At 51.8% G+C, this 72089-nt stretch overlaps 2 protein-coding genes across 2 annotated transcripts; both read right to left on the bottom strand.

Annotated features, from left to right (window-relative positions):
- Positions 1-21885: 21885 nt before the first annotated feature.
- LOC132395130 (vitronectin-like) lies at positions 21886-41780 on the bottom strand. Its single transcript, XM_059971433.1, has 8 exons — positions 41720-41780; positions 39079-39195; positions 32165-32569; positions 31030-31169; positions 29997-30153; positions 29751-29906; positions 22832-23095; positions 21886-22021 (listed from the first exon to the last, which is right to left on the bottom strand). Exons 1-8 carry the CDS (start codon positions 41778-41780, stop codon positions 21912-21914), a joined length of 1410 nt encoding a protein of 469 aa, XP_059827416.1. The 3' UTR covers positions 21886-21911.
- A 6151-nt stretch (positions 41781-47931) lies between these two features.
- Positions 47932-70336, bottom strand: LOC132395129 (vitronectin-like). The gene is made up of 8 exons (XM_059971432.1): positions 70276-70336; positions 68151-68267; positions 56738-57088; positions 54964-55103; positions 53114-53270; positions 52868-53023; positions 51389-51703; positions 47932-48135 (listed from the first exon to the last, which is right to left on the bottom strand). Exons 1-8 carry the CDS (start codon positions 70334-70336, stop codon positions 48026-48028), a joined length of 1407 nt encoding a protein of 468 aa, XP_059827415.1. The 3' UTR covers positions 47932-48025.
- Between the last annotated feature and the right edge of the window lie 1753 nt (positions 70337-72089).

Raw genomic sequence — 72089 nt, 5'->3', positions numbered from 1 at the left:
ACATCTTCTTCGCGTCCACTCTATCTGTGTCCTCTGGTCCTAGACTCCTCCACTATAGGAAACATCCTCTCCACATCCACTCTATCTGTGTCCACTGGTCCTGGACTCCCCCACTATAGGAAACATCCTCTCCACATCCACTCTATCTGTGTCCTCCGGTCCGAGACTCCCCACTATAGGAAACATCCTCTCCACATCCACTCTATCTGTGCCCTCTGGTCCTAGACTCCCCGCACTATAGGAAACATCCTCTCCACATCCACTCTATCTGTGCCCTCTGGTCCTAGACTCCCCCACTGTAGGAAACATCCTCTCCACATCCACTCTATCTGTGCCCTCCGGTCCGAGACTCCCCCACTAAAGGAAACATCCTCTCCACATCCACTCTATCTGTGTCCTCCGGTCCTAAACTCCCCCACTATAAGAAACATCCTCTCCATATCCACTCTATCTGTGCCCTCTGGTCCTAAACTCCCCACTATAGGAAACATCCTTTCCACATCCACCCTATCTGTGTCCTCTGGTCCTAGACTCCCCCACTGTAGGAAACATCCTCTCCACATCCACTCTATCTGTGCCCTCTGGTCCTAGACTCCCCCCACTATAGGAAACATCTTCTTCACATCCACTCTATCTGTGTCCTCCGGTCCGAGACTCCCCCACTATAGGAAACATCTTCTCCACACCCACTCTATCCGTGTCCTTCGGTCCTAGACTCCCCCACTATAGGAAACATCCTCTCCACACCCACTCTATCTGTGTCCTCTGGTCCTAGACTCCCCACTATAGGAAACATCCTCTCCACATCCACTCTATCTGTGTCCTCCGGTCCTAGACTCCCCCACTATAGGAAACATCCTCTCCACATCAACTCTATCTGTGTCCTCTGGTCCCAGACTCCCCACTATAGGAAACATCCTCTCCACATCCACTCTATCTGTGTCCTCTGGTCCTAGACTCCCCCACTATAGGAAACAACCTCTCCACATCCACTCTATCTGTGTCCTCCGGTCCTAGACTCCCCCACCATAGGAAACATCCTCTCCACATCAACTCTATCTGTGTCCTCTGGTCCCAGACTCCCCACTATAGGAAACATCCTCTCCACATCCACTCTATCTGTGTCCTCCGGTCCTAGACTCCCCCACTATAGGAAACATCCTCTCCACATCAACTCTATCTGTGTCCTCTGGTCCCAGACTCCCCACTATAGGAAACATCCTCTCCACATCCACTCTATCTGTGTCCTCTGGTCCTAGACTCCCCCACTATAGGAAACAACCTCTCCACATCCACTCTATCTGTGTCCTCCGGTCCTAGACTCCCCCACCATAGGAAACATCCTCTCCACATCAACTCTATCTGTGTCCTCTGGTCCCAGACTCCCCACTATAGGAAACATCCTCTCCACATCCACTCTATCTGTGTCCTCCGGTCCTAGACTCCCCCACCATAGGAAACATCCTCTCCACATCAACTCTATCTGTGTCCTCTGGTCCCAGACTCCCCACTATAGGAAACATCCTCTCCACATCCACTCTACCTGTGTCCTCCGGTCCGAGACTCCCCCACTAAAAGAAACATCTTCTTCGCGTCCACTCTATCTGTGTCCTCTGGTCCTAGACTCCTCCACTATAGGAAACATCCTCTCCACATCCACTCTATCTGTGTCCTCTGGTCCTGGACTCCCCCACTATAGGAAACATCCTCTCCACATCCACTCTATCTGTGTCCTCCGGTCCGAGACTCCCCACTATAGGAAACATCCTCTCCACATCCACTCTATCTGTGCCCTCTGGTCCTAGACTCCCCGCACTATAGGAAACATCCTCTCCACATCCACTCTATCTGTGCCCTCTGGTCCTAGACTCCCCCACTGTAGGAAACATCCTCTCCACATCCACTCTATCTGTGCCCTCCGGTCCGAGACTCCCCCACTAAAGGAAACATCCTCTCCACATCCACTCTATCTGTGTCCTCCGGTCCTAAACTCCCCCACTATAAGAAACATCCTCTCCATATCCACTCTATCTGTGCCCTCTGGTCCTAAACTCCCCACTATAGGAAACATCCTTTCCACATCCACCCTATCTGTGTCCTCTGGTCCTAGACTCCCCCACTGTAGGAAACATCCTCTCCACATCCACTCTATCTGTGCCCTCTGGTCCTAGACTCCCCCCACTATAGGAAACATCTTCTTCACATCCACTCTATCTGTGTCCTCCGGTCCGAGACTCCCCCACTATAGGAAACATCTTCTCCACACCCACTCTATCCGTGTCCTTCGGTCCTAGACTCCCCCACTATAGGAAACATCCTCTCCACACCCACTCAATCTGTGTCCTCTGGTCCTAGACTCCTCCACTATAGGAAACATCCTCTCCACATCCACCCTATCTGTGTCCTCCGGTCCTAGACTCCCCCACTATAGGAAACATCCTCTCCACATCCACTCTATCTGTGTCCTCTGGTCCTAGACTCCCCCACTATAGGAAACATCCTCTCCACATCCACTCTATCTGTGCCCTCTGGTCCTAGACTCCCCACTATAGGAAACATCCTCTCCACATCCACTCTATCTGTGTCCTCCGGTCCTAGACTCCCCCACTATAGGAAACATCCTCTCCACATCAACTCTATCTGTGTCCTCTGGTCCCAGACTCCCCACTATAGGAAACATCCTCTCCACATCCACTCTATCTGTGCCCTCTGGTCCTAGACTCCCCACTATAGGAAACATCCTCTCCACATCCACTCTATCTGTGTCCTCCGGTCCTAGACTCCCCCACTATAGGAAACATCCTCTCCACATCAACTCTATCTGTGTCCTCTGGTCCCAGACTCCCCACTATAGGAAACATCCTCTCCACATCCACTCTATCTGTGTCCTCTGGTCCTAGACTCCCCCACTATAGGGAACATCCTCTCCACATCCACTCTATCTGTGCCCTCTGGTCCTAGACTCCCCGCACTATAGGAAACATCCTCTCCACATCCACTCTATCTGTGTCCTCTGGTCCTAGACTCCTCCACTATAGGAAACATCCTCTCCACATCCACCCTATCTGTGTCCTCCGGTCCTAGACTCCCCCACTATAGGAAACATCCTCTCCACATCAACTCTATCTGTGTCCTCTGGTCCCAGACTCCCCACTATAGGAAACATCCTCTCCACATCCACTCTATCTGTGTCCTCCGGTCCTAGACTCCCCCACCATAGGAAACATCCTCTCCACATCAACTCTATCTGTGTCCTCTGGTCCCAGACTCCCCACTATAGGAAACATCCTCTCCACATCCACTCTACCTGTGTCCTCCGGTCCGAGACTCCCCCACTAAAAGAAACATCTTCTTCGCGTCCACTCTATCTGTGTCCTCTGGTCCTAGACTCCTCCACTATAGGAAACATCCTCTCCACATCCACTCTATCTGTGTCCTCTGGTCCTGGACTCCCCCACTATAGGAAACATCCTCTCCACATCCACTCTATCTGTGTCCTCCGGTCCGAGACTCCCCACTATAGGAAACATCCTCTCCACATCCACTCTATCTGTGCCCTCTGGTCCTAGACTCCCCGCACTATAGGAAACATCCTCTCCACATCCACTCTATCTGTGCCCTCTGGTCCTAGACTCCCCCACTGTAGGAAACATCCTCTCCACATCCACTCTATCTGTGCCCTCCGGTCCGAGACTCCCCCACTAAAGGAAACATCCTCTCCACATCCACTCTATCTGTGTCCTCCGGTCCTAAACTCCCCCACTATAAGAAACATCCTCTCCATATCCACTCTATCTGTGCCCTCTGGTCCTAAACTCCCCACTATAGGAAACATCCTTTCCACATCCACCCTATCTGTGTCCTCTGGTCCTAGACTCCCCCACTGTAGGAAACATCCTCTCCACATCCACTCTATCTGTGCCCTCTGGTCCTAGACTCCCCCCACTATAGGAAACATCTTCTTCACATCCACTCTATCTGTGTCCTCCGGTCCGAGACTCCCCCACTATAGGAAACATCTTCTCCACACCCACTCTATCCGTGTCCTTCGGTCCTAGACTCCCCCACTATAGGAAACATCCTCTCCACACCCACTCTATCTGTGTCCTCTGGTCCTAGACTACTCCACTATAGGAAACATCCTCTCCACATCCACCCTATCTGTGTCCTCCGGTCCTAGACTCCCCCACTATAGGAAACATCCTCTCCACATCCACTCTATCTGTGTCCTCTGGTCCTAGACTCCCCCACTATAGGAAACATCCTCTCCACATCCACTCTATCTGTGCCCTCTGGTCCTAGACTCCCCACTATAGGAAACATCCTCTCCACATCCACTCTATCTGTGTCCTCCGGTCCTAGACTCCCCCACTATAGGAAACATCCTCTCCACATCAACTCTATCTGTGTCCTCTGGTCCCAGACTCCCCACTATAGGAAACATCCTCTCCACATCCACTCTATCTGTGCCCTCTGGTCCTAGACTCCCCACTATAGGAAACATCCTCTCCACATCCACTCTATCTGTGTCCTCCGGTCCTAGACTCCCCCACTATAGGAAACATCCTCTCCACATCAACTCTATCTGTGTCCTCTGGTCCCAGACTCCCCACTATAGGAAACATCCTCTCCACATCCACTCTATCTGTGTCCTCTGGTCCTAGACTCCCCCACTATAGGAAACAACCTCTCCACATCCACTCTATCTGTGTCCTCCGGTCCTAGACTCCCCCACCATAGGAAACATCCTCTCCACATCAACTCTATCTGTGTCCTCTGTTCCCAGACTCCCCACTATAGGAAACATCCTCTCCACATCCACTCTATCTGTGTCCTCTGGTCCTAGACTCCTCCACTATAGGAAACATCCTCTCCACATCCACCCTATCTGTGTCCTCCGGTCCTAGACTCCCCCACTATAGGAAACATCCTCTCCACATCCACTCTATCTGTGTCCTCTGGTCCTAGACTCCCCCACTATAGGAAACATCCTCTCCACATCCACTCTATCTGTGCCCTCTGGTCCTAGACTCCCCACTATAGGAAACATCCTCTCCACATCCACTCTATCTGTGTCCTCCGGTCCTAGACTCCCCCACTATAGGAAACATCCTCTCCACATCAACTCTATCTGTGTCCTCTGGTCCCAGACTCCCCACTATAGGAAACATCCTCTCCACATCCACTCTATCTGTGTCCTCTGGTCCTAGACTCCCCCACTATAGGAAACATCCTCTCCACATCCACTCTATCTGTGCCCTCTGGTCCTAGACTCCCCGCACTATAGGAAACATCCTCTCCACATCCACTCTATCTGTGTCCTCTGGTCCTAGACTCCTCCACTATAGGAAACATCCTCTCCACATCCACCCTATCTGTGTCCTCCGGTCCTAGACTCCCCCACTATAGGAAACATCCTCTCCACATCCACTCTATCTGTGTCCTCTGGTCCTAGACTCCCCCACTATAGGAAACATCCTCTCCACATCCACTCTATCTGTGCCCTCTGGTCCTAGACTCCCCACTATAGGAAACATCCTCTCCACATCCACTCTATCTGTGTCCTCCGGTCCTAGACTCCCCCACTATAGGAAACATCCTCTCCACATCAACTCTATCTGTGTCCTCTGGTCCCAGACTCCCCAATATAGGAAACATCATCTCCACATCCACTCTATCTGTGTCCTCTGGTCCTAGACTTCCCCACTATAGGAAACAACCTCTCCACATCCACTCTATCTGTGTCCTCCGGTCCTAGACTCCCCCACCATAGGAAACATCCTCTCCACATCAACTCTATCTGTGTCCTCTGGTCCCAGACTCCCCACTATGGGAAACATCCTCTCCACATCCACTCTATCTGTGTCCTCCGGTCCTAGACTCCCCCACTATAGGAAACATCCTCTCCACATCAACTCTATCTGTGTCCTCTGGTCCCAGACTCCCCACTATAGGAAACATCCTCTCCACATCCACTCTATCTGTGTCCTCTGGTCCTAGACTCCCCCACTATAGGAAACAACCTCTCCACATACACTCTATCTGTGTCCTCCGGTCCTAGACTCCCCCACCATAGGAAACATCCTCTCCACATCAACTCTATCTGTGTCCTCTGGTCCCAGACTCCCCACTATAGGAAACATCCTCTCCACATCCACTCTATCTGTGTCCTCCGGTCCTAGACTCCCCCACCATAGGAAACATCCTCTCCACATCAACTCTATCTGTGTCCTCTGGTCCCAGACTCCCCACTATAGGAAACATCCTCTCCACATCCACTCTACCTGTGTCCTCCGGTCCGAGACTCCCCCACTAAAAGAAACATCTTCTTCGCGTCCACTCTATCTGTGTCCTCTGGTCCTAGACTCCTCCACTATAGGAAACATCCTCTCCACATCCACTCTATCTGTGTCCTCTGGTCCTGGACTCCTCCACTATAGGAAACATCCTCTCCACATCCACTCTATCTGTGTCCTCCGGTCCGAGACTCCCCACTATAGGAAACATCCTCTCCACATCCACTCTATCTGTGCCCTCTGGTCCTAGACTCCCCGCACTATAGGAAACATCCTCTCCACATCCACTCTATCTGTGCCCTCTGGTCCTAGACTCCCCCACTGTAGGAAACATCCTCTCCACATCCACTCTATCTGTGCCCTCCGGTCCGAGACTCCCCCACTAAAGGAAACATCCTCTCCACATCCACTCTATCTGTGTCCTCCGGTCCTAAACTCCCCCACTATAAGAAACATCCTCTCCATATCCACTCTATCTGTGCCCTCTGGTCCTAAACTCCCCACTATAGGAAACATCCTTTCCACATCCACCCTATCTGTGTCCTCTGGTCCTAGACTCCCCCACTGTAGGAAACATCCTCTCCACATCCACTCTATCTGTGCCCTCTGGTCCTAGACTCCCCCCACTATAGGAAACATCTTCTTCACATCCACTCTATCTGTGTCCTCCGGTCCGAGACTCCCCCACTATAGGAAACATCTTCTCCACACCCACTCTATCCGTGTCCTTCGGTCCTAGACTCCCCCACTATAGGAAACATCCTCTCCACACCCACTCTATCTGTGTCCTCTGGTCCTAGACTCCTCCACTATAGGAAACATCCTCTCCACATCCACCCTATCTGTGTCCTCCGGTCCTAGACTCCCCCACTATAGGAAACATCCTCTCCACATCCACTCTATCTGTGTCCTCTGGTCCTAGACTCCCCCACTATAGGAAACATCCTCTCCACATCCACTCTATCTGTGCCCTCTGGTCCTAGACTCCCCACTATAGGAAACATCCTCTCCACATCCACTCTATCTGTGTCCTCCGGTCCTAGACTCCCCCACTATAGGAAACATCCTCTCCACATCAACTCTATCTGTGTCCTCTGGTCCCAGACTCCCCTCTATAGGAAACATCCTCTCCACATCCACTCTATCTGTGTCCTCTGGTCCTAGACTCCCCCACTATAGGAAACAACCTCTCCACATCCACTCTATCTGTGTCCTCCGGTCCTAGACTCCCCCACCATAGGAAACATCCTCTCCACATCAACTCTATCTGTGTCCTCTGTTCCCAGACTCCCCACTATAGGAAACATCCTCTCCACATCCACTCTATCTGTGTCCTCCGGTCCTAGACTCCCCCACTATAGGAAACATCCTCTCCACATCAACTCTATCTGTGTCCTCTGGTCCCAGACTCCCCACTATAGGAAACATCCTCTCCACATCCACTCTATCTGTGTCCTCTGGTCCTAGACTCCCCCACTATAGGAAACAACCTCTCCACATCCACTCTATCTGTGTCCTCCGGTCCTAGACTCCCCCACCATAGGAAACATCCTCTCCACATCAACTCTATCTGTGTCCTCTGGTCCCAGACTCCCCACTATAGGAAACATCCTCTCCACATCCACTCTATCTGTGTCCTCCGGTCCTAGACTCCCCCACCATAGGAAACATCCTCTCCACATCAACTCTATCTGTGTCCTCTGGTCCCAGACTCCCCACTATAGGAAACATCCTCTCCACATCCACCCTATCTGTGTCCTCCGGTCCTAGACTCCCCCACTATAGGAAACATCCTCTCCACATCCACTCTATCTGTGTCCTCTGGTCCTAGACTCCCCCACTATAGGAAACATCCTCTCCACATCCACTCTATCTGTGCCCTCTGGTCCTAGACTCCCCACTATAGGAAACATCCTCTCCACATCCACTCTATCTGTGTCCACCGGTCCTAGACTCCCCCACTATAGGAAACATCCTCTCCACATCAACTCTATCTGTGTCTTCTGCTCCCAGACTCCCCACTATAGGAAACATCCTCTCCACATCCACTCTATCTGTGTCCTCTGGTCCTAGACTCCCCCACTATAGGAAACAACCTCTCCACATCCACTCTATCTGTGTCCTCCGGTCCTAGACTCCCCCCACCATAGGAAACATCCTCTCCACATCAACTCTATCTGTGTCCTCTGGTCCCAGACTCCCCACTATAGGAAACATCCTCTCCACATCCACTCTATCTGTGTCCACCGGTCTTAGACTCCCCCACTAAAAGAAACATCTTCTTCGCGTCCACTCTATCTGTGTCCTCTGGTCCTAGACTCCTCCACTATAGGAAACATCCTCTCCACATCCACTCTATCTGTGTCCTCTGGTCCTGGACTCCCCCACTATAGGAAACATCCTCTCCACATCCACTCTATCTGTGTCCTCCGGTCCGAGACTCCCCACTATAGGAAACATCCTCTCCACATCCACTCTATCTGTGCCCTCTGGTCCTAGACTCCCCGCACTATAGGAAACATCCTCTCCACATCCACTCTATCTGTGCCCTCTGGTCCTAGACTCCCCCACTGTAGGAAACATCCTCTCCACATCCACTCTATCTGTCCCCTCCGGTCCGAGACTCCCCCACTAAAGGAAACATCCTCTCCACATCCACTCTATCTGTGTCCTCCGGTCCTAAACTCCCCCACTATAAGAAACATCCTCTCCATATCCACTCTATCTGTGCCCTCTGGTCCTAAACTCCCCACTATAGGAAACATCCTTTCCACATCCACCCTATCTGTGTCCTCTGGTCCTAGACTCCCCCACTGTAGGAAACATCCTCTCCACATCCACTCTATCTGTGCCCTCTGGTCCTAGACTCCCCCCACTATAGGAAACATCTTCTTCACATCCACTCTATCTGTGTCCTCCGGTCCGAGACTCCCCCACTATAGGAAACATCTTCTCCACACCCACTCTATCCGTCTCCTTCGGTCCTAGACTCGCCCACTATAGGAAACATCCTCTCCACACCCACTCTATATGTGTCCTCTGGTCCTAGACTCCTCCACTATAGGAAACATCCTCTCCACATCCACCCTATCTGTGTCCTCCGGTCCTAGACTCCCCACTATAGGAAACATCCTCTCCACATCCACTCTATCTGTGTCCTCTGGTCCTAGACTCCCCCACTATAGGAAACATCCTCTCCACATCCACTCTATCTGTGCCCTCTGGTCCTAGACTCCCCACTATAGGAAACATCCTCTCCACATCCACTCTATCTGTGTCCTCCGGTCCTAGACTCCCCCACTATAGGAAACATCCTCTCCACATCAACTCTATCTGTGTCCTCTGGTCCCAGACTCCCCACTATAGGAAACATCCTCTCCACATCCACTCTATCTGTGTCCTCTGGTCCTAGACTCCCCCACTATAGGAAACAACCTCTCCACATCCACTCTATCTGTGTCCTCCGGTCCTAGACTCCCCCACCATAGGAAACATCCTCTCCACATCAACTCTATCTGTGTCCTCTGGTCCCAGACTCCCCACTATAGGAAACATCCTCTCCACATCCACTCTATCTGTGTCCTCCGGTCCTAGACTCCCCCACCATAGGAAACATCCTCTACACATCAACTCTATCTGTGTCCTCTGGTCCCAGACTCCCCACTATAGGAAACATCCTCTCCACATCCACCCTATCTGTGTCCTCCGGTCCTAGACTCCCCCACTATAGGAAACATCCTCTCCACATCCACTCTATCTGTGTCCTCTGGTCCTAGACTCCCCCACTATAGGAAACATCCTCTCCACATCCACTCTATCTGTGCCCTCTGGTCCTAGACTCCCCACTATAGGAAACATCCTCTCCACATCCACTCTATCTGTGTCCTCCGGTCCTAGACTCCCCCACTATAGGAAACATCCTCTCCACATCAACTCTATCTGTGTCCTCTGGTCCCAGACACCCCACTATAGGAAACATCCTCTCCACATCCACCCTATCTGTGTCCTCCGGTCCTAGACTCCCCCACTATAGGAAACAACCTCTCCACATCCACTCTATCTGTGTCCTCTGGTCCTAGACTCCCCCACTATAGGAAACATCCTCTCCACATCCACTCTATCTGTGCCCTCTGGTCCTAGACTCCCCACTATAGGAAACATCCTCTCCACATCCACTCTATCTGTGTCCTCCGGTCCTAGACTCCCCCACTATAGGAAACATCCTCTCCACATCAACTCTATCTGTGTCCTCTGGTCCCAGACTCCCCACTATAGGAAACATCCTCTCCACATCCACTCTATCTGTGTCCTCTGGTCCTAGACTCCCCCACTATAGGAAACAACCTCTCCACATCCACTCTATCTGTGTCCTCCGGTCCTAGACTCCCCCACCATAGGAAACATCCTCTCCACATCAACTCTATCTGTGTCCTCTGGTCCCAGACTCCCCACTATAGGAAACATCCTCTCCACATCATCTCTATCTGTGTCCTCTGGTCCCAGACTCCCCACTATAGGAAACATCCTCTCCACATCCACTCTACCTGTGTCCTCCGGTCCGAGACTCCCCCACTAAAAGAAACATCTTCTTCGCGTCCACTCTATCTGTGTCCTCTGGTCCTAGACTCCTCCACTATAGGAAACATCCTCTCCACATCCACTCTGTGTCCTCTGGTCCTGGACTCCCCCACTATAGGAAACATCCTCTCCACATCCACTCTATCTGTGTCCTCCGGTCCGAGATTCCCCACTATAGGAAACATCCTCTCCACATCCACTCTATCTGTGCCCTCTGGTCCTAGACTCCCCGCACTATAGGAAACATCCTCTCCACATCCACTCTATCTGTGCCCTCTGGTCCTAGACTCCCCCACTGTAGGAAACATCCTCTCCACATCCACTCTATCTGTGCCCTCCGGTCCGAGACTCCCCCACTAAAGGAAACATCCTCTCCACATCCACTCTATCTGTGTCCTCCGGTCCTAAACTCCCCCACTATAAGAAACATCCTCTCCATATCCACTCTATCTGTGCCCTCTGGTCCTAAACTCCCCACTATAGGAAACATCCTTTCCACATCCACCCTATCTGTGTCCTCTGGTCCTAGACTCCCCCACTGTAGGAAACATCCTCTCCACATCCACTCTATCTGTGCCCTCTGGTCCTAGACTCCCCCCACTATAGGAAACATCTTCTTCACATCCACTCTATCTGTGTCCTCCGGTCCGAGACTCCCCCACTATAGGAAACATCTTCTCCACACCCACTCTATCCGTGTCCTTCGGTCCTAGACTCCCCCACTATAGGAAACATCCTCTCCACACCCACTCTATCTGTGTCCTCTGGTCCTAGACTCCTCCACTATAGGAAACATCCTCTCCACATCCACCCTATCTGTGTCCTCCGGTCCTAGACTCCCCCACTATAGGAAACATCCTCTCCACATCCACTCTATCTGTGTCCTCTGGTCCTAGACTCCCCCACTATAGGAAACATCCTCTCCACATCCACTCTATCTGTGCCCTCTGGTCCTAGACTCCCCACTATAGGAAACATCCTCTCCACATCCACTCTATCTGTGTCCTCCGGTCCTAGACTCCCCCACTATAGGAAACATCCTCTCCACATCAACTCTATCTGTGTCCTCTGGTCCCAGACTCCCCACTATAGGAAACATCCTCTGCACATCCACTCTATCTGTGTCCTCTGGTCCTAGACTCCCCCACTATAGGAAACAACCTCTCCACATCCACTCTATCTGTGTCCTCCGGTCCTAGACTCCCCCACCATAGGAAACATCCTCTCCACATCAACTCTATCTGTGTCCTCCGGTCACAGACTCCCCACTATAGGAAACATCCTCTCCACATCCACTCTATCTGTGTCCTCCGGTCCTAGACTCCCCCACCATAGGAAACATCCTCTCCACATCAACTCTATCTGTGTCCTCTGGTCCCAGACTCCCCACTATAGGAAACATCCTCTCCACATCCACTCTATCTGTGTCCTCTGGTCCTAGACTCCCCCACTATAGGAAACAACCTCTCCACATCCACTCTATCTGTGTCCTCCGGTCCTAGACTCCCCCACCATAGGAAACATACTCTCCACATCAACTCTATCTGTGTCCTCTGGTCCCAGACTCCCCACTATAGGAAACATCCTCTCCACATCCACTCTATCTGTGTCCTCCGGTCCTAGACTCCCCCACCATAGGAAACATCCTCTCCACATCAACTCTATCTGTGTCCTCTGGTCCCAGACTCCCCACTATAGGAAACATCCTCTCCACATCCACTCTACCTGTGTCCTCCGGTCCGAGACTCCCCCACTATAGGAAACATCCTCTCCACATCAACTCTATCTGTGTCCTCTGGTCCCAGACTCCCCACTATAGGAAACATCCTCTCCACATCCACTCTATCTGTGTCCTCCGGTCCTAGACTCCCCCACCATAGGAAACATCCTCTCCACATCAACTCTATCTGTGTCCTCTGGTCCCAGACTCCCCACTATAGGAAACATCCTCTCCACATCCACTCTCTCTGTGTCCTCCGGTCCTAGACTCCCCCACCATAGGAAACATCCTCTCCACATTAACTCTATCTGTGTCCTCTGGTCCCAGACTCCCCACTATAGGAAACATCCTCTCCACATCCACCCTATCTGTGTCCTCCGGTCCTAGACTCCCCCACTATAGGAAACAACCTCTCCACATCCACTCTATCTGTGTCCTCTGGTCCTAGACTCCCCCACTATAGGAAACATCCTCTCCACATCCACTCTATCTGTGCCCTCTGGTCCTAGACTCCCCACTATAGGAAACATCCTCTCCACATCCACTCTATCTGTGTCCTCCAGTCCTAGACTCCCCCACTATAGGAAACATCCTCTCCACATCAACTCTATCTGTGTCCTCTGGTCCCAGACTCCCCACTATAGGAAACATCCTCTCCACATCCACTCTATCTGTGTCCTCTGGTCCTAGACTCCCCCACTATAGGAAACAACCTCTCCACATCCACTCTATCTGTGTCCTCCGGTCCTAGACTCCCCCACCATAGGAAACATCCTCTCCACATCAACTCTATCTGTGTCCTCTGGTCCCAGACTCCCCACTATAGGAAACATCCTCTCCACATCAACTCTATCTGTGTCCTCTGGTCCCAGACTCCCCACTATAGGAAACATCCTCTCCACACCCACTCTACCTGTGTCCTCCGGTCCGAGACTCCCCCACTAAAAGAAACATCTTCTTAGCGTCCACTCTATCTGTGTCCTCTGGTCCTAGACTCCTCCACTATAGGAAACATCCTCTCCACATCCACTCTATCTGTGTCCTCTGGTCCTGGACTCCCCCACTATAGGAAACATCCTCTCCACATCCACTCTATCTGTGTCCTCCGGTCCGAGATTCCCCACTATAGGAAACATCCTCTCCACATCCACTCTATCTGTGCCCTCTGGTCCTAGACTCCCCGCACTATAGGAAACATCCTCTCCACATCCACTCTATCTGTGCCCTCTGGTCCTAGACTCCCCCACTGTAGGAAACATCCTCTCCACATCCACTCTATCTGTGCCCTCCGGTCCGAGACTCCCCCACTAAAGGAAACATCCTCTCCACATCCACTCTATCTGTGTCCTCCGGTCCTAAACTCCCCCACTATAAGAAACATCCTCTCCATATCCACTCTATCTGTGCCCTCTGGTCCTAAACTCCCCACTATAGGAAACATCCTTTCCACATCCACCCTATCTGTGTCCTCTGGTCCTAGACTCACCCACTGTAGGAAACATCCTCTCCACATCCACTCTATCTGTGCCCTCTGGTCCTAGACTCCCCCCACTATAGGAAACATCTTCTTCACATCCACTCTATCTGTGTCCTCCGGTCCGAGACTCCCCCACTATAGGAAACATCTTCTCCACACCCACTCTATCCGTGTCCTTCGGTCCTAGACTCCCCCACTATAGGAAACATCCTCTCCACACCCACTCTATCTGTGTCCTCTGGTCCTAGACTCCTCCACTATAGGAAACATCCTCTCCACATCCACCCTATCTGTGTCCTCCGGTCCTAGACTCCCCCACTATAGGAAACATCCTCTCCACATCCACTCTATCTGTGTCCTCTGGTCCTAGACTCCCCCACTATAGGAAACATCCTCTCCACATCCACTCTATCTGTGCCCTCTGGTCCTAGACTCCCCACTATAGGAAACATCCTCTCCACATCCACTCTATCTGTGTCCTCCGGTCCTAGACTCCCCCACTATAGGAAACATCCTCTCCACATCAACTCTATCTGTGTCCTCTGGTCCCAGACTCCCCACTATAGGAAACATCCTCTCCACATCCACTCTATCTGTGTCCTCTGGTCCTAGACTCCCCCACTATAGGAAACAACCTCTCCACATCCACTCTATCTGTGTCCTCCGGTCCTAGACTCCCCCACCATAGGAAACATCCTCTCCACATCAACTCTATCTGTGTCCTCCGGTCCCAGACTCCCCACTATAGGAAACATCCTCTCCACATCCACTCTATCTGTGTCCTCCGGTCCTAGACTCCCCCACCATAGGAAACATCCTCTCCACATCAACTCTATCTGTGTCCTCTGGTCCCAGACTCCCCACTATAGGAAACATCCTCTCCACATCCACCCTATCTGTGTCCTCCGGTCCTAGACTCCCCCACTATAGGAAACATCCTCTCCACATCCACTCTATCTGTGTCCTCTGGTCCTAGACTCCCCCACTATAGGAAACATCCTCTCCACATCCACTCTATCTGTGCCCTCTGGTCCTAGACTCCCCACTATAGGAAACATCCTCTCCACATCCACTCTATCTGTGTCCTCCGGTCCTAGACTCCCCCACTATAGGAAACATCCTCTCCACATCAACTCTATCTGTGTCCTCTGGTCCCAGACTCCCCACTATAGGAAACATCCTCTCCACATCCACTCTATCTGTGTCCTCTGGTCCTAGACTCCCCCACTATAGGAAACAACCTCTCCACATCCACTCTATCTGTGTCCTCCGGTCCTAGACTCCCCCACCATAGGATACATCCTCTCCACATCAACTCTATCTGTGTCCTCTGGTCCCAGACTCCCCACTATAGGAAACATCCTCTCCACATCCACTCTATCTGTGTCCTCCGGTCCTAGACTCCCCCACCATAGGAAACATCCTCTCCACATCAACTCTATCTGTGTCCTCTGGTCCCAGACTCCCCACTATAGGAAACATCCTCTCCACATCCACTCTACCTGTGTCCTCCGGTCCGAGACTCCCCCACTAAAAGAAACATCTTCTTCGCGTCCACTCTATCTGTGTCCTCTGGTCCTAGACTCCTCCACTATAGGAAACATCCTCTCCACATCCACTCTATCTGTGTCCTCTGGTCCTGGACTCCCCCACTATAGGAAACATCCTCTCCACATCCACTCTATCTGTGTCCTCCGGTCCGAGACTCCCCCACTAAAAGAAACATCTTCTCCACATCCACTCTATCTGTGCCCTCTGGTCCTAAACTCCCCCACTACAGGAAACATCCTCTCCACATCCACTCTATCTGTGCCCTCTGGTCCTAAACTCCCCCACTACAGGAAACATCCTCTCCACATCCACTCTATCTGTGCCCTCTGGTCCTAAACTCCCCCACTACAGGAAACATCCTCTCCACACCCACTCTATCTGTGTCCTCTGGTCCTGGACTCCCCCACTGTAGGAAACATCCTCTCCACATCCACTCTATCTGTGTCCTCCGGTCCTAGACTCCCCCACTGTAGGAAACATCCTCTCCACATCCACTCTATCTGTGCCCTCTGGTCCTAGACTCCCCCATTATAGGAAACATCTTCTCCACACCCACTCTATCTGTGCCCTCTGGTCCTAGACTCCCCCACTATAGGAAACATCCTCTCCACATCCACTCTATCTGTGTCCTCTGGTCCTAGACTCCCCACTATAGGAAACATCTTCTCCACACCCACTCTATCTGTGCCCTCTGGTCCTAGACTCCCCACTATAGGAAACATCTTCTCCACACCCACTCTATCTGTGCCCTCTGGTCCTAGACTCCCCCACTGTAGGAAACATCCTCTCCACACCCACTCTATCTGTGCCCTCTGGTCCTAGACTCCCCCACTATAGGAAACATCCTCTCCACATCCTCTCTATCTGTGTCCTCTGGTCCTAGACTCCCCCACTATAGGAAACATCCTCTCCACATCCACTCTATCTGTGTCCTCTGGTCCTAGACTCCCCCACTATAGGAAACATCCTCTCCACATCCACTCTATCTGTGTCCTCTGGTCCTAGACTCCCCCACTATAGGAAACATCCTCTCCACACCCACTCTATCTGTGTCCTCCGGTCCGAGACTCCCCCACTATAGGAAACATCCTCTCCACACCCACTCTATCTGTGTCCTCCGGTCCGAGACTCCCCCACTATAGGAAACATCCTCTCCACACCCACTCTATCTGTGTCCTCCGGTCCTAGACTCCCCCACTGTAGGAAACATCCTCTCCACATCCACTCTATTTGTGTCCTCTGGTCCTAGACTCCCCCACTGTAGGAAACATCCTCTCCACACCCACTCTATCTGTGTCCTCTGGTCCTAGACTCCCCACTATAGGAAACATCCTCTCCACATCCACTCTATCTGTGTCCTCTGGTCCTAGACACCCCCACTATAGGAAACATTCTCTCCACATCCACTCTATCTGTGTCCTCCGGTCCGAGACACCCCCACTGTAGGAAACATCCTCTCCACACCCACTCTATCTGTGTCCTCCGGTCCGAGACTCCCCCACTGTAGGAAACATCCTCTCCACATCCACTCTATCTGTGTCCTCCGGTCCGAGACTCCCCCACTGTAGGAAACATCCTCTCCACACCCACTCTATCTGTGTCCTCTGATCCTAGACTCCCCCACTATAGGAAACATCCTCTCCACACCCACTCTATCTGTGTCCTCCGGTCCGAGACTCCCCCACTATAGGAAACATCTTCTCCACATCCACCCTATCTGTGTCCTCTGGTCCTAGACTCCCCACTATAGGAAACATCCTCTCCACACCCACTCTATCTGTGTCCTCTGGTCCCAGACTCCCCACTATAGGAAACATCCTCTCCACACCCACTCTATCTGTGTCCTCTGCTCCCAGACTCCCCACTATAGGAAACATCCTCTCCACACCCACTCTATCTGTGTCCTCTGGTCCCAGACTCCCCACTATAGAAAACATCCTCTCCACACCCACTCTATCTGTGTCCTCTGGTCCCAGACTCCCCACTATAGAAAACATCCTCTCCACACCCACTCTATCTGTGTCCTCTGGTCCCAGACTCCCCACTATAGAAAACATCCTCTCCACATCCACTCTATCTGTGTCCTCTGGTCCTAGACTCCCCACTATAGGAAACATCCTCTCCACACCCACTCTATCTGTGTCCTCTGGTCCTAGACTCCCCCACTAAAGGAAACATCCTCTCCACACCCACTCTATCTGTGTCCTCTGGTCCTGGACTCCCCCACTATAGGAAACATCCTCTCCACACCCACTCTATCTGTGTCCTCTGGTCCTAGACTCCCCCACTACAGGAAACATCCTCTCCACATCCACTCTATCTGTGGTCCTAGACTCCCCCACTGTAGGAAATATCCTCTCCACATCCACTCTATCTGTGTCCTCTGGTCCTAGACTCCCCCACTGTAGGAAATATCCTCTCCACACCCACTCTATCTGTGTCCTCTGGTCCTGGACTCCCCCACTACAGGAAACATCCTCTCCACACCCACTCTATCTGTGTCCTCCGGTCCGAGACTCCCCCACTATAGGAAACATCCTCTCCACATCCACTCTATCTGTGTCCTCCGGTCCGAGACTCCCCCACTGTAGGAAACATCCTCTCCACATCTGCTCTATCTGTGTCCTCTAGTCCTAGACTCCCCCACTATAGGAAACATCCTCTCCACATCTACTCTATCTGTGTCCTCTGGTCCTAGACTCTCCCACTGTAGGAAACATCCTCTCCACATCCACTCTATCTGTGCCCTCTGGTCCTAGTCTCCCCCACTATAGGAAATATCCTCTCCATATCCACTCTATCTGTGTCCTCTGGTCCTAGACTCCCCCACTATAGGAAACATCCTCTCCACATCCACTCTATCTGTGTCCTCTGGTCCTAGACTCCCCCATCATAGGAAACATCCTCTCCACATCCACTCTATCTGTGTCCTCTGTTCCTAGACTCCCCCATCATAGGAAACATCCTCTCCACATCTACTCTATCTGTGTCCTCTGGTCCTAGACTCTCCCACTGTAGGAAACATCCTCTCCACATCCACTCTATCTGTGCCCTCTGGTCCTAGTCTCCCCCACTATAGGAAACATCCTCTCCATATCCACTCTATCTGTGTCCTCTGGTCCTAGACTCCCCTACTATAGGAAACATCCTCTCCACATCCACTCGATCTGTGTCCTCTGGTCCTAGACTCCCCCACTATAGGAAACATCCTCTCCACATCCACTCTATCTGTGTCCTCTGGTCCTAGACTCCCCCACTATAGGAAACATCCTCTCCACACCCACTCCATCTGTGTCCTCTGGTCCTAGACTCCCCACTATAGGAAACATCCTCTCCACATCCACTCTATCTGTGTCCTCTGGTCCTAGACTCCTCCACTGTAGGAAACATCCTCTCCACACCCACTCTATCTGTGACCTCTGGTCCTAGACTCCCCCACTATAGGAAACATCCTCTCCACACCCACTCTATCTGTGACCTCTGGTCCTAGACTCCCCCACTATAGGAAACATCCTCTCCACATCCACTCTATCTGTGTCCTCCGGTCCGAGACTCCCCCACTATAGGAAACAACCTCTCCACATCCACTCTATCTGTGTCCTCTGGTCCTAGACTCCCCACTATAGGAAACATCCTCTCCACATCCACTCTATCTGTGTCCTCTGGTCCTAGACTCCCCCACTATAGGAAACAACCTCTCCACATCCACTCTATCTGTGTCCTCTGGTCCTAGACTCCCCACTATAGGAAACATCCTCTCCACATCCACTCTATCTGTGTCCTCTGGTCCTAGACTCCCCACTATAGGAAATATCCTCTCCACATCCACTCTATCTGTGTCCTCCGGTCCTAGACTCCCCCACTACAGGAAACATCCTCTCCACATCCACTCTATCTGTGTCCTCTGGTCCTAGACTCCCCCACTACAGGAAACATCCTCTCCACATCCACTCTATCTGTGTCCTCCGGTCCTAGACTCCCCTCTATAGGAAACATCCTCTCCACATCCACTCTATCTGTGCCCTCTGGTCCTAGTCTCCCCCACTATAGGAAACATCCTCTCCATATCCACTCTATCTGTGTCCTCTGGTCCTAGACTCCCCCACTATAGGAAACATCCTCTCCACATCCACTCTATCTGTGTCCTCTGGTCCTAGACTCCCCCACTATAGGAAACATCCTCTCCACACCCACTCTATCTGTGTCCTCTGGTCCTAGACTCCCCCACTATCGGAAACATCCTCTCCACATCCACTCTATCTGTGTCCTCTGGTCCTAGACTCCCCCACTACAGGAAACATCCTCTCCACATCCACTCTATCTGTGCCCTCTGGTCCTAGACTCCCCCACTGTAGGAAACATCCTCTCCACATCCACTCTATCTGTGTCCTCTGGTCCTAGACTCCCCACTATAGGAAACATCCTCTCCACACCCACTCTATCTGTGTCCTCTGGTCCTAGACTCCCCCACTATCGGAAACATCCTCTCCACACCCACTCTATCTGTGTCCTCTGGTCCTAGACTCCCCCACTATCGGAAACATCCTCTCCACATCCACTCTATCTGTGTCCTCTGGTCCTAGACTCCCCCACTATAGGAAACATCCTCTCCACACCCACTCTATCTGTGTCCTCTGGTCCCTGACTCTCCCCACTGTAGGAAACATCCTCTCCACACCCACTCTATCTGTGTCCTCTGGTCCTAGACTCCCCCACTGTAGGAAACATCCTCTCCACACCCACTCTATCTGTGTCCTCCGGTCCTGGACACCCCCACTATCGGAAACATCCTCTCCACACCCACTCTATCTGTGTCCTCTGGTCCCGGACTCTCCCCACTCTAGGAAACATCCTCTCCACATCCACTCTGTCTGTGTCCTCTGGTCCTAGACTCCCCCAGTGTAGGAAACATCCTCTCCACACCCACTCTATCTGTGTCCTCTGGTCCTAGACTCCCCCACTGTAGGAAACACCCTCTCCACACCCACTCTATCTGTGTCCTCTGGTCCTAGACTCCTCCACTATAGGAAACATCCTCTCCACACCCACTCTATCTGTGTCCTCTGGTCCTAGACTCCCCCACTATAGGAAACATCCTCTCCACACCCACTCTATCTAGGCTTTTCAGTATTTGATAGGTTTCCATGAGGATCACTGTCGCCTCATTCTTCCGACCTCTGTCGACTACAGTCCCCGAGACATCAAATTCTCCCGTTTTAATCCCGCGAACAGGAGTTCATCCTTGCTTTCATGTTCTATTTCTTTCCAAATGAACGCTAACGTTGCATCGGACTTCCTTACGACTGACACATCCTGCATTTAACCTTCAGAGAATACTGTACCAGGACCCTTTGCACCTCTGATTTCTGAATTTTCTGCACGTTTAGAAAATAGTCTACACCTTTATTATTTCTACCAAAGTGCATGACCGTTCATCTCCCTACGCTGTATTCCTTCTCCACCCATTCTCTAAATCCTTCTGCAACCTCCCTGTTTCCTCAACACTCTCTGTTACCACAACCCCACCCCCACCCCAGCTATCTCGGTATCATCTACAAACCCCCAGTTCCTTCATCCATAGCATGGGACAAAGAACCTATTGTCGTTGGAATGTGGGAGGAAACCGGAGCACCCGGAGGAAACCCACGTGATCGCAGGAGAACGTACAAACTGCTTACAGACAGCGGAAGGAATTGAACTTGGGGCTGCCAAGCGCACCGAGCTGTAATAGTCACGCTCGCCGCTACGTGGCGCCCTTGGGGACTCTTCAAAGAGAGTCTTAGACAGGGACGCGGACGATCAATGAAACCTTCTGGGGGCAGGGAAGGGTTACTTTGACCTTAGAGTAGGTTCAAAGGTCAGCACAACATCGTGGGCCGAAGGGCCTGCACTGTGCTGTACTGTTCTGTGTTCTATGACCCTCTGGTATATTGTCTCCCACTCCAGCGAGCCCTGATCCACAGGTCCCCGCAGAGTGAATCCCCATCGCCGTGGTTACAGATGTAAACGGCTGGGAAACCTCAGTGACTCAGACACCACCTCTGACCCCTGACTCCGCCCACCGATTCTCTCCTAGTTTCTGCGGTTTTACGTGTTTCCCAGTCCAGCGGTCACTGAGCCCCGAGATAGGTTAGATGGATATAATGACCATCACGGAGACAGGATATTTCACATTTTATTTTCTCGTCAGTAACCTCATTGCCCCTCACCCCTCAGCGAGGTACCCCTTGCCCCGCTGCATTCCCGCAATCTGCGGCTTAGCCTGTGCCGCTGCTGTCCACGGCCGTCCTTAATCGAAAGCGTCCTTGCACTTGAACCAGTACTTGGCGGTGGACCGTGGGTACGCGGGCCGAGCAAACGCCACCCTCTTGGTCTCCAGGTCAACCCGGTAATAGTCCCCTGAAACGGCAGTGGAACACCCTGCTTAGTACAGGAGCATCATTGACAGCGTCCTGGCCGTCTCGTACGGAAATACAACCTATCCGACCACCCGACCCCACGAACGATTGCGGGGGCGGCTGAGCGGATCACCGGGGTCTCCCTTCCACCCACTGGGGATATGTATCAGGATCGCCGCGTTCGCAGGGCCACGATGAGGCCGCTCACAGGCTGGAGGAACAACATCTTACATTCCGTCGGGGCAGCCTCCGAACTGATGGCATAAACATCGATTTCTCAAACGAATGGTAATTTCTCCCCTCACCCTTCCCTCGCCTTCAATTCCCCAATATAGCCCCTCCCACTTTTACGCCTTCGCTTCACCTGCCTATCTGTATCCACGCTTTGGTGCCCCCCTCCTGTGGTCCACTCTCTTCCTCTCACATTCCTTCCCCTTCCTTTTCCTCCCCCACTCACCTGGCGTTTCCAATCGTCTATTACTGCTCCCTCTAACCTCTATCCCCGTCCTTTCTGGTCCTGGCGAAGGGTCTCGGCCCGAAACCTCCCCTCCATAAATCCTACCTGACCTGCTGAGTTCCTCCAGCTTTGTGCGTGCCTTGCACAGAGCAACACAGCACAGGATTTTCGGCCCATGACGTCCTGCTGATCCCTTTAATCTCCTCCGACGTCACCCAAGCCTCGGCTGTGACGTCACCCCGCCCAGCCCGCCGCCTTCTCCGCCGCGCTCACGAGTCTCCCCATCTGTGGCAGCCCCAGTGTCTGATGGTGTGTGGAGGGTGGGAGGGGAGGGGGGGAACGAGGAGCCATTACCTCCGGAGAAGAAGTAGACACTCTGGCTGGGCATAAAGATGTAGCTGTCGTCTTCGTCGCTCGATGATTGCCCCCACCACGAGGCCTTCGGCCATCGTTTCCTGCCCCGCCGGTTCTTCTTCCTGCGGTTCCAGAACGGCTTCCTCCCGTGGTGCCGCTCAATCAGCCTACGGATCGTGAAGAGCTTCCCGATCATCGCCGAATCTATCCGGGCAGGAAGCCCACCCCAGTGACGAGCGGTGCGGAACGGCCCGAAGGTCCCAGCTGTAAGGGGAAGCAGAGTGTGGTGTCAACTCGGCTGGCCGGGCTCCAGGACAGGCCAGATATGTACCGCAGCCGGACACTCGGGTAGATGTGTATCCGGAGCCGGACACTCGGCCAGGTATGTAAGCACAGCCGGACACTCGGCCGGATGTGTATCCGGAGCCGGACACTCGGCCAGGTATGTAAGCACAGCCGGACACTCGGGTAGGTATGTAAGCACAGCCGGACACTCGGCCAGGTATGTAAGCACAGCCGGACACTCGGCCGGATGTGTATCCGGAGCCGGACACTCGGCCAGGTATGTAAGCACAGCCGGACACTCGGCCAGGTATGTAAGCACAGCCGGACACTCGGCCGGATGTGTATCCGGAGCCGGACACTCGGGTAGGTATGTAAGCACAGCCGGACACTCGGGTAGGTATGTAAGCACAGCCGGACACTCGGGTAGGTATGTAAGCACAGCCGGACACTCGGGTAGGTATGTAAGCACAGCCGGACACTCGGCCAGGTATGTACCGGAGCCGGACACTCGGCCAGGTGTGTAAGCACAGCCGGACACTCGGCCAGGTATGTACCGGAGCCGGACACTCGGCCAGGTATGTAAGCACAGCCGGACACTCGGCCGGATGTGTATCCGGAGCCGGACACTCGGGTAGGTATGTAAGCACAGCCGGACACTCGGCCAGGTATGTAAGCACAGCCGGACACTCGGCCGGATGTGTATCCGGAGCCGGACACTCGGCCAGGTATGTAAGCACAGCCGGACACTCGGCCAGGTATGTAAGCACAGCCGGACACTCGGCCGGATGTGTATCCGGAGCCGGACACTCGGCCAGGTATGTAAGCACAGCCGGACACTCGGCCAGGTATGTAAGCACAGCCGGACACTCGGCCAGGTATGTAAGCACAGCCGGACACTCGGCCAGGTATGTAAGCACAGCCGGACACTCGGCCAGGTGTGAACAAACGGAGTTACCAGACTAGGTCAGTAAACCACATCCTCGATATCAGTCAGCTGGCAAAGGCCCCTAACTATTTGTGGGTCATGGAAGCGGATAGCGGAGTGCTGACGTACCGGGCTTATCTCCCCGCCCGGGTAACCGTGGAGAGCGTGTTCACGGGGACCATAGAGAGAGCCATAGACCATGTGGGAGTCTACTGGCTACACCAGCGGGTCTAGCCTATATAGGGCTGAGAATATTGTGGCGACCCATTTCCTGGCACATCCGAACCGGCTCACAATTAGATAGCCTACGGGGGTTTGCGAGCACAGAGCTTTGGAGCCTCTGCGCCATGGGGGGCAGGTTGAGGGAGGCTTAAAAGTGAGGCTGAGGATTTCGAATAAAGTTTTTTCCTTCGACTGCAGTTACCGACTCCGTGTCGTAATTTTAGCGCTGCGTGTAGCACACCGCTACAATTGGTGACCCCGACGGTCCAAACGATTTTTGGACCAGAAATGACCGACGCCACCTCTGTTCATGCGGTTTCATTGAAACTGCCGGGTTTCTGGACACGGCGCCCGGACCTATGGTTCCAGCAAGCCGAAGCCCAATTCCACGTTCGCCGGATCACCTCAGAAGACACCCGCTACTACTACGTGGTGGGCTCCCTCGACCAGGACACAGCTGCCCAGGTCGCGGAGTTCGTACAGTCGCCCCCGGCAGACGGCAAGTACACGGAATTCAAAGCCCTGCTCCTCAGGACTTTCGGACTCTCACGGCGCGAGCGGGCTGCCCGTTTACTGCACCTGGACGGCTTGGGCGACAGACCTCCATCGGCTTTAATGAATGAGATGTTGTCTCTGGCCGGCAGACACACACCCTGCCTCATGTTTGAGCAGGCATTCCTGGAGCAGCTGCCCGAGGACATACGCCTGCTGCTGTCCGATGCGGATTTCAGCGACCCCTGGAAGGTGGCAGCCCGGGCGGACTTGCTGTGGAACGCCAAAAAGGTGAGCGGGGCGTCCATCGCACAGATCACCCAGCCACGCTCCCGGCAGCAAACCAGTCCAGGCCCGGCCGCAGAGCCCGCCAACCCCCGGCCCAATGAGCACTGGTGCTTCTACCAGCAGCGGTGGGGCGCAGAAGCCCGCAGTTGTCGCCCGCCCTGCAAGTTCCCGGGAAACGCCAGGGCCAGCCGTCACTGATGGCTACGGCGGCTGGCCATCGGGATAGCCTCCTGTATGTGTGGGATAGAAGGTCGGGACGCCGGTTTTTGGTCGATACTGGGGCTGAGATCAGCGTTTTACCTCCGACGAGTTACGACACCTGCAGCAGGGCACCGGGTCCCCCCCGAGGGCCGTGAACGGCAGCACAGTAAGGACCTACGGCACCCGTACGGTGCAGCTACAGTTCGGCTCCAGCCAGTTCACGTGGGACTTCACACTGGCCGCCGTAGCCCAACCGCTTCTGGGTGCGGATTTTTTGCGGTTATCACAGCCTACTGGTCGACCTGCCCAGGAAGAGACTGGTCCACGCCGAGACCTTTCAGACGTTCTCCCTGGGTGCAGCCCAGTTGCCAGCCCCTCACCTCGGCTCCATCACGCTGTCCGACAACGACTTCACCAGAGTCCTGGCGGATTTCCCATCGGTTCTGGCACCGCAGTTCACAGCGGCCATGCCCAGGCACGACGTACAGCACCACATCCCGACCCAGGGACCACCCCTCCACGCCCGCGCTCGGCGGCTTCCCCCGGACAAGCTCCCACTGGCGAAGGAGGAGTTCCAGAGGATGGAGGAATTGGGGCTCATCCGGCGGTCTGACAGCCCATGGGCCTCCCCCCTGCACATGGTGCCCAAAGCGACGGGGGGCTGGAGACCGTGCGGCGACTACCGCAGGCTGAACGAGGCTACCGCACCGGACCGCTACCCTGTGCCGCACATTCAGGACTTTGCAGCAAACCTGCACGGCGCACGGATCTTCTCCAAGGTAGACCTCGTCCGGGGATACCATCAAATCCCAATGCATCCTGACGATGTCCCCAAAAGGGCACTCATCACCCCGTTTGGCCTTTTCGAGTTCCTCCGCATGCCGTTCGGCCTGAAGAATGCCGCACAGATGTTCCAGCGGTTAATGGACGCGGTGGGACATGACCTGGACTTCGCCTTCACCTATTTGGATGACATCCTCATAGCCAGCAGCAGTCGTCAGGAGCATCTGTCCCACCTCCGTCAACTCTGCGCCCGACTTAGTGAGTACGGTCTTACAATCAACCCGGCCAAATGCCAGTTCGGACTCGATACCATTGACTTCCTGGGCCACAGGATTACTAAAGACGGGGCAACCCCTCTGCCCGCTAAGGTAGATGCGGTCCGCCTCTTTCCCCGACCCACCACGATCAAAGGCCTTCAGGAATTCGTCGGTATGGTCAATGTCTACCGCCGCTTCCTCCCTTCAGCTGCCCGGATCATGCGCCCCCTGTTCGCCCTGATGTCGGGTCCGAGCAAGGACATTACCTGGGACGAGGAGTCCGCCGCCGCTTTCATTCAAACGAAGGAAGCCTTGGCGAACGCCGCAATGCTAGTACATCCCAGAATGGACACCCCTACCGCCCTCACAATGGATGCATCTAACACGGCAGTCGGTGGGGTGCTGGAGCAACTCATCGCAGGTCGCTGGCAACCCCTGGCGTTTTTCAGCAAACACCGCGGCCACCCGAGCTCAAGTACAGTGCTTTCGACCGGGAACTGTTGGCGCTCTACCTGGCAATCCGGCATTTCAGGTACTTCCTAGAAGGTCGGCCCTTCACCGCGTTCACGGACCACAAACCGCTTACCTTTGCGTTTACGAAAGCGTCCGACCCCTGGTCGTCCCGCCAGCAACGCCACCTGTCCTACATCTCTGAATACACGACGGATGTCCGGCACGTCTCGGGTAAGGACAATGTCGTGGCGGATGCGCTCTCTCGCCCTACCGTTCATGCCCTTTCCCAAGGGGTAGACTTTGAGGCACTGGCAGAGGCGCAGCAGGCGGATGAGGAGATTCCGAGTTACAGAACCGCAGTCTCTGGTTTGCAGCTCCAGGACCTCCCCGTGGGCCCAGGTGAGAGGACCCTACTCTGTGACGTCGCCACCGGCCAGCCCCGTCCCGTCGTCCCGACAGCCTGGCGGCGCCGTGTTTTCGACTCCATTCATAACTTGGCGCATCCCTCCATCCGGACAACTGTCCGGATGGTTTCCAGCAGGTTCGTTTGGCACGGACTCCGCAAACAGGTCAGTGAATGGGCCAAAACGTGCATGCACTGCCAGACGGCCAAGGTGCAGCGGCACACCAAAGCCCCACCGCAGCAGTTCCATCCCGCCCACCGGCGTTTCGACCACATTTATGTGGATATCGTGGGCCCCCTGCCAATGTCGCGCGGAGCGCGGCACCTCCTGACTAACGTGGACCGGTTCACAAGATGGCCAGAGGCGGTCCCGCTCACCGACACCACCTCCGAATCTTGCGCCCGAGCCCTGATCGCCACCTGGATATCTCGCTTTGGTGTACCAGCCCACATTACCTCCGACAGAGGCGCCCAGTTCACCTCCAGCCTGTGGTCAGCTATGGCCAGCCTTTTGGGGACTCAGCTGCACCACACAACTGCCTACCACCCACAGTCGAAAGGGTTAGTGGAGCGTTTCCACCGTCACCTGAAGTCGGCCCTCATGGCCCGCCTGCGAGGAGCCAACTGGGCGGACGAGCTTCCCTGGGTCCTACTCGGCATCCGCACAGCGCCCAAGGACGACCTGCACGCCTCGTCGGCCGAGTTGGTATACGGCGCGCCCCTGGTCGTCCCCGGGGAGTTCCTACCAGCCCCGAGGGGGCAAGAGGAAGAACCCGCTGCAGTCCTGGGCAGACTTCGCGAGAAGCTCGGTGACCTGGCCCCCATACCCACTTCACAGCACGGGCGGCACCCGACCTGCGTACCCAAAGACCTGCAGAACTGTAAGTTTGTGTTTGTACGAAGAGGCGGGCATCGGCCGCCGCTGCAGCGGCCATACAAGGGGCCGTTTATGGTGCTCCGGAACAACGGGTCCACGTTCGTGCTGGACGTTGGGGGGAAAGAGGAGGTTTTCACGGTGGACCGCCTCAAACCGGCCCATGTGGGCCTGGCGCAACCGGCCGAGTTTCCGGCGCCTCGGCGCAGAGGCCGACCTCCCAAGCAGGTTCTGGCCCAGACTGTGGACATTGGAGGGTGTATCGCCGGTTCTGGGGGGCGGGGGGTTATGTGGCGACTCATTTCCAGGCACATCCGAACCGGCTCACAATTAGATAGCCTACGGGGGTTTGCGAGCACAGAGCTTTGGAGCCTCTGCGCCATGGGGGGCAGGTTGAGGGAGGCTTAAAAGTGAGGCTGAGGATTTCGAATGAAGTTTTTTCCTTCGACTGCAGTTACCGACTCCGTGTCGTAATTTTAGCGCTGCGTGTAGCACACCGCTACAATATTTCGTTTAGTTTCCGTTATTGTGCTTCATACCGATTTTTCACAATACTTGAAATAAAGTTGTTTCTCTTTAAAGAGGGATAGGAAAACAGTTTCTCTACTTACTCATCTTTAAATTTACCGTGTTAAAGAAGAGGGTAAAGCTTTAGAATAGAGGGACATCCCTTTAGAACAGAGACGAGGAGGAATTTCTTTAGCCAGAGGTCGGTGAATCTGTGGAATTGCTTACCACGGACGGCTGTGCAGGCCGAGTCATCGCGTATACTGTATCTAAAGCGGAGGTAGATAGGTTCCCGATTAGCAACGGTGTCACAGGGTACGGGGAAAAGGCAGGAAAAAGGAGCTGAACGGGATAATCAATTAGCCATGACCGAACGGTATAGCAGGCAGAATGGGCCGAGCGGCCTGATTCTCCTCATGGTCGGACAAGGCCAAAGGTGAAATAAAGTGCAGTGAACCGTGAAATGGAGCAGCGCGACGGACAAAACTGAAGGTAAAACAGGGAAAGAATAAAAGATGCAGAGAGAGTCAAACAGTCATCGAGGACACAGTAGAGACACACACCCTTCAGCCCATCTAGTCCGTGCCGCCCGAGCGAGTAATCTCCCGAGTCCCATTGACCCACTCACCAGTGCCCTCAAAAGGCCTCCCACCCAGGTATTCACTTAAACATAAATATTCAACTCGAGCCCACTTCTTCCGGCAGCCCGTTCGACACTCTCACCACCCTCTGGGAGAAGTTCCCTCTCAGGTGTCCCTTCCATAGTTCACCTTTCACCCCTGACCTCTGACCTCAAGTTCTCCTCTCGTCCAACCTCGGTGGAACAACAAGCTGTTTGCATTTACCCTATCAATACCCCTCATAATTTTGTATACCTGTGACATCTCTCCTCATTCTCCTACACTCCAAGGAAGAAAGTCCCAATGAAGGTTTATCGGGCCGAAATGTCAATTGCTTACTACCCTCCACATGACCTGCTGAGTTCCTCCAGCATTTTTGTGCGTTACTCTTCAAATGTTCCACTTTCCCTGTAACTCAGGTCCTCAAAAGTTCTGGCAACGTAAATTTTCTCTGCATTCTTCCAATCTTATTGATAACTTCCCAACAGGTAGCCGACTAGAACTGCACACAATATTCCAAAGTTGGCCTCACCAGTGTCAGCACTGGAGAACCGGACGCCACACTAGAGTGGGGTGGAGAAGCCCAGGATAAGGGGAACAAGCCGTTACCTCTCCAAGGTGATCCAAAGAGCTCGGTGAAGAAGTCCACCTCCCAGTCGAGAAGCATGAATTGGCTGTATCTCCGAAAGGGGACCGAGATGGAAACACGTGCGCACTCCTCTTGGCTGGGCTGGCGTCTAAAGACGTACTTCCAATAGTCACGGCCTGCGGACGAGAGGGTCGGTCAGGAACCGAGGTCGGTGCTGTCTGGCCAGTAGCTGAACAACACTCAGATGACAGGAAATCTTGCCTTACCCTTGAAGAAGTAGACTCGCTCTTTCCCGCGGATGCCAGATGCCGGCAGTGCCAATGCGGCGTCAACATTGTCCGGAATTTGGCGAAAACCATCCCTGATCAGCCTCGGGAAACCGGCCTCCATGACGCCATTGTGGAAACGCCAGTAAAACTCACCCTGGAGAAGGGGAGACTGACTCGATAAATGCAGCCGTGTCGGGCTGTACACAGCGACAGACAAAACCCATCCACTCATCTGGACAAGCCTCTACACTGACAATCCCGGGGTCAGACGCAGCTTGAAGTTCCCTCTGCACCATCCCAACACCGGGCTCAGCGTCCTCCCTGCTAGTCCAAGGTGCCTGCGTTCGGCCCATAACCCTCCAAGCCGCTCCCTTCCAAGTACCTATCAAATGCCTTTTTAAGTTTTGCCGATGTACCCAGTTCGATCCGCTCCTCCGCTCGCTCCTTCCAGGTACCCACCGAGGTTTCACCCTCCCTCAACGGGCATACTCACTGGAGCTTTGGAGAACTAAATGGGGTCTAACAGAAACTACAGTCTTTTGAAGGCCTAGTGTGGGTGTGGAGAGAATGTTTCCAACAGTGAGAGAGTATTTGACCAGGGAGCACGGCCTAAGTACAGGCACGTCAGCTCAGAACAAGAGGTTTTTTTCAGACAGAAGTGGTGAATCCGTGGAATTAGATGCGACAGGCAGCTGAGGAGGCCAACTCATCGAGTATACTTAAATCAGAGGTTGCTAGGTTCTTAATTAGTCAGGGTGTCAAAGACTCCGGGGAGAAGTCAGGTGAATGGGGTTGAGAGGGGTAATAAATGGTCATGATAGAACAGCAGAACAAATGGATGGGCCGAATGGCTTAATTCGGCAGATCGGTCTGGAATGGTGGATGAGCGACCCACATTTCTTATCTTCCCATCGATCTGCTGTCTCGACACCCCGCACTATGGATCTCAATCAATGTAAATTAACACCGCAACACAGATTCAAACCCAGAGAAACGACCGCGCCTGGCCCCAGTCGGAAGCCCCTCGGACCTTGAACAGATACGTCTTTCCCTCGCAGTTTATTCGTGTGAAGGCAGCATCGATGGGGCCGTGCACTCCCCACACATCGTGAATCAGCTTAGGATATCCATCAGCTACACCTTTGTTAGTCAACTCATAAAAGTACTTCCCTGAGGGGAGAAGAAGGTAATGGGTCAGACACTAGGTGGCGCTCCTCCCACACCGTCCCATCACACACTCCCAGGGTCAGACACAGAGTGAATCTCCCTCCACACCATCCCATCACACACTCCTGGGGTCAGACACAGAGTGAAGCTCCCTCCACACCGTCCCATCACACACTCCCGGGGTCAGACACAGAGTGAATCTCCTCCCACACCGTCCCATCACACACTCCCGGGGTCAGACACAGAGTGAAGCTCCCTCCACACCGTCCCATCACACACTCCCAGGGTCAGACACAGAGTGAATCTCCCTCCACACCGTCCCATCACACACTCCCGGGGTCAGACACAGAGTGAATCTCCCTCCACACCGTCCCATCACACACTCCCGGGGTCAGACACAGAGTGAATCTCCCTCCACACCGTCCCATCACACACTCCCAGGATCAGACACAGAGTGAATCTCCCTCCACACCATCCCATCACACACTCCCAGGATCAGACACAGAGTGAATCTCCTTCCACACCGTCCCATCACACACTCCCGGGGTCAGACACAGAGTGAAATTCCCTCCACACTGGGGCAAAGGTTAGGATCTCGTCCTTTACTCCTGGTCACCTCCCACTCCCACCCAATCACCACACTGCAGGGGGTAAGGTCGTGAATAATCCCAATACCATTCAACCATCGGGAGTTATTTGATCGTTACGGGGGTCCGTAGAGCGAGAACTCGCTCGCTGTTGTGTGTGTGTGTGTGTGTGTGTTGAGGGAAGGTGCAGGGTGACCAGCGCATGCCCACAGCCACTGGATAAAGAAGGCACACGAGGCTAATTGGGGTCGTGGACAGAGACACGTGGTCAGGCGGCTGGCGTGATTTCTATGGACCCCCCCCCCCCTTCACCTGGTGGGCCCAAAGTCAATATCAGCTAGAGAGTGCAAGTCGCTTATCGACCCTAAAGTCGGGACAAGCCCATGGGCCGAACGACGATGTTCTGCTTACCCTGAAAAGCGAAGATGGATCCATTCTTCAAATCAGTGAACGCATCAAATGAGCTATTACCGACGCACACATTTACTGGTTCTGGTTCCGGTCCCGGTTCCATGCTCGGCTCCGGTTCCACACTGGGTTCCGATTCCGGGCGCAGCTCCGGTTCCACACTGGGTTCCGATTCCGGGCGCAGCTCCGGTTCCACACTGGGTTCCGATTCCGGGAGCAGCTCCGGTTCCACACTGGGTTCCGATTCCGGGCTCAGCTCCGGTTCCACACTGGGTTCCGATTCCGGGTTTGGCTCCGGTTCCAAGCTTGGCCCTGGTTCCAGTTCGGGATAAAAATCAGTCCCATTCCTGAAGATTTCATCAATTTCATCAATTTCGTCCTCCGGGAAAGCAAACTCATCTCCGCGGGCTGACCACAGAGAAAACATTGTTAGTTAATGACGCCAAACCAGTTACTTTATAAATTTGATTCTGATTCTCATTCTGACTTTCTCAAAACAGGCACAGAGTGAAGCTCCCTCCACTCCGTCCCATCACACAATCCCGGGGTCAGACACAGAGTGAAGCTCCCTCCACACCGTCCCATCACACACTCCCGGGGTCAGACACAGAGTGAATCTCCCTCCACACTGTCCCATCACACACTCCCAGGATCAGACACAGAGTGAAACTCCCTCCACACCGTCCCATCACACACTCCCGGGGTCAGACGCAGTGTGAATCTCCCTCCACACCGTCCCATCACACACTCCCGGGGTCAGACACAGAGTGAATCTCCCTCCACACCGTCCCATCACACACTCCCGGGGTCAGACACAGAGTGAATCTCCCTCCACACTGTCCCATCACACACTCCCGGGGTCAGACACAGAGTGAAACTCCCTCCACTCCGTCCCATCACACTCTCCCAGGGTCAGACACAGACTGAAACTCCCTCCACACTGTCCCATCACACACTCCCAGGGTCAGACACAGAGTGAAACTCCCTCCACACCGTCCCAGCACACATTCCTGGGGTCAGACACAGAGTGAATCTCCCTCCACACCGTCCCATCACACACTCCCGGGGTCAGACACAGAGTGAATCTCCCTCCACATCGTCCCATCACACACTCCCGGGGTCAGACATAGAGTGAAGCTCCCTCCACACCTTCCCATCACACAATCCCGGGGTCAGACACAGAGTGAAACTCCCTCCACACCGTCCCATCACACACTCCCGGGGTCAGACACAGAGAGGAACTCCCTCCACACTGTCCCATCACACAATCCCGGGGTCAGACACAGAGTGAAACTCCCTCCTCACCTTCCCATCACACACTCCCGGGGTCAGACACAGTGAAACTCCTCCACACTGTCCCATCCCACACTCCCGGGGTCAGACACAGAGTAAAACTCCCTCTACACCATTCCCGACGCATTCTCAGAGCAGGTATCCCACAGGTTAGGTGGGAGTTCAGACCCAGAGCCGTCAAACATTCTTCGAATGATAACCCTTTCATTCCTGGAATCATTCTTGTGAATCTCCTCGGAACCCTCTCCAATGCCAGCACATCTTTTCTTTCTTTTTTCTTTCTTTTTACAATATTTTTATCCAGAAGAAAAAAAAGATTTACGGAGTGCAACACATAGATACATCTCAACATAACTTGTGGAAATTCGTATATTGTAATAAAATTGATCAAAATGTTATAGCATAACACATAAAGGTATACCACTCTGTAATCAAAAAATTAAAGATAGGTCATACATCATGAAAGAAATTTTTTTACATATATAAAAGAAGTCAATCCCCTACCAACTACCAAAGAAAAAAGCTGATGGATGACAATGGATAATTAGAAAAAAACATATTCACTTAAGAAGAGAAGATAAAAATATACATAAAAGTCTGTGCACTATTAAACTTTATAAATTGGAAAAGTAATTTAGGAAAGGTCCCCAGATATCATAAAAAGATTGTTTCAAATTTAAGACTGAGCAGCGGATCGTTTCTAAATTTAAATACGTCATAATATCACGTAGCCATTGAAGATGTGTAGGAGGGGTAGACTCCTTCCATTCAAGCAAGATTGCTCTCCTTGCTAAAAGGGAGGTAAAAACTAAAACCTGTAGGTTAGGAGTATTTAAAGTTATCTCTTCATTTGCAATAATACCAAACAAGGCAGTAAGGGGATTTGGGTCAAATTGGACCCTAAAAAGTTGTGAGAAGGTATGGAATACTTCCCGCCAAACTTTTCAATTTTAGGGCAAAACTAAAACATATGAATTAAAGAGGCATCAGCAGAGTTGCATTTATTACAAAGTGGAGAAACATTCGGATAAAAACTGGACAGCTTCTGTTTAGAAATGTAAGCTCTATGAACCACTTTAAATTGTAGAAGAGAATGACGAGCGCAGAAAGATTATTTATTACCCCATTTAAGAATTTTATTCCATCTTTCATCAGAAATCTGACAGTTTAGGTCATCCTCCCAAGCGTTTTTTATTTTATCTAAAAAGTCTTGTCTAGAATCAATCAGCAAGTTATAGATACCAGTAATAGAACCATTAACAAAAGGTTTTAAATTTAAAAGATCGTCCAGTAAATTTTTATCAGGACACATCTTTTCTTAGTTGAGAAGCCCAAAACTTCACAATGTGAGGCCTCACCAGTGCCTTATAAAGCCTCAACATCACATCCCTGCTCTTGTATTCTGGGCCTCTTGAAATGAATGCTGACATTGCATTTGCCTTCCTCACCACCGACTCAACCTGTAAGTTAATCTTCAGGGTGTTCTGCACAAAGACTCCCATGTCCCTCTGCATCACAGATTCCTGGATTTTCTCCCCATTTAGAAAATAGTCCGCACATTTATTTCTGCCACCAAAGTGCACGACCATGCATTTCCCAACATTGTATTTCATTTGCCACTTTCTTCCCATTCTCCTAACTTGTCCAAGTCCTTCTGCAGCCTTCCCGTTTCCTCAACACCACCCACCGCTCCACCAATCTTCGTATCACCTGCAAACCTCACGACAAAGCCATCTACTTCACCATCTAAATCATTGATTTACAGCATAAAAAGAAGCGGTCCCAACACCAACCCCTGCAGACCATTAGTCACTGTCAGCCAACTATTCCCACTCGCTGCCTCTTATCAACCAGCCAATGCTCTAACCATGTAAGTAACTTTCCCGTAATACCATCGGCTCTTAACCTTTACATACTGTTCGCGTCAAATTTGACCCGTTTTGACATTTGACAGCAGTAAAAACATTCTAACTGCCATTTTTTTTTAGCCGAACTTTGATGACTTTTCCTAAAGTGACCCAAAATGCGCAAAATGAAAATGTTTTAAAATTTTATATTCTTGTACAGGTGCTACAAATTTTAGTACTTTGAGGCTGCTCCGGGTCAAATTTGACCCATATCTATTGCAATGGATTTTAGGTCTCTGAAGCATTAATTAAGGATTAATCACTCATTTGTTAACGTCAGAGAGGCTACTTATACATTCCAAATATATCTGTGGTTCAAAATTTGGTATAGACACTTGTTATGAGGGGATTCTTGGGCCGGGTCAAAATTGACCCGGACCATACTGTGAAGGCTTAGAATATGAACAGTATGTAAGGGTTAACAGGGTAAGCAGCCTCATGTGCCACGGGCTTGGATGACTTCCGCCCTGTTGCACTCACCCCTATCATTGCAAAGTGCTTTGAGAGATCGGTTCCATCACATCTGAAATCGTGTCTGCCCACGACCCTGGACCCCCATCTATTTGCCTATCGCACCAATGGGTCAACAGAGGACGCCATCTCCACGGCACTTCACTCTGCCCTGACCCACCTGGACAGCCCCAACTCTTACCTCAGAATGCTGTTCATTGACTTTAGTTCAGCGTTCAATACTGTGACCCCCTCCAAGCTGATCGCCAAACTTCACCAGCTTGGTATCAGCTCATCCCTCTGTAATTGGAACTTGGACTTTCTGACTAACAATCAGTTAAGTTAGACAACCTCTCCTCCTCCACTCTCACCCTGAACACCGGGCCTCAAGGCTGTGTGCTGAGCCCTGTTCTGTACTCCCTTTTCACCTGTGACTGCGTTCCTGTATATGGTTCTAACTCCATAATCAAGTTCGCCGGTGACACCACGGTGGTTGGCCTGATCAGAGGGGATGACGAGATGGCCGGTAGGGATGAGGTCCAGCACCTGACTGTGTGGTGTGCCGACAACAACCTGGCCCTTAACACCCAGGAGACCAAGGAGTTCATTGTGGACTTCAGGCATGCTAGGAGCCACACTCACGTCCCCATCTACATCAACGGAGCTGTAGTGGAGCGTGTATCAAGCTTCAGATTCCTTGGTGTCCACATTTCCGGGGGTCTCACCTGGTCCCTGACTCCTCCATCCTGATCAAAAAGGCACAACAGTTCCTTTATTTCCTGTGGAGCATCAAGAAAGCTCACCTCTGTCCCAGGATACTGACGGACTTTTACCGCTGTACCATTGAGAGCGTACTCACCAACTGCATCTCTGTGTGGTGTGGCAATTGTCCTGTATCGGACCACAAAGCGTGTGCTGAAAACTGCCCAGCGGATTATCGGCACCCAATTGACCACCATTGAGAACACCTACTATAAACGCTGCCTGGGCAGGGCGAAAAGCATTATCAAGGATGCATCTCACCATAACCAAGGACTTTTTACTCTCCTCCCATCCGGTCGGCGCTACAAGAGCCTCCGCTCCCGCACCAGCAGGCACAGGAAGAGCTTCTTCCCTGAGGCTGTGACCCCGCTGAACCTCACATCACAGCGTTAAGCAGTATTGCACCCATAGTCTCAGTACGTTTATATTTGTGTGTTGTAGCACTTACTTTTTATTCACAGTTACTTTGTAAATAACACTGTTTGCGTTTCTGGATAGATGCCAACTGCATTTCATTTGTCTTTGTATCTGTAATCGGCACAATGACAATAAAGTTGAATCTAATCTAATCTAATGTGTGGCATCTTGTCAAAAGCTTTCTGAAAAGCCAAGTGTAAAACATCCACAACACTCCCTTTATCTACTCTGCTTGTAATCTCCTCAAAGAATTCCAACAGGTTCGACTTTGCGCGTGTGTGTGTGTGTCTCTGTGTCTCTGCGTCTGTGTATGTGTGTGTGTGTCTGTGTGTGTGTGTGTGTGTGTGTGTGTGTGTGTGTGTCTCTGTGTCTCTGCGTCTGTGTCTGTGTGTGTGTGTGTGTGTGTGTGTGTCTGTGTGTGTGTGTGTGTGTGTGTCTCTCTCTCTCTCTCTCTGTGTCTGTGTGTGTGTGTGTCTGCGTCTGTGTGTGTGTGACTCTGTGTCTGTGTCTGTGTGTGTGTGTGTGTGTGTGTCTGTGTGTGAGTGTGTGTGTGTCTGTGAGTCTGTGTGTGTGTGTGTGTCTGTGAGTCTGTGTGTGTGTGTGTGTGTGTCTGCGTCTGTGTGTGTGTGACTCTGTGTCTGTGTCTGTGTGTGTGTGTGTGTGTGTCTGTGTGTGAGTGTGTGTGTGTCTGTGAGTCTGTGTGTGTGTGTGTGTGAGTCTGTGTGTGTGTGTGTGTGTGTGTCTGTGTGTGAGTGTGTGTGTGTCTGTGAGTCTGTGTGTGTGTGTGTCTGTGAGTCTGTCTGTGTGTGTGTGTGTGTGTCTGTGTGTGAGTGTGTGTGTCTGTGAGTCTGTGTGTGTGTGTGTGTGTGTATCTGTGTGTGAGTGTGTGTGTGTCTGTGAGTCTGTGTGTGTGTGTGTGTGTCTGTGAGTCTGTGTGTGTGTGTCTGTGAGTCTGTGTGTGTGTGTGTGTGTGTGTGTGTGTGTGTGTGTGTGTGTCTGTGTGTCTGTGTGTGTGTGTGTGTGTCTGTGAGTCTGTGTGTGTGTGTGTGTGTGTGTGTGTCTGTGAGTCTGTGTGTGTGTGTGTGTGTGTGTCTGTGAGTCTGTGTGTGTGTGTGTGTGTGTGTGTGTGTGTCTGTGAGTCTGTGTGTGTGTGTCTGTGAGTCTGTGTGTGTGTGTGTGTGTGTGTGTCTGTGTGTGTGTGTGTGTGTGTCTGTGAGTCTGTGTGTGTGTGTGTGTGTGTGTGTGTCTGTGAGTCTGTGTGTGTGTGTGTCTGTGAGTCTGTGTGTGTGTCTGTGTGTGAGTGTGTGTGTGTCTGTGAGTCTGTGTGTGTGTGTGTGTCTGTGAGTCTGTGTGTGTGTGTGTGTGTGTCTGTGAGTCTGTGTGTGTGTGTGTGTGTGTGTGTGTGTGTGTGTCTGTGAGTCTGTGTGTGTGTGTGTGTGTGTGTGTGTGTGTGTCTGTGAGTCTGTGTGTGTGTGTGTGTGTGTGTGTGTGTGTGTGTCTGTGTGTGTGTCTGTGTGTGTGTGTGTGTGTGTGTCTGTGAGTCTGTGTGTGTGTGTGTGTGTCTGTGAGTCTGTGTGTGTGTGTGTGTGTGTGTGTCTGTGAGTCTCTGTGTGTGTGTGTGTGTGTGTGTGTGTGTGTCTGTGAGTCTGTGTGTGTGTGTGTGTGTGTGTCTGTGAGTCTGTGTGTGTGTGTGTGTGTGTGTGTCTGTGTGTGTGTGTGTGTGTGTGTGTGTGTGTCTGTGAGTCTGTGTGTGTGTGTGTGTGTGTGTGTCTGTGAGTCTGTGTGTGTGTGTGTGTGTGTGTGTGTGTGTGTGTGTCTGTGAGTCTGTGTGTGTGTGTGTGTGTGTGTGTGTGTGTGTGTGTGTCTGTGAGTCTGTGTGTGTGTGTGTGTGTGTGTGTGTCTGTGAGTCTGTGTGTGTGTGTGTGTGTCTGTGAGTCTGTGTGTGTGTGTGTGTGTGTGTGTGTGTCTGTGAGTCTGTGTGTGTGTGTGTGTGTGTGTGTGTGTGTGTGTGTGTGTGTGTGTGTGTGTGTGTGTGTGTGTGTGTGTGTGTGTGTGTGTGTGTCTGCGCGCTCTGTGAGCAGTCTTTACTTTTTATACAGACGGAGTGATAATCCCGACAGCAGCTGGAGTAGAAACCGCACAGAGCGTCACACTGACACTTCACTCCCAACTGGAAGCCCAGATCACAGCGACCGACACAGGATTCTGTTAAACAGACAGCACAAGTTGCAATTCAGTGAATCATTCCCTCAGTATCACTCCTCCCTCAATGTAACCATCCCTCAGTACCGCCCCTCCCACAGTGTGACCCTCCCTCAGTACCACCTCTCCCACAGTGTGACCCTCCCTCAGTACCACCCCTCCCTCAGTGTGACCCTCCCTCAGTACCACCCCTCCCATACTGTGACCTTCCCTCAGTACCACCCTCCCACAGTGTAACCCTCCCTCAGTACCACCCCTCCCACATTGAGAACTCTCCCTCAGTACCGCCCATCCCACAGTGTGACCCTCCCTCAGTACCACCACCCCACAGTGTGACCCTCCCCAGTACCACCCCCCCACAGTGTGACCTTCCCTCAGTACCACCCCCCCACAGTGTAACCCTCCCCTAGTACCACCCCTCCCGCAGTGTAACCCTCCCCCAGTACCACCCCTCCCACAGTGTGACCATCCCTCAGTACCACCCCTCCCACAGTGTGAACTCTCCCTCTGTACCACCCCTTACACAGTGTGACCCTCCCCTAGTACCACCCCTCCCACAGTGTGAACTCTCCCTCTGTACCACCCCTCACACAGTGTGACCCTCCCTCAGTCACACCCCTCCCACAGTATGACCCTCCCTCAGTACCACCCCTCCTACATGTGACCCTCCCTCAGTCACACCCCTCCCACAGTATGACCCTCCCTCAGTACCACCGCTCCCACAGTATGACCCTCCCTCAGTACCACCCCTCCTACATGTGACCCTCTCTCAGTACCACCCCTCCCACAGTGTGATAATCCCTCAGTACCACCCCTCCCCCAGTGTGACCCTCCCTCAGTACCACCCCTCCCACAGTGTGACCCACAGTACCACCCCTCCCACAGTGTGACCCTCCCTCAGTACCACCCCTCCCACAGTATGACCCTCCCTCAGTACCACCCCTCCTACATGTGACCCTCTCTCAGTACCACCCCTCCCACAGTGTGATAATCCCTCAGTACCACCCCTCCCCCAGTGTGACCCTCCCTCAGTACCACCCCTCCCACAGTGTGACCCACAGTACCACCCCTCCCACAGTGTGACCCTCCCTCAGTACCACCCCTCCCACAGTATGACCCTCCCTCAGTACCACCCCTCCTACATGTGACCCTCTCTCAGTACCACCCCTCCCACAGTGTGATAATCCCTCAGTACCACCCCTCCCCCAGTGTGACCCTCCCTCAGTACCACCCCTCCCCCAGTGTGACCCTCCCTCAGTACCACCCCTCCCACAGTGTGACCCACAGTACCACCCCTCCCACAGTGTGACCCTCCCTCAGTACCACCCCTCCCACAGTATGACCCTCCCTCAGTACCACCCCTCCTACATGTGACCCTCTCTCAGTACCACCCCTCCCACAGTGTGATAATCCCTCAGTACCACCCCTCCCCCAGTGTGACCCTCCCTCAGTACCACCCCTCCCACAGTGTAACCCTCCCTCAGTACCACCCCTTCCACAGTGACCATCCCTCAGTACCGCCCCTCCCAGTGTGACCCTCCCTCAGTCACACCCCTCCCACAGTATGACCCTCCCTCAGTACCACCCCTCCTACATGTGACCCTCTCTCAGTACCACCCCTCCTACATGTGACCCTCTCTCAGTGCCACCCCTCCCACAGTGTGACCCTCCCTCAGTACCACCCCTCCCACAGTGTAACCCTCCCTCAGTACCACCCCTCCCACAGTGTGACCGTCCCTCAGTACCACCCCTCCTACATGTGACCCTCCCTCAGTACCACCCCTCCTACATGTGACCCTCTCTCAGTGCCACCCCTCCCACAGTATGATAATCCCTCATACCAACACTCCCAAGTTGCGACTGTTCTTCAGTATTTCCCTTCCCACCGTGTGACCCTGTCGCGGGGTTTCCCCGCCACTGCACAGCTCCACCGTCCAACAGGACGGGGGAAGAGATGGAGAGAGATGGCGCGAGACGGGAGAGACAGGGAGAGTGATGGAGAGAGGGAATGAAGGAGAGAGATGAAGACAGAACCATCTAAGGAGAGTGGGGGAGAGAGGAATGGAGACAGACACGGGCGTGGAGAAGGAGGGAGCTCACAGACTCGGTGTCTACTTTCCTCATCATCTGAGAACCGCACCTCCAAAGGCACTGGGAGCGCGTTGGGGACTTGCTCAGAGTCCTCCTGCTGCCCCTGAATTAGCAGCCGAAGGGTAGCAGCTCTCACGCCCAATCTCCACCCCTTGTGGAGGAGCATTGGCTCCCACGTTGGCCTCAGAGCCCACAAAACCAGTACAGGAGAAAGTTACCCTGGGCCTCAAGGTTGTCAACCCTTCCCCACGTCGTGGCGCTGAACCTGAGGTGAGTCCGCACTCCGGAGGCCTGTACTGTACTGGATTGTGTGTTTTATCTGGCTAAACTGGCTCTCTCATCGATTGATCGCTGCCCTGACTGAAAGAGAACCCACTGGGACACGCGATTGCCAGCAGAACCCCAACAGCGGAACGGGCGAGCGTTGGTGTTATACCTTCATCGGCAACGGCGGAGCTGAGCAACGAAAGGGCGACGAGGACAGTCCGGAGCTCCATGGCCAAAGATCTGATCGAGTCTGGAGTGGGATCTCGGGATGTAACCACCTTGTGTTTGAGTTGTTGGGACATTTGTTTAAACTTCTAGTAATGTTTAGCGAAAGATAGAAGCCCATCGATTTTTTATTTTTGTATATCGGCAAAACCGTTTGATATTCTTCCGGGAGTGAAGAATTCTTCACGTTACAGATAGCTGCCCTGCTTGCTGTGAATTCCCCCGCCCCCCCACCCCTGTGAAATTCAGCGTGAAAGTGTCAGACATGCCAGAGAAAATGTTGTTTCGTGTTTGGGTTCCCGTTGTTTCCCGTTAACGGTGAACCAAAGACTCAGCGACTTTCAGCCTGGCCATGACCGGGGACATTTTGGGGTCATGGTTTAAAAGATAAAAATATTTCAGCTTACTGATTTCCTGGTGCTCTGGCACTCAGAACATCCCAGAGATCGTGGGAGACTGGAAACGTGTTCAACGTGGCAATGAAAAATAATACAGCGGGCAGATCCCTCAATACCGCCTCCTCCAGTAGTGACAAACCCTCCGTCCCGACCCCTCAGATTCCTCAGCACCGCCTCCTCCAGTAGTGACAATCCCTCCGTCCTCACCCCTCAGATTTCTCAGCACCGCCTCCTCCAGTAGTGACAATCCCTCCGTCCTGACCCCTCAGATTCCTCAGCACCGCCTCCTCCAGTAGTGACAATACCTCCGTCCTGGCCCTTCAGATCATAATTTAACATTTTTATAGGAAGAGAGAGAGAGAGAGAGAGAGAGAGAGAGAGAGAGAGAGAGAGAGAGAGAGAGAGAGAGAGAGAGAGAGAGAGAGAGAGAGAGTGTGTCTGAGAGAGAGAGAGAGAGAGAGAGTGTGTGTGTCTGAGAGAGAGAGAGAGAGAGAGAGAGAGAGGGAGGGAGATTTTGTGTGACTCCTGGGTTGCAGGAGACAGGTAACTGGGTGACTAGCAGTAGGAAGAAGGGAAATGCACGGCCATTGCAGGGTACTCCTGTGACCGTTCCCCGTTAGATAAGTATGCAAATTTAGATACAATTGAGAGGAACAACCTACTGGCACTGAGTAATTCAGGAGACAGAGGGTATACACATCCCAAAGAGGAGGAAGTGTTCTAAAGGCAAAGTGACACAAGCATGGATAACAAGATAAACGAAAGCCAACACAGAAGCCAAATGGAGGGAATACAACACTGCAAAAATTAATGGAAAGTTAGAAGATGCAGAAGCTTTTAAAACATAATAGTAGGCAGCTAAATCAGTCACAGAAAAGGTGAAGATGGAATACGGAAGTACATTACCCTATAATTATGCGAGGGTGGATATCGGACCACTGGAAAAACGATGCTGGAGAGGCAGTAACGGGGTACAATGAAATGGCGGACAAACTGCATTATTATTTTGCATCAGTCTTCACTGTGGAAGACACTAGCAATATGGTTGAAGTTTCAGGTGTCAAGGGGTACGAAGTTACCATAGCTAGAGAGAAGGTTCCTGGGAAACTGGAAGGTCTAAAGGTCGGTAAAAGTCACTTGGATCGGGTGGTGCACAACACAGCGTTCTGAAACAGATTGTGGAGGCATTAGCAATAATCTTTCAAGGATCGGTAGAGTCTGGTATGGTTCCAGAAGACTGAAATATTGCAAATGTCATCCACACTTCCATAAGGGAGAGAATAAAAGAAAGGAAAAGGTAAGCCAATTAGTTTGACCTCACTGGTTGGGAAGATGTTGGACTTGATCATTAAGGATGAGGTCTCAGAGTACTTGGAGGTACATGATGATAAAATAGACCATCGTCAGCGTGGTTTCCTCTGGAGAAAATCACGCCAGACAAGCCTGTTGGAGTTCTTTGAAGAAATAACAAGAAAGACAGACAATGGAGAATTGGTTGATGTTGCGTACTTGGATTTTCAGAAGGGTACCACACGTCAGGTTGCTTGACAAGCTACGACCCCATGGTGTTACAAGAAAGATTCTAGCGTGGATAAAGCAGTGGCTGATTGGCAGGAGGCAAAGAGTGGGAATAAAGGGAGATTTTTCTCGTCGGCTGCCGGTGACTAGTGGGGTTCCACTAGTGTTGGAACCAACTGTTTTTACGTTGTACACCAAACATTCCAATGATGGAACTGATGGTTTTGTGGCCAGGTTTGCAAACGAAATGAAGATAGGTGGAGGGACAGGTGGCGTTGATGAAGTAGAAAGGCCACAGTAGGACTTAGACAGATGAGGAGAATGGGCAAAAAATGGCACATGGCATATAGTGTGAAGGAGTGTATGGTCATGCACTTTGGTAGAAGAAATGAGAGGGATGACAATTTCCTAAATGGAGGGAAAATACAAAATTAACGGAGGTGCAAGGGGTTTTGAGAGTGCTTGTGCAGGATTCTCCAATGATTAACTTGTAGGTTAGCTCTGTGATCAGGAAGGCAAATGCAATGTTAGCATTCATTTCGAGAGGACTAGAATATCAAAGCAAGGGTGTAATGTTGAGGCTTTATAAAGCCCTGGTGAGGCCTCACCGGGGGCATTGTGAGCAGGTTTGAGGTCCTTATCATAGAAAGGGTGCGCTGACAGAGGAGAGGGTTCAAAGGAGCGACACGCAGACAATGCTGGAGGAACTCGGCAGTCCAGGCAGAACCTACGGGGGGGAAGATGCAGTCGTCACTTCGGGCCAAAACCCTCCGGCAGGACGGGAGAAAAAAAGCTGAGGAGCAGATTTAAAGGTGGGGGAGGGGAGAGAGAAACACCAGGTGGTGGGTGAAACCTGGAGGGGGAGGGATGAGGTAAAGAGCTGGGAAGTTGATTGGTGAAAGAGACAGAAGGCCATGAAGAAAGGAAAAAGGAAGAGGAACACGATGGGCAAGAGGATAAGGCGAGGGTGGGAAAAGGCGTTGAGAGATGGTGAAGGAGAGGGTGGGGCATTGCCAGAACTTTGAGAAATCGATGTTCATGCTGTCAGGTTGGAGACTACCCAAACGGAATACAAGGTGTTGGTCCTCCAACCTGAGTGTAGCCTCGTCACGATAGTGGAGGAGGACATGGATAGACATATCGGAATGGGAATGGGAAGTGGAATTAAAATGGGTGGCCACTGCGAGATCCCACTTGTTCAGGCGGACAGAGCGTAGACTCCCGGCGTAGCCGTTTCCCAACCTAAGTCGGGTCTCCCCAAGATACGGGAGACCACACTCGGAGCGCCGAACACAGGAGGTGACCCCAATAGGCTCACGGGTGAAGGGTCGCCTCGCCTGGAAGGACTGTTTAGGGCCCTGGATGGCAGTGAGGGGGGAGGTGTTGGGGCAGTTGTAGCACTTGTTCCGCTTGCAAGGGCAAGTGACAGAATGAAGATCAGTGGGGAGGGACGAATGGACAAGGGAGTCGCGTGAGGAGCGATCCCTGCGGGAAGCAGAAATGGGGGCGGGGGTCAGAGAAATGAAAGATGTGCTTAGCGGTAGGATCCCATCGGAGGTGGGGGCAGTTTCGGAGAATTGGGTGCTGGATGCGGAGGCTGGTGGGGTTGTACGGAAGGACCAGAGGAGCCCTGTCTCTGGTAGGGTGGCGGGAGGATGGGGTAAGAGCAGACATGCGTGTAAAGGAAGATGCGGCGGAGAAGGAGGAATTGAGACAGCAGGATGGCGCTTTACGGGTAGCAAGGTGGGAGGGGGTATAGTCCAGGTAGATGTGAGAGTCCGTGGGTTTGTAACAGACACCGGTCGATGCCTGTCTCTGGGGAGAGACAGTGAGCGCGAGAAAGGGAAAGGGCTGTCGAAAATGAGTCAGGTGAGTCTGAGAGCAGTGTGGAAGTTCAAAGGCGGTTCACGAAAATGATCCCAGGATTGAAAGGTTTGACAAATGAAGAACGTTCTGGGCCTGTACTCACTAGAATTCAGAAGAATGAGAGCTGACCTCATTGAAACCGATCGAATGGTGAAAGGCCTCGACAGAGTGGGTGTGGAGAGAATATTTCCAGTGGTGGGGGAGTCTAAGACCAGAGGACACAGCCTCAGAATAGTGGGGCATCCTTTTAGAACAGGGGTGAGGAGGAATTTCTTTCGCCAGAGAGTGGTGCATCTGTGGAATTCTTCGCTGCAAACATTTGTGGAGGCCAAGTCCTCACGTATTTTTAATGCAAAGGTTGTTAGGATCTTCATTGGTCAGGGTATGAAGGGATGTAGAGAGAAGTCAGGAGATTGGGGCTACGAGGCAAATTGGATCAGCCACGGTGAAATGGAGGAGCAGACACAATGGGCAAAATTCCTAATGTTCTTACGGTCTCAGCTGAGGGTGTATTGGGGACAGCCGGCAACTGTCGCCACACGTTCTGGTGCCGACACAGTATGTCCACAGTGCTCAGCAGGACTCCACGACCAAAAAAAACACAGAACAACCCCGTACGGTTACTGTCAACCAGGGGAGGCACAGTAACGTAGCGGTTCGTGTTCGATTCCTGCCGCTGTCCTTAAGGACTCTGTCCATTCTCTGTGTGACCGACCGCGAGGGTGTTCCCGGGTGCTCCGCTCCCCCGCCCCCACAATCCGAAGATGCCCGAGCCTTTCGGCTAATTGGTCACATGCGTGTTACTGGGCGATGCGGGTCCATTGGGCCGGAAGGGCCTGTTTCCGGGCTGTGTCACTAAGTGCATAAGCGTGAGAACGCATGTGAGAACGGCCTTAAACAAGAGGAAATATCAGGTTCGTTATTACCTTATTAGTGGCCATTCGTGTGTAGTACTCACCCAATGATAAAACTGAGAGACAGCTTTCCCTTTCCAGACAACACACACAAAATGCTGGTGAAACACAGCAGGCCAGGCAGCCCCTATAAGGAGAAGCACTGACGACGTTTCGGGCCGAGACCCTGCGTCAGGACTAATTGAAGGGTCTCGGCCCGAAACGTCGACAGTGCTTCTCCCTATACATGCTGCCTGGCCTGCTGTGTCCCACCAGCATTTTGTGTGTGTTTTTTGAATTTCCAGCATCTGCAGATTTCCAGTCACACACAGCACACGGCACATACAGCAGAGATAAGACAACAGTAAACATTCAGTCACACACAATACAGCATAGCCAAGTCCCTGAGTGTGACATCCTGTGGATTGCCGGTGCCCGAGATGTTCTTTGCAAGAACAAGCACGCAGCAGTTCAGGCGAGCGCAGTCCAGCTTGACTTCCACCAAGCGACCACGGAATGGGAGGGGCCAGCCCCCAACCCGTGTGACATATACACTCAGTGGCCACTTTAGTATCTATCCCTGTACATCTGCTCGTTAATGCAAATACCTAATCAGACAATCATGTGGCAGCAACTCAAAAGCATGTTGACATCATTAAGGGGTTCAGTTGTTGTTCGGGCCGGATATCAGACCGAGGAAGAAATATAATCTGAGTGCCCTTGACCATGGGACGTTTAATTTAATCTTATTTGTTTATTTGCAGATACAACGCAGAACAAGCCCTTCCGGTCCAACGAGTGGCGCGGCCCAGCAACCTATCCAATCCAATGAACACTAGTCTAATCGCAAGACAACTTACAACGGGGCATTAACCAACTCACCAATACACCTTTGGAATGTGGGAGGAAGCCGGAGCACCCGGGGGAAACCCACGCGGTTACGGGAAAATCTACAAACTCCTCACAGGTAGCGAAGGGAATTGAACCTGGAACTGCAAAATTGCCGAGCTGTAATAGTCACGCTCGCCGCTACGTGGCGCCCTTGGGGACTCTTCAAAGAGAGTCTTAAACAGGGACGCGGACGAGCAACGAAACCTTTTGGGGGCAGGGAAGGGTTAGTTTGACCTTAGAGTAGGTTCAAAGGTCAGCACAACATCGTGGGCCGAAAGGCCTGCACTGTGCTGTACTGTTCTGTGTTCTATGACCCTCTGGTATATTGTCTCCCACTCCAGCGAGCCCTGATCCACAGGTCCCCGCAGAGTGAATCCCCATCGCCGTGGTTACAGATGTAAACGGCTGGGAAACCTCAGTGACTCAGTCACCACCTCTGACCCCTGACTCCGCCCACCGATTCTCTCCTAGTTTCTGCGGTTTTACGTGTTTCCCAGTCCAGCGGTCACTGAGCCCCGAGATAGGTTAGATGGATATAATGACCATCACGGAGACAGGATATTTCACATTTTATTTTCTCGTCAGTAACCTCATTGCCCCTCACCCCTCAGCGGGGTACCCCTTGCCCCGCTGCATTCCCGCAATCTGCGGCTTAGCCTGTGCCGCTGCTGTCCACGGCCATCCTTACTCGAAAGCGTCCTTGCACTTGAACCAGTACTTGGCGGTGGACCATGGGTACGCGGGCCGAGCAAACGCCACCCTCTTGGTCTCCAGGTCAACCCGGTAATAGTCCCCTGAAATGGCAGTGGAACACCCTGCTTAGTACAGGAGCATCATTGACAGCGTCCTGGCCGTCTCGTACGGAAATACAACCCATCCGACCACCCGACCCCACGAACGATTGCGGGGGCGGCTGAGCGGATCACCGGGGTCTCCCTTCCACCCATTGGGGATATGTATCAGGATCGCCGCGTTCGCAGGGCTCTTAACATTGTCAATGAAACCCACCCCACACCACAGTTAAACAATTCCTTTGACCGCCCCCCTCCCATCAGGCAGGAAGTACCGTAGCATGAGGACAAGGAGTGTTAGGATGGGAAAGAGCTTCTTCCCCCAGGCGACTGGAATACTGAGCTCCCCGACACCACGAATGAAGCCCAGCTGGCGTTATCTCTTTTCATTTCAACTTGTGTGGTAAATACATCTTGTGATAAATGTTCAGTCTTCTGGAATATGCTTTATACTTTATTTCATTGTGGTATTATTACTTTATGTATTTTGTGTGGGCGTTCTATGTACTGTGTTGTTCTCCCTGGCCTGGAGAAACATTGTCTCGTTTGGTGGTATACGTGTGCACGGTTGTGTGTGAGTTACATGTTCTGTGTTGTTCTCCCTGGACTGGAGGAACATTGTCTCATTTGGTGGTATACGTGTGCACGGTTGTGTGTGAGTTACATGTTCTGTGTTGTTCTCCCTGGACTGGAGGAACATTGTCTCGTTTGGTGGTATACGTGTGCACGGTTGAGTGAGAGTTACATGTTCTGTGTTGTTCTCCCTGGACTGGAGGAACATTGTCTCGTTTGGTGGTATACGTGTGCACGGTTGTGTGTGAGTTACATGTTCTGTGTTGTTCTCCCTGGCCTGGAGGAACATTGTCTCGTTTGGTGGTATACGTGTGCACGGTTGTGTGTGAGTTACATGTTCTGTGTTGTTCTCCCTGGCCTGGAGAAACATTGTCTCATTTGGTGGTATACGTGTGCACGGTTGAGTGAGAGTTACATGTTCTGTGTTGTTCTCCCTGGACTGGAGGAACATTGTCTCATTTGGTGGTATACGTGTGCACGGTTGTGTGTGAGTTACATGTTCTGTGTTGTTCTCCCTGGACTGGAGGAACATTGTCTCGTTTGGTGGTATACGTGTGCACGGTTGTGTGTGAGTTACATGTTCTGTGTTGTTCTCCCTGGACTGGAGGAACATTGTCTCATTTGGTGGTATACGTGTGCACGGTTGTGTGTGAGTTACATGTTCTGTGTTGTTCTCCCTGGACTGGAGGAACATTGTCTCGTTTGGTGGTATACGTGTGCACGGTTGAGTGAGAGTTACATGTTCTGTGTTGTTCTCCCTGGACTGGAGGAACATTGTCTCGTTTGGTGGTATACGTGTGCACGGTTGTGTGTGAGTTACATGTTCTGTGTTGTTCTCCCTGGCCTGGAGAAACATTGTCTCGTTTGGTGGTATACGTGTGCACGGTTGAGTGACAATAAACGGAATTTGAACTCTGCTCGGGCTTTAGGATGGGATTGTGTCCCGACCGCCCTCTTGGTCTCCAACCCCGGACCACCGTGTCACCCATTCCTCCCGCCCTTCGTCGTCCTCTGGGAGGCCACCAGCCCTGGCCCCACCTTCCGTATGAGCGTCTCCCTGAAAATCCAAACCCTCCGGGGGAACTGAATATGGCGGGGGCCTCGGATTTGCTGCGCCGGTAATCTGAATATCCGCAGCAACCCGTGGGGTAGGGATGGGGGCCGGCAGGGTAACGGGAGTGGACGTGTGGCCGTCAGGAGACCCCGGGTTTACCGTCAGTAAAACCCTGCAGTTGGGGCGGCACGGTAGCGTAGTGGTTAGCGTAACGCCTCACAGTGACAGAGATGCGGTTCAATTCTTGCCGCTGCCTGTACAGGGATTGTTCATTCTCCCCGGGACTGAGAAGATTTCTTCGGCCACTCCAGCTACCCCCCACATTCCCAAGACGGACGGGTTAGGGTTAGTAGGTCGTGGGATCGCTACGTTTGTGCCGGTACACCTGCGGGACACCCCAGTGCATCCTTGTACTGTGTTGTGTATTCCATGTTGACTATATCCCAGAACCGGACGGGGATGGCGGGGGAGAAGGGGGAAAGGGAGAAGACTGTCTCAAGGATCGGGGTGAGGAGGAAGGGTGGTGAAGAATTTGTCCCACGGCTGGGCGGGGATGACGGTGAGGTGGAAGAGAGGGAAGATTCTTCCGGATGGAGAGGTTTGGGTAGGGTGAGACTGTCCCAGAGCCGTTGTAGGGGAGCTTTTCAATGCCTACGTCGATGTTTCAATGTCCATTTGATAAATAAAGTTCACCTGTGATCTTATTAATTCTGAAAATTTCACCCGGTGGGCCTGGTTGGCGTCTGGGGAGAGAAACTGTGGACATTTCCGCTCCAAGATCCTGGTCAAGCTGGAACATTGGTGAAGGTTCTCCCTCCCGAGAGGCTGCCCGACCAGAAGGAATAGCCCCAGAGCGAGACTTTGGGATCGCCCATCCCATGGCCTCTACTTGGATAAGGCCGGGTGAACCTCGGTCTCGCGACACCCAGCCCCCGCAGTCTGAGCTCCGACGTTCACGTGATCGTCGAGCAGTTCAGTACCACGTGGTACCGACTGCCACTCTCGGGTTGGATGAGCAACGTCTTATATAAGGTCCGAATAGCCTCCAACCCGATGCCATCGGCACCGATTTCTCAAACTTCCAATCATTTCTGTACTCCTTACTCATCCACTCTCCTCCGCCGTTTGCCGCCTTCCCCTTTCTCCTCTGGGCCACTCTCCTCGCCTATCAGATTCCATCTTCTTCAGCCCTCCCTTTACCTTTTCCACCTATCACATCCCAGCTCCTTACTTCATTCCCACCTCCTATCACCTGCCTGCTTGCTCTCCTCCCCCAGCTTCTCCGTCCGTCTATAGTGCTCGCTGATGAACGGCTTCGGCCCAGAACGTCGACTGTTTGTTCCCTCCGTAGATCCTTCCCGCCCTGCTCTTTCCTCCAGCAGTTTCTGACTGTTGCTCAGAGCAGCACAGTGCAGGCCCTTCGGCCCACGGCGTTGTGCTGACCTTTTTCATTTCAAACATCAACCAAGCTTCTGGTTCCCGCATCTGCGGTGTGAGTTTCCACGTTTTCGCCTGCGCTTCGGGGTGGGGAGGGATCAGTCTATGGCAACCCCAGGGTCGGGTGTTGGAGGAAGGGAGGGCATGCAGGGACCGCGGGGGGGAGGAGGGTTTGGAACGATGAGCCATTACCTCCGGAGAAGAAGAAGACACTCTGGCAGGGCACAAAGATGTAGCTGTCGTCTTCGTCGCTGGACCAGCTCTGTTCCTGGGAGCTTTTCTGCCATCGTTTCCCGCTGCGCCAGCGACCCTTCCTCCCGCGGTGCCGGTGCTGCTTCCTCCCGTGGTGCCGGTGCCGCTTCCTCCTGCGGTGCCGGTGACCCTTCTTCCTGTGGTGCCGCGCAATCAGTTTGCTGACCTCGAAGAGTTTCCCAGTCATCGCCGAATCTATCCGGGCAGGAAGCCCACGCCAGTCATCACCGGTGCGGAACGGCCCGAAGGTCCCAACTGTAAGGGAAAGCAGAGTGTAGTGTCAACTCGGCTGGCCGGGCTCCAGGAGAGGACGGGGTCGCGGCCTGCTGTGTGTCCGCAGCTGGACACTCAGCCAGAAGTGTAATAGCATCCCCACAGTCGGCCAGATGAGTAACCGCGGCCCGGGCGCTCGGCCAGATGTGAAATTCACGGAGACAGACATCTGAGGAGGCTTGTTATTGCCTGTAATCAAAGCAGAGGTTCATAGCGTGTTGGATAGTCAGGGTACGGGGAAAAGGGAGGAAAAAGGAGCTGAACGGGATAATCAATTAGCCATGACCGAACGGTATAGCAGGCAGAATGGGCCGAGCGGCCTGATTCTCCTCATGGTCGGACAAGGCCAAAGGTGAAATAAAGTGCAGTGAACCGTGAAATGGAGCAGCGCGACGGACAAAACTGAAGGTAAAACAGGGAAAGAATAAAAGATGCAGAGAGAGTCAAACAGTCATCGAGGACACAGTAGAGACACACACCCTTCAGCCCATCTAGTCCGTGCCGCCCGAGCGAGTAATCTCCCGAGTCCCATTGACCCACTCACCAGTGCCCTCAAAAGGCCTCCCACCCAGGTATTCACTTAAACATAAATATTCAACTCGAGCCCACTTCTTCCGGCAGCCCGTTCGACACTCTCACCACCCTCTGGGAGAAGTTCCCTCTCAGGTGTCCCTTCCATAGTTCACCTTTCACCCCTGACCTCTGACCTCAAGTTCCAGTCCCGCGCAACCTCAGTGGGGAAAAAAGAAGCCGCTTGCATTTACCTAATCGATACCGCTGATGATTTTGTATTCCTTTGTCAACTCTCCCCTCATTCTCCAAGGTTCCAGGGAGGAAAGTCCCGATGAAGGGATTTGGCCCAAAACCTCGACTGTTTATATCCTCCACAGATGCTACCTGACCCGCTATGTTCCTCCAGCATTTTCTCTGTGTTAATACCAATCTTTTCAACCTTTCCCTATTAATCAGCTCCTCAAATGTCCCAGCAAAGTCCTTGTTCTCTGCGCTCTTCAAATCTTATTGCTCTTTCCAGCAGGTCGGTATACCGCACGCAGTATTCCAAAGTTGGCCGCACCAACACTGGAGAACCGGGCAACACACTAGAGTGGGGTTGAGAAGCCCACGATCCGGGGAACAAGCCGTTACCTGTCCCAGGTGACCCAAACAGCTCGGTGAAGAAATCCTTCTCCCAGTCGAGAAGCATGAATTGGATGTATCTCCGAAAGGGGACCGAGATGGAAACACGTGCGCACTCCTCTTGGCTGGGCTGGCGTCTAAAGACGTACTTCCAATAGTCACGGCCTGCGGACGAGAGGGTCGGTCAGGAACCGAGGTCGGTGCTGTCTGGCCAGTAGCTGAACAACACTCAGATGACAGGAAATCTTGCCTTACCCTTGAAGAAGTAGACTTGCTCTTTCCCGCCGATCCCAGGTGCTGGTATTGCCAATGCGGCGTCAACATTGTCCGGAATTCCGGGAAATTCTTTCTTGATCAGCTTCGGGAATCCGGCCTCCATGTCGCCATTGTGGAAACGCCAGTAAAACTTACCCTGGAGAAGGAGAGACAGACTCTACAAGTGCATTGTCTCGGGCAAAGAGTTAAACACAGCGTCAGACAAAACGCCTCCACTCATCTGGGCAAACTCGCTCTACACTGACACTCCCGGGGTCAGACCCAGAGTAAAGCTCCCTCTACACTGTCTCATCACACACTCCCGGGGTCAGACACAGAGTGAATCTCCCTCCACACCGTCCCATCACACACTCCCGGGGTCAGACACAGAGTGAAGCTCCCTCTACACTGTCTCATCACACACTCCCGGGGTCAGACCCAGAGTAAAGCTCCCTCTACACTGTCTCATCACACACTCCCGGGGTCAGACACAGAGTAAAGTACCCTCTACACTGTCCCATCACACACTCCCGGGTCAGACCCAGAGTAAAGCTCCCTCTACACTGTCTCATCACACACTCCCGGGGTTAGACACAGAGTGAAGCTTCCTCTACACTGTCCCATCACACACTCCCGGGTCAGACCCAGAGTAAAGCTCCCTCTACATTGTCTCATCACACACTCCCGGGGTCAGTCACAGAGTAAAGCTCCCTCTAAACTGTCTCATCACACACTCCCGGGGTCAGACACAGAGTAAAGCTCCCTCTACACTGTCTCATCACACACTCCCGGGGTCAGACACAGAGTAAAGCTCCCTCTACACTGTCTCATCACACATTCCAGGGGTCAGACACAGAGTAAAGCTCCCTCTACACTGTCTCATCACACACTCCCGGGGTCAGACACAGAGTAAAGCTCCCTCTACACTGTCTTATCACACACTCCCGGGGTCAGACACAGAGTAAAACTCCCTCTACACTGTCTCATCACACACTCCCGGGGTCAGACACAGGGTGAGGCTCCCTCTACACTGTCTCATCACACACTCCCGGGGTCAGACACAAAGTAAAGCTCCCTCTACACTGCCTCATCACACACTCCCGGGGTCAGACACAGAGTAAAACTCCCTCTACACTGTCTCATCACACACTCCCGGGGTCAGACACAGGGTGAGGCTCCCTCTACACTGTCTCATCACACACTCCCGGGGTCAGACACAAAGTAAAGCTCCCTCTACACTGTCTCATCACACACTCCCGGGGTCAGACACAAAGTAAAGCTCCCTCTACACTGCCTCATCACACACTCCCGGGGTCAGACACAAAGTAAAGCTCCCTCTACACTGCCTCATCACACACTCTTGACATCAGCTGTGGAGAGGGCGCTTCCAATAGTCAGAGAGTCTTTGACCAGAAAGCACAGACGAGGACTGAAAAGACGCCATTTAAATCAGAGATGAGGAGAACTTTATTTGGCCAGAGTGTGGTGAGGATCTGGAGCTCGTTGCCGTTGAGTGCATTTAAATCAGAGGTTGGTAGGTTGTTCATTAGAAACGGCGTCGAAGGTCAGGGCAAGACGGATAGAGAATGGGCACGGGAGGGATAGTAAATCAGTCACGCTGGAATAGAGGGCTGACTAAATGGGCCGAATGCCCTCGTCTCAGACTTATAGCTTTATGGTGATCCTCGGTCTGGAATGGTGGATGAGCGACCCACATTTCTTATCTTCCCATCGATCTGCTGTCTCGACACCCCGCACTATGGATCTCAATCAATGTAAATTAACACCGCAACACAGATTCAAACCCAGAGAAACGACCGCGCCTGGCCCCAGTCGGAAGCCCCACGGACCTTGAACAGATACGTCTTTCCCTCGCAGTTTATTCGTGTGAAGGCAGCATCGATGGGGCCGTGCACTCCCCACACATCGTGAATCAGCTTAGGATATCCATCAACGACACCGTGTACAGTCAATTCATAGCAGTACTTCCCTGAGGGAAGAAGAAGGTAATGGGTCAGACACTAGGTGGCGCTCCTCCCACACCGTCCCATCACACACTCCCAGGGTGAGACACAGAGTGAATTTCCCTCCACACCGTCCACTCACACATTCCCGGGGTCAGACACAGAGTGAATCTCCCTCCACACAGTCCCATCACACACTCCCGGGGTCAGACACAGAGTGAATCTCCCTCCACACAGTCCCATCACACACTCCCGGGGTCAGACAGAGAGTGAATCTCCCTCCACACCGTCCCATCACACACTCCCGGGGTCAGACACAGAGTGAAACTCCCTCCACACCGTCCCATCACACACTCCCGGGGTCAGACACAGAGTGAAACTCCCTCGACACCGTCCCATCACACTCTCCCAGAACTATTGTGGCAATATTCTGAATGATTTTGCTTCATGAATTTAAGATAAAAGTGAACATTGGATACCATTTGGGTTGTACGAATGTGCCTTCGTATAGTCGGGTTTATCTGTTGACTGTGAACTTGGCTTTTGAGTCTAATGTATAAGTTATACATGAGTAAATTAAGTATTTAATAAAAAAAAAGGGTGAGACACAGAGTGAATCTCCCTCCACACCGTCCACTCACACACTCCCGGGGTCAGACACAGAGTGAATCTTCCTCCACACCGTCCCATCACACACTCCCGGGGTCAGACACAGACTGAATCTCCCTCCACACCGTCCCATCACACACTCTCGGGGTCAGACACAGAATGAATCTCCCTCCACACCGTCCCATCACACACTCCCGGGGTCAGACACAGAGTGAATCTCCCTCCACACCGTCCCATCACACACTCCCGGGGTCAGACACAGAGTGAATCTCCCTCCACACCGTCCCATCACACACTCCCAGGGTGAGACACAGAGTGAATCTCCCTCCACACCGTCCCATCACACACTCCCGGGGTCAGACACAGAGTGAAACTCCCTCCACACCGTACCATCACACGCTCCCAGTATCAGGGTGAATTTCCCTTCTTACAGGGTCACAGATGGAATCTCAAAAGCTCGCCCTTCACTCTTAGTAAGATCGCCCCACCTCCCTCCCCCATCCCCAACACCAGAGGGAAGTTCAGGGATCACCACAATAGCATTCAACCTTCAGAGGAGTTGCCTCCACCATGCCTCCTCTCCCGAGCGGAAACTCAGCATGGCGTTGGTACCGATTTCAATTCCAATTCAATCCCCAACATTGGAACTGAACAGTGGGCTGGGAGCGAGGCAGACCCTCCCCTTGTCAGAGTGTGGCTGTCGCTGCAGATTTGATCCGCTACCAGGGGCTCTGTTGGGAGGACTCGGTCGCCGCTGTATGCGCGTGTGCGTGGGGTTCAGTGTCACCAACACCTTCCCACGGGAACCAGGGAACGAAGCAGGAACATCGACAAAAACGGACAGGGGGCTGGCGTGATTCCTGGGGATCTCCCTGCATCCAGAGGGCCCAGTGTTGTGAGCAACGAGGGTGAAAGTTGGAGACTCCCTCCTGCACGCTCCTCTGCCCACAATAGAGGTGAATGCGCCGGGAGAGCGGTTGGAGCGAGCGCGCACATCGATCCCAGCGGGGAGGGACAGACTCGAGGGGCCGAAGAGCTTTGTCCTACTCACCCACAAAGGCGAAGCTGGATGCGTTCTTCAGCTCGGTGATCGCATCGATTGGCTTATTACTGGTGCACACATCCGTTGGTTCCGGACTCGGCTCCGGTTCTACGCTCGGCTCCGGTTGCACACTGGGTTCCGGATGCGGGCTCGGCACCGGTTCCACACTGGGTTCCGGTTCCACACTAGGCTCCGGTTCTGGTTCAGGATAGATGTCCGTCCCATTTGGTTCGGGATAAAAATCTGTATCATTCTGTTCATAATCCCAATACGGCCAGTACGGTTCGGAATAATAATCCGACCCATTCGTAAAGCCTTCATCAGCTTCATCGTCCAGGAAGGGAAACTCATCCCCGGGAGCTGACCACAGAGAAAACATTGTTAGTTAATAACCATATAACAATCACAGCACGGAAACAGGCCATCTCGGCCCTCCTAGTCCGTGCCGAACTCTTAATCTCACCTAGTCCCACCTACCCGCACTCAGCCCATAACCCTCCACTCCTTTCCTGTCCATATACCTATCCAATTTTACCTTAAATGACACAACTGAACTGGCCTCTACTACTTCTACAGGAAGCTCATTCCACACAGCTATCACTCTCTGAGTAAAGAAATACCCTCTCGTGTTTCCTTTAAACTTCTGCCCCCTAACTCTCAAATCATGTCCTCTCGTTTGAATCTCCCCTACTCTCAATGGAAACAGCCTATTCACGTCAACTCTATCTATCCCTCTCAAAATTTTAAATACTTCGATCAAATCCCCCCTCAACCTTCTACGCTCCAATGAATAGAGACCTAACTTGTTCAACCTTTCTCTGTAACTTAAATGCTGAAACCCAGGTAACATCCTAGTAAATCGTCTCTGCACTCTCTCTAATTTATTGATATCTTTCCTATAATTCGGTGACCAGAACTGCACACAATATTCTAAATTTGGCCTTACCAATGCCTTGTACAATTTTAACATTACATCCCAACTTCTGTACTCAATGCTTTGATTTATAAAGGCCAGCATTCCAAAAACCTTCTTCACCACCCTATCTACATGAGACTCCACCTTCAGGGAACTATGCACTGTTATTCCTAGATCTCTCTGTTCCTCTGCATTCCTCAATGCCCTACCATTTACCCTGTATGTTCTATTTGGATTATTCCTGCCAAAATGTAGAACCTCACACTTCTCAGCATTAAACTCCATCTGCCAACGTTCAGCCCATTCTTCTAACCGGCATAAATCTCCCTGCAAGCTTTGAAAACCCACCTCATTATCCACAACACCTCCTACCTTAGTATCATCGGCATACTTACTAATCCAATTTACCACCCCATCATCCAGATCATTTATGTATATTACAAACAACATTGGGCCCAAAACAGATCCCTGAGTCACCGGCCTCCATCCCGATAAACAATTATCCACCATTACTCTCTGGCATCTCCCATCTAGCCACTGTTGAATCCATTTTATTACTCCAGCATTAATACCTAACGACTGAACCTTCTTAACTAACCTTCCATGTGGAACTTTGTCAAAGGCCTTGCTGAAGTCCATATAGACTACATCCACTGCCTTACCCTCGTCAACATTCCTCGTAACTTCTTCAAAAAATTCAATAAGGTTTGTCAAACATGACCTTCCACGCACAAATCCATGCTGGCTACTCCTAATCAGATCCTGTCTATCCAGATAATTATTAATACTATCTCTAAGAATACTTTCCATTAATTTACCCACCACTGATGTCAAACTGACAGGTCTATAATTGCCAGGCTTACTTCTAGAACCCTTTTTACACAATGGAACCACATGAGCAATACGCCAATCCTCCGGCACAATCCCCGTTTCTAATGACATCTTAAAGATCTCCGTCAGGGCTCCTGCTATTTCTACACAAACTTCCCTCAAGGTCCTGGGGAATATCCTGTCAGGACCCAGAGATTTATCCAATTTAAATTTCTTAAAAGCGCCAGTACTTCCACCTCTTTAATTGTCATAGGTTCCATAACTTCCTTACTTGTTTCCCCACACCTTACACAATTCAATATCCTTCTCCTTAGTGAATACCGAAGAGAAGAAATCGTTCAAAATCTCTCCCATCTCCCTCGGCTCCACACATAGCTGACCACCCTGATTCTCTAAGGGGCCAATTTTATCCCTCACTATCCTCTTGCTTTTAATATAACTGTAGAAACCTTTTGGATTTACTTTCACCTTATTTGTCAAACCAACCTCGTATCTTCTTTTAGCTTTTCTAATCTCTTTCTTAAGATTCCTGACCAGGTTAATGATTAATGACCAGTTACTTTCTCAAAACAGACACAGAGTGAAACTCCCTCCACACTGTCCCATCACACACTCCCTGGGTCAGACACAGAGTGAAACTCCCTCCACACCGTCCCATCACACACTCCCTGGGTCAGACAGAGTGAATCTCCCTCCACACCGTCCCATCACTCACTCCCAGGGTCAGACACAGAGTGAAACTCCCTCCACACCATCCCATCACACACTCCCGGGGTCAGACACAGAGTGAAACTCCCTCCACACCGTCCCATCACTCACTCCCGGGGTCAGACACAGAGTGAAACTCCCTCCACACCGTCCCATCACACACTCCCGGGGTCAGACACAGAGTGAATCTCCCTCCACACTGTCCCATCACACACTCCTGGGGTCAGACACAGAGTGAATCTCCCTCCCGTCCCATCACACACTCCCATGGTCAAACACAGAGTGAAACTCCCTCCACACCATCCCATCACACACTCTCAGGGTCAGACACAGAGTGAAACTCCCTCCACACCGTCCCATCACACACTCCCGGGGTCAGACACAGAGTGAAACTCCCTCCACACCATCCCATCACTCATTCCCGGGGTCAGACACAGAGTGAAACTCCCTCCACACCATCCCATCACTCATTCCCGGGGTCAGACACAGAGTGAAACTCCTTCCACACCGTCCCATCACACACTCCCAGGGTGAGACACAGAGTGAATCTCCTCCCACACCGTCCCATCACACACTCTCGGGTTCAGACACAGAGTAAAGCTCCCTCCACACAGCCCCATCACACACTCTCGGGGTCAGACACAGAGTAAAGCTCCCTGAGTTGGGCACATAGTGAGGCTCCCTCCACACCATCCTATCGCACACCTGGGTTCAGACACAGAGTAAAGCTCCCCCCACACTGTTCCACACGTATTCTCAGAGCAGGTATCTCTCAGCTTAGGTGGGAGACTGACCAGATGTGACGTCAGTCAGTGCGTTCAGAGAGGGGAGGGATGGAGGGTGAGGCAGCTTTCAACATCTGTAGCTAGTTGGAGGGGAGAGACCTACAGTTTTGGAGAGTCGGTCACCTGTAACTGGAGGTTTGGGGACGGCTGCTGACAGATCCACCGAGGCTAAGGCGGCTGACAGACAGGGCTGCCCTTACAGGGGGATTCTCATCGCCCCGAGACATTTCCCTCCCTGACCCCGTCAGCTGGCGTGCTTCCTAAATGAAGAATGGTTTTTACCCCCACACAAAGGGTTTATGTTTGTGAATGGAACACGTTGCATCTAATGATCAGAATGCCATCAGTTTCAAAGTAAATTTCTGGCCCGTGGTGTGAGATTCTGCTTGTGGAAAGGCCAGTCTTAATGTTATCAGAATGATCTGCAAGGTTAGATTGAGACAGACTGGTTTCTACCCAAGGTATACTTGGTACACGTGAAGTTTTGAGAGTAAAAGCTTGTACGTGCCTGTAAAATAACAGGTGCAGGGAATTCTGGTTTTCGGGAGATATTGAGACTGCGGTTAGTCAAATAAAGAGATGCATAGCAGGTCCAGGCGGGTAGAAGCAAATGTGGTGCTTATGAAGCACAAGAAATGTAAGAGAACACTCAGGTAAGAAACTAGGAGGGCTAAAAAAGAGGCAGGAGGTGAAGCGTAATTCGAAGGGACTCTGGTGTCCCGGTGTGGCCTCCTGCATATCGGTGAGAGCCGACGTAGATTCGGAGGCCGCTTCGCCAAGCACCTACACTCCGTCCGCCAGAAAATGCAGGATCTCCCGGTCGCCACCCGTTTCAATTCTGCTTCCCATTCCCATTCCGACATGTTAGTCCAGGACCTCATCTACTGGCACGATGAGGCCACATTCACATTGGAGGAGCAACACCTAATATTCCAACTGGGTAGCCGCCAACCTGACGGCATGAGCATCAATTTCCCGAACTTACAGTAATTGCCCCCTCCTGCTTCACAATGCCCTATTCCCGTTTCCCTCTCTCACCTGCCCATCACCTCCCTTTGGTGTTCCTTCTCCTTCCCTTTCTTCCATGGGTTTCTGTCCTCTCCCATCAGATTCCGCCTTCCCCAGCCCTTTATTTCTTTCTCCAATCACCTGTCCCCCCACCCCTCCCGCTTTCACCTGTCACCGTGTCTCCTCCTTCCCCCTCCCTCCACCTTCTTACTCTGACTTCGTATCTTCTCTCTCAGTCCTGGTGGAGGGACTCGGCCTTAAATGGCGACTGTACTCTTTTCCGTAGATGCTGCCTGGCCTGCTGAGCTCCTCCAGCATTTCGTGTGTGTTGCTTGGATGTCCAGCATCTGCAGATTTCTGGAGTTTGCGGTTCTGCAGCTGTGTTGAGAGCAAAAGGATTGCGAGGGACAAAGTTGGCCCTCTGGAAGAGCAGAATGGTGACCATGCATGGAGCCCACACTGATGGGGGAGACCTTGGATGAATTTCTTGTATTTGTATGTACTCGGGAGTGGGACACAAAGTGTACTTATGTGAAGCAAAGCAGCATCAACTTCATCGACCCTATACCGATTACAGAGGAGGAGCTGTTTGCTATCTTGAGGCAATTTCGGGTGGAGAAATCTCCAGGGCATGACAATCTGTTCCCTTGGATCCTGAGAGAGGCAAACGCCCAAATTGCAGGGGCCCCGGCAGAGATATTTAAATCATCCTGAGCGACAGGAGAGGTACCAGAGGATTGGAAAGTAGCCAATAATATTCCACTGTTTCAGAAAGACCCTAAAAATAAATCAGGAAATTATAGGCGGGTGAGTCCAACATCAGAAGTGCGAAAGTCATTGAAAGATACTCTAAAGCACTGGGTATAGGAGCATTTGGACTGATTACGTCATCGTTCATGGTCGGTCATGTCTCACAATCCTAGGGAGTTTTTCGAGGATGTTACCAGGAAAGCAGGATGAAAGAAGCCGATGGATGTTGCCTACATGAACTGTCGCGAGGCATTTGACAAGGCCTTGCGTTGGAGGTCTGTCAGGGAGGTTCCGGCGCTCCGCATTCCAGATGTGACAGTAACTTGCGTTAGACACTGGCTTTATGGGAGAGAGTGGAAGCAGAGGGTCGCCTCTCTGACTGGAGGCCTGTGACGCAGGGATCAGTACTGGGTCCATTGTTGTTGTCATCTGTACCAATGATCTGGTTGACAATGTGGTTAACTGGATCAGCAAGTTCGCAGATGACACCAAGGTTGGGGGTGTGGTGGACAGCGAGGAAGGCTATCACGGCTCGCAGAGGGATCTGGACCAGCTGGAAAATGAGCTGAAAATGGCAGATGGAATTTAACACAGACAAGTGCAACAAGTTTCACGTCACACGCCGGCAATAATAAACCTGACTCTGATTCTGAGGTTTTCCGCTTCAGAGGGACCAACCAGGGCGGGTCTCACGCAGTGAACAGTAGAAGCACTGAGGGGTGTGGTGGAACAAAGGGATCTGGCAATACAGGCCCATAGTTCATTGAGTGTGGCGCCACACGTAGTTAGGGTCAAAAAGAAAGCTTCTGGCAGATTGCCTTCGTAAATCAATGTACTGAGTACAGGAGTTGAGAGGTTATGTTGAAATTGTATGAGACTTTGGCAAGGCCTCATTTGCAGCGTTGTGTGCTGCTTTGGTCGCCTGTCTACGGGAAAGATGTTTCTAAGTTTGAAAGAATACAGAAACAATTTACAAAGATGTTGCCGGGTCCGGAGGACGCGAGTTACCAGGAAAGGTCGCTAGGTGCTTTTTAGACTTATTCTATTAATCCAGTTCAGGTATGGGGGAGACAGTCAGAGCAGTGGTGTGCTCCGTATGCAGTATGTGGGAGGTCAGGGTCAACACAGTTGTCCCTGATGACCAGGGATTGAGCGATAGTTTTAGGGGATTCTATAGTTAGGGGGGCAGATAGGAGATTTTGTGGGGCAGATCGGGAGTCTCGGATGGTATGTTGCCTCCCTGGTGCCAGGGTCCGGGACATCTCAGATCGGGTGCAGGCTATTCTTGAGAGTGTGGGCATGACCCCAGATGTAGTGGTCCATGTAGGGACCAATGATGTAGGTAAGGTGAGTGAGGGGGTCCTGCTTAGAGAGTTCAGGGAGTTAGGAGTGAAGCTGAAAGGCAGGACCTCCAGGGTGACAATCTCGGGATTGCTACCTGTGCCACGTGCGAGTGAGGTGAAGAATAGAATGATTATGCACATTAATACGAGGCTGAGAGCATGGTGCAGGAAGGAAGGGTTCAGGTTTTTGGATAATTGGTCTTTGTTCCAGGGACATTGGGATCTGTTTCGAAGGGACGGTCTACATCTGAACCGGAGGGGTACTAACATTCTTGCAGGAGTGTTTGCCAGTGCTGCTCGGGGGGGGGGGGGGGGTTTAAACTAGATGTGCAGGGGGCAGGGATCCAGATCCAGAGGATTGGTCAGAAGGTGCATGGGATTAAATGTGTAGAAGGTTTGGGTAATCTTGAGAAGAAAATCAAAATTCAGGGTGCAATTAGCCCGATGGAAGTTCAAGGAGCTGGGTTAGGTACAGTAGACAGTGTTTTAAGCAAAGAGAGGAGGAATGGGCTAAGAATTCTATACTTGAATGCACGTAGTGTCAGAAATAAGGCAGATGAGCTTGAAGCTCAGATGAAAATGGGGAACTACGATATTGTTGGGATAACGGAGACATGGCTGCAAGGGGATGAGGCCTGGGAATTGAGTGTACCAGGGTATACGTGCTATCGTAGAGACAGAAATATGGGAAGAGGGGGTGGGGTGGCCCTGTTGGTAAGGAATGAGATTCAGTCCTTAGCAAGAGGTGACTTGGGAACAGGGGAAGTAGAATCTGTGTGGATTGAGCTGAGGAACAGCAAGGGTAAAAAGACCCTAATGGGTGTTGTGTACAGGCCCCCAAACAGTAGCGTGGATATTGGGTACAAGTTGATTAGGGAGTTAACATTGGCATGTGCTAAAGGTAATGTAGTCGTTATGGGAGATTTCAACATGCAGGTGAACTGGGAGAATCAGGTAGGTGCTGGACCCCAGGATAGGGAGTTTGTGGAGTGTCTAAGGGATGTATTTTTGGAACAGCTTGTGCTTGAGCCAACCAGAAACGAGGCTATTTTGGTGATGTGTAATGAACAGGAATTGATAAGTGATCTTGAAGTAAAGGAGCCATTAGGAAGTAGTGATCATAACATGATAAGTTTTTATCTACAATTTGAGAGGGATAAGGGCAGATCAGAGGTGTCAGTGTTGCAATTAAATAAAGGAGACCACGGAGCCATGAGGGAAGAGCTGGCCAAAGTTAAATGGGCGGATGCCCTGGCAGGAAAGACAGTGGATCAGCAGTGGCAGATATTCTTGGGGATAATACAAAAGATGCAAAAGCAGTTCATTCCAATGAGAAGGAAGGATTCAAAGAGGGGGAAGGGGCCACAGTGGTTGACAAAGGAAGTCAGAGATTGTATAGCATTAAAGAAAAAGAAGTATGACAGGGCTAAGATGAGTGGGAATACAGATGATTGGGAAAGTTTTAAGGAGCAGCAGATCTTAACTAAAAAAGCAATACGGAGAGAAAAAATCAGGTATGAGCTCAGTCTAGCCAGGAATATAAAAGGGGATAGCAAAAGCTTTTTTAGCTTTGTGAAGAGAAAGAAGATAGTTAAGAACAATGTTGGCCCCTTGAAGAATGAATTGGGAGAAATTGTTATGGGAAACAGGGAAATGGCAACAGAATTTAATGCGTACTTTAGATCTGTCTTCACCAGGGAGGACACAAGCAATCTCCCAGATGTATGGATGGGCCAGGGTCATAAGATATCAGAGGAATTGAGACAGATTGACATTAGGAAAGAAACTGTGATGAGTAGACTGGTAGGACTGAAGGCTAATAAATCCCCGGGTCCAGATGGTCTGCATCTGAGGGTTCTAAAAGAGGTGGCTCAGGAAATTGCGGATGCATTAGTAATCATTTTCCAATGTTCCTTAGATTCAGGATCAGTTCCTGAAGGTTGGAGAGTGGCTAATGTTATCCCACTTTTCAAGAAGGGAGGGAAGGAGAAAACGGAGAACTATCGCCCTGTTAGCCTAACGTCAGTTGTGGGGAAGATGCTTGAGTCCATTATTAAGGACGAAATAGTGGCACATCTAGATGGCAGAAATAGGATTAGGCCGAGCCAGCATGGATTTACCAAGGGCAAATCATGCTTGACTAATCTGTTGGAGTTTTTTGAGGGTGTAACAAGGATGTTAGACGAGGGTAAGCCAGTGGATGTTGTATACCTAGATTTTCAGAAGGCATTCGATAAGGTGCCACATAGGAGATTGGTGTGTAAAATCAGAGCTCATGGCATTGAGGGCAGGGTTTCAACATGGATAGAAAACTGGTTGGCAGATAGAAAGCAAAGGGTAGCAGTGAATGGGTGTTTCTCAGACTGGCTGGAGGTGACTAGTGGGGTACCACAGGGCTCTGTATTGGGACCACAGCTCTTTACGATTTATGTCAATGATTTAGATGAGGGCATTGAAAACTATATCAGCAAGTTTGCTGACGATACTAAACTGGGTGGCAGTGTGACATGCGAAGAGGACGTTAGGAGAATACAGGGAGACTTGGATAGGCTGGGTGAGTGGGCAGATACTTGGCAGATGTCATTCAATGTGAATAAATGTGAAGTTATCCACTTTGGAAGCAGGAACAAGAGGGCAGAGTATTGTCTGTACGGTGTAGAGTTAGGTAAGGGAGAAATGCAAAGAGACCTAGGAGTCCTAGTTCATCAGTCAATGAAGGTGAATGAGCAAGTGCAATAGGCAGTGAAGAGGGCAAATGGAATATTGGCCTTTATTACAAGGGGAATTGAGTATAAGAGCAAGGATGTCCTTTTGCATTTGTACAGGGCCCTGGTGAGACCACACCTGGAATATTGTGTACAGTTTTGGTCTCCAGGTTTAAGGAAGGACATTCTGGCAATTGAGGAAGTGCAGCGTAGATTCACTAGGTTGATTCCTGGGATGGCAGGGCTGTCTTACGCAGAGAGATTGGAGAGATTGGGCTTGTACACGCTGGAATTGAGGAGATTGAGAGGGGATCTGATTGAAACGTTTAAGATAATTAAAGGATTTGATAGGATTGAGGCAGGAAATATGTTCCAGATGTTGGAAGAGTCCAGTACCAGAGGGCATGGATTGAGAATAAGAGGTCAGTTATTTAAAACAGAGTTGAGGAAGAGTTTCTTCTCCCAGAGAGTTGTGCAGGTGTGGAATACACTACCTCGGAAGACGGTGGAGGCCAATTCTCTGGATGCTTTCAAGAAGGAGCTAGATAGATATCTGATGGATAGGGGAATCAAGGGATATGGGGACAAGGCAGGGACTGGGTATTGATAGTGAATGATCAGCCATGATCTCAGAATGGCGGTGCAGACTCGAGGGGCCGAATGGTCTACTTCTGCACCTATTGTCTATTGTCTATTGAAAGATTGAATAGGTTGGAAATCCGTCCCTTGGAACGTAGAAAACTGTGAGGAAATTTGAAAGAGATATGCAAAATTATGATGGGTATAGATAGGGGAAATGCAAGCAAACTTTTTCCAGGGAGGTTGGGAGGGGACTACAAAAGGTCATGGGTTAAGGTTGAAAGGTGAAGTGTTTAAGGGAGCTATGAGGGGGAACTTTTTCACTCAAAGGGCCGTGAGCGTGTGGAAAGAACTGCCGGCGCCAGCGGTGCATGCAAGCTCGATTTCAATGCTTTCCTGGTTTGTATAGGTAGGTGGGTGATAGGAGTGTGGAAGGCGATGGTCCAGTGCAGGATGATGCAAGTATTCAGTTCAAATGGTTTGGCATGGACTAGATGGGCCAAAGGGCCTGTTGTAGCTTTCTATGGCCCAATGACTCTATGCTTCTATCAGGAAAGCGTCATTCCCATCAACCACATCCACTGCCGGATTCTACCTTTTATCCACACACCGTGGCTGGGGGGAATCCTTTACCGATGCACCATCGATCTAAATGCGCCACGGCTCGTTGTGGCAATTACTCTGCCCGTGACCGCAAGAAACCGCAGGGCGTCGTGGACGCAGCTCAGGACATCACGAATCTCACCTGCACAGCTCACTGGCCCAATAAAGCAGTCAGCAAAATCCCCCTCCCCGGACTTTGTCTCTCCTCCCCTCTCCCATCGGACTGAAATTACACCCCACCAGGCTCAAGCACAGATTCTACCGTGCTCTTATCGGGCGCTTGAACTGGCCTCTCGGACGGTAAGTTGAACTCTTGGTCACAATCGCCAGCACCGCGTTGTGATTTTGCACTTTTTCGTTCACTTGCACAACAGTCTTTCAGAAGTTTTTACACTTCATTCTGCATTGTTACTGTTCTTGCTCAACGCACGGTTTAATGATTTAATCTGTATGAAGACTATGCAAGGCAAACTTCACTGTACCTTGGTACAGAGACTGTAATAAACGAATTCCAATTCCAAACCTGCGCAGTCACAGGGATGATGTCCAAACCACACTGGCAGCGTCGGAAGTGGGGATCGAACCCGGGTCTGTGGCGCTGTGAGACAGCAGCAGGTAACGACGCGCTGCTGTGCCCGAGCTTGACTCTCTAACCTGAAGGATCTAGCGACCTTTCTAGCAGACCCACACATCTCCCGGCCGTGACCAGACTGCGTTCTGTACACCTGTACCCATGTACAGGGTCTCAAGGACAGGAATCGCAGAGACAAACAAAACACAAGATCGATTACAGAAATTAATCAGCAAAACTGCCAAGAACTCAGGTAAAAGACATAAACCTTCAGGAATCAAAATCACTGTGAGTGTGTGTGTGTGTGTGTGTGTGTGTGTGTGTGTGTGTGTGTGTGTGTGTGTGTGTGTGAGTGTGTGTTTGTGTGTGTGTGAGAGTGAGTGTGTGTGTGAGTGTGTGTGTGTGTGTGTGAGAGAGTGAGTGTGTATGTGTGTGTGAGAGTGAGTGTGTGTGTGTGTGTGTGAGAGAGAGAGTGTGTGTGTGAGAGAGAGTGTGTCTGTGTGTGTGTGTGTGTGTGTGTGAGTGTGTGTGTGTGTGTGTGTGTGTGTGTGTGTGTGTGTGTGTGTGTGTGTGTGTGTTTGTGAGAGAGAGTGAGTGTGTGTGTGTGTGTGTGTAGTCTTTACTTTTTCCACAGACGGAGTTGTAATCCCGGCAGCAACTTGAGAAGAAACTGCAGAGAGCGTCACACTGACACTTCTTTCCCACCTCCATCCCCAGATCACAGCGACCGGCACAGGATTCTGTTAAACAGACAGCACAAGTTCCAGTTCAGTGAAGCATTCCCTCAGTGTCACTCCTCCCTCAATGTAACCCTCCCTCAATACCACCCCTCTCATAGTGTGACCCTCCCTCAGTACCACCCCTCCTACAGCGTGACCCTCCCTCAGTACCACCCCTCCCACTGTGACCCTCCCTCAGTACCACCCCTCCCATAGTGTGACCCTCCCTCAGTACCACCCCTCCCACAGTGTGACCCTCCCTCAGTACCACCCCCCCACAGTGTGACCCTCCCTCAGTACCACCCCTCCTACAGTGTGACCCTCCCTCAATACCACCCCTCCCACAGTGTGACCCTCCCTCAATGCCACCCCTCCCACAGTGTGACCCTCCCTCAGTACCACCCCTCCTACAGTGTGACCCTCCCTCGGTACTGCCCCTTCGAAAGTGTTTTCCTTGCCAATGTGCAGTGCTCCTACTTCCAAAAAGACAGTGAAAGAGAGAACGAGAAATAAAGAGATGAAGAGAGGTGAGAGAGAGAGGGGGAGGTGTAGAGAGAGAGAGAGAGATGGCAAGAGAGATTGAGACAGGCAGATCGAGAGGTTGGAAAGATATGGAGGTATATCTAAGATGAAGAGTGAAAGATAGAAAGAGAGAGAATGAGAGGGAGAAAGAAATAGATGGAAAGTGATGGAGGGGCATCTAAGGAGAACGAGAGAGACAGACGGAGACTCAGAGAGGGAGAAATAGAGAGAGATTGAGAGAAATCTAAAGGGAAAGAGTGCGAGAGAGAGGTGGGAAGATTGAGAGACGGTTTGAAGGAGAGGGATGGAGAAGAGAGAGAGAAGGGCGGGAGAAATGGGAGACCTACATTCACGGACGAGAGCGCGATTGTGAGGTGCTCACAGGCCCACAGTTTAGATTTCCACAATCCCGAGTATCTGGGAACCCCACCTCCACAGCTACTGGGAGTGGAGTCGGGGCACGGACGTGGGGTAGACTATACTCTGGGGATCCTGGTTCCCCCTGAATCAGCAGCAGAAAGGGAGCACCCCCGACATCCCCACCCGCACCATCGTCTACTCCCTGTGGCTCCCGCGTTGGTCTCAGGGCCCACAGAGACCCTGGTTCTCAGGGTTGTCAAACCCATTAGGTCTGTTCTTGAAGGGGGGAGTTTTCGTTAGTGTGGTCAGCCATTGCCTTTTTCCAGGGCGGGATACGGCTAGACAAGTATGCGGGAGGAGGGGGGACAATGTCAAAGGTTTTTTTTTCACACAGGGAGGGTGCTGGATGGGTGGAAGGTGCGAGGGGTGGTGGTAGAGACAGATACATTGTGGACATTTAGGAGACATGGACGATCGAATAATGGAGGGTATGGGGGAGGGAAGGGTTGGATTGATCTTGAACTATGGCGCCTCATGTTAGCCATTTCTGCACTGAAAAAAGCCCCTGTATCTCCACTCTGTCTATGCCTCTTATGGTGGTGTACATCGCTACCAATGCGCCTGGGAAACGCTGACTCCTCACCCCGCCATTGCTTCTTGTTCCCGGCCCATCTCCTAGAAGATACCTCACTGTTCTTTCTGAGATCTTCCGCCAGTCCTTGGTCACATTATTCTTGTGTTCTACCGGTTTCCGGTCTTCTTTAGACGATTGGAGGAATTTATAGTGGGGGCTGGGGGTGTCAGAGGTAGATCTTTACACAGGGAGTGGTGGATGTGTGGGGATCGCTGACGGGCAGTAGTAGAGGCAGATACGTTGCGGGCATTTAGGAGACTCTTGGGGTGACAGGTGGATGGAAGAAAATGAAGGGTTACGTGGGAGGGAAGATCAGGTTTATCTTGGAGTAGGTTAAAGGATCGCCGTAGCATTGTGGGCCGAAGGGCCTGTACTGTACTGGATTGTGTGTTTTATCTGGCTAAACTGGCTCTCTCATCGATTGATCGCTGCCCTGACTGAAAGAGAACCCACTGGGACACGCGATGGCCAGCAGAACCCCAACAGCGGAACGGGCGAGCGTTGGTGTTATACCTTCATCGGCAACGGCGGAGCTGAGCAACGAAAGGGCGACGAGGACAGTCCGGAGCTCCATGGCCAAAGATCTGATCGAGTCTGGAGTGGGATCTCGGGATGTAACCACCTTGTGTTTGAGTTGTTGGGACATTTGTTTAAACTTCTAGTAATGTTTAGCGAAAGATAGAAGCCCATCGATTTTTTATTTTTGTATATCGGCAAAACCGTTTGATATTCTTCCGGGAATGAAGAATTCTTCACGTTACAGATAGCTGCCCTGCTTGCTGTGAATTCCCCCGCCCCCCCACCCCTGTGAAATTCAGCGTGAAAGTGTCAGACATGCCAGAGAAAATGTTGTTTCGCGTTTGGGTTCCAGTTGTTTCCCGTTAACGGTAAACCAAAGACTCAGCGACTTTCAGCCTGGCCATGACCGGGGACATTTTGGGGTCATGGTTTAAAAGATAGAAATATTTCAGCTTACTGATTTCCTGGTGCTCCGGCACTCAGAACATCCCAGAGATCGTGGGAGACTGGAAACGCGTTCAACGTGGCAATGAAAAATAATACAGCGGGCAGATCCCTCAATACCGCCTCCTCCAGTAGTGACAAACCCTCCGTCCCGACCCCTCAGATTTCTCAGCACCGCCTCCTCCAGTAGTGACAATCCCTCCGTCCTCACCCCTCAGATTTCTCAGCACCGCCTCCTCCAGTAGTGACAATCCCTCCGTTCTCACCCCTCAGATTTTTCAGTACCGCTTCCTCCAACAATGTGACAATCCCTCCAGTCCTCACCCCTCAGGTCTGCAGCACTCCATTCGTGTGTGTGTGTGAGAGAGAGAGAGAGAGAGAGAGAGAGCCGTCCCCCTGTGAAAGTCTGTGTGAGTGAGTGAGAGCGAGTGTGCGCGAGTGTGTGTGTGTGTGTGTGTGTGTGTGTGTGTGTGTGTGTGTGTGAGTGTGTGTGTGTGTGTGAGTGTGTGTGTGTGAGTGTGTGTGTGAGTGTGTGAGTGTGTGTGTGTGTGAGTGTGTGTGTGTGTGTGTGAGTGTGAGTGTGTGTGTGTGTGTGTGAGTGTGTGTGTGTGTGTGAGTGTGTGTGTGTGAGTGTGTGTGTGAGTGTGTGTATGTGAGTGTGTGTGTGTGTGTGTGAGTGTGTGTGTGTGTGTGTGTGTGAGTGTGTGTGTGTGTGTGTGTGTGTGAGTGTGTGTGTGTGAGTGTGTGTGTGTGTGAGTGTGTGTGTGTGTGTGTGTGTGTGTGAGTGTGTGTGTGTGAGTGTGTGTGTGTGTGTGTGTGTGTGTGAGTGTGTGTGAGTGTGTGTGTGTGTGTGTGAGTGTGAGTGTGTGTGTGTGAGTGTGTGTGTGTGAGTGTGTGTGTGTGAGTGTGTGTGTGTGTGTGTGAGTGTGTGTGTGTGTGTGTGAGTGTGTGTGTGTGAGTGTGTGTGAGTGTGTGTGTGTGTGAGTGTGTGTGTGTGTGTGTGTGTGTGTGAGTGTGTGTGAGTGTGTGTGTGTGTGTGTGTGTGTGAGTGTGTGTGAGTGTGTGTGTGTGTGTGTGTGTGAGTGTGTGTGTGTGTGAGTGAGAGAGAGAGCGAGAGCGAGAATGCCTACAAGAAAATGAATCTCGGAGTAGTATATGGTGACATATACACTCATTGGACCCTTTATTAGGCACGCTGACCTGTACACCTGCTTGTTAATGTAAATATCTAATCATCCAATCATGTGGCAGCAACTCATTGCATAAAAGCTTGCAGAAATGGTCAAGAGGTTCAGTTGCTGTTCATGCCAAACATCAGAATGGGGGAGAAAGGTGAGCTGAGTGATTTTAACTGTGAGATGATT

This window comes from Hypanus sabinus, chromosome 6 (genome assembly GCF_030144855.1).
Source record: "Hypanus sabinus isolate sHypSab1 chromosome 6, sHypSab1.hap1, whole genome shotgun sequence".
NCBI lineage: Eukaryota > Metazoa > Chordata > Chondrichthyes > Myliobatiformes > Dasyatidae > Hypanus > Hypanus sabinus.
The sequence above is the reverse complement of the archived record's forward strand: the minus strand, read 5'-3'. Positions and strand labels throughout refer to the sequence as shown.

Bases quoted from the DNA above. Each gene is read 5' to 3' on its own strand.
- LOC132395130 (XM_059971433.1), bottom strand. From the start codon at position 41,780: ATGGAGCTCCGGACTGTCCTCGTCGCCCTTTCGTTGCTCAGCTCCGCC. The intron at 31,170-32,164 runs GTAAGCAGAACA...TTCTCCCCTCAG, and splicing joins ATCCATCTTCGCTTTTCAGG to GGAAGTACTTTTATGAGTTG. The intron at 29,907-29,996 runs GTAAGGCAAGAT...TCTCGTCCGCAG, and splicing joins GCGAGTCTACTTCTTCAAGG to GCCGTGACTATTGGAAGTAC.
- LOC132395129 (XM_059971432.1), bottom strand. From the start codon at position 70,336: ATGGAGCTCCGGACTGTCCTCGTCGCCCTTTCGTTGCTCAGCTCCGCC. The intron at 55,104-56,737 runs GTGAGTAGGACA...TTCTTCCCTCAG, and splicing joins ATCCAGCTTCGCCTTTGTGG to GGAAGTACTGCTATGAATTG. The intron at 51,704-52,867 runs GTAACGGCTTGT...TTTCCCTTACAG, and splicing joins GTTTGGGTCACCTGGGACAG to TTGGGACCTTCGGGCCGTTC.